Raw genomic sequence first — 66,633 nt, forward strand, 5'->3', positions numbered from 1 at the left:
TTCTCTCTTCCTCTCTCTCCCTCTCTCTCTGACTCTCCCCTGCTCACGCTGTCTCTCTCTCTCTCTCTCCTAGAAATAAAAAAAAAAAAAAAATTAAAAAAAAATTGTTTTAAACCTTCTGTCTTTTCATTTGTCCCTAAAATAATATAGAGAGCACAGGCTCTACCTTTGATCGCCTTTCTGTCCAGTGGGAGCCTGGCAGAGCTCCCAGAGAAGGCTGGGCCGTGACAGGGCGTGGGGCCGCGGCTCAGCCCCCCGCTGCGCACAGGGAAGTCACAGGCAGGGCTCCCTGGGTAGCAAGGATGTGAGAAGGGGGGAGGCGGCTGGGGTGGGGGAGGCAGCGGGTAATCGAGGGCCTTTGAGAGACGCGGGGCATCAGGAAGGACATCGCGGTCACCAGGAGACACGGAAGTGTCACCGGCAGAAAGGGAGTGGGCGGTGTCCCGCTTCCGGTGGGATTCGGGGGACCGACAGGGAGCGCTCACCCTTGAGAAGATTCATACAGGGACAGCGCTGGCCCCCAGGAAATGCGCTCTAAACTCAAAATGCTTATTTTTATGCTGTGTGTATAATCTAAATTCAGGCAATAGTTGCTTTGTATTTGGAAAAAAAATTTTAAGACCCGTAGGAACAAAGACAAAACATGGGAAATCCATTATTATTGGATAATTTTAAAAGCTTTGTGCCTCACACATGAAAGGGATCCGTGTCCTGAGTCCTATAAAACCTTCCCATCGAGCTCCCGCGCTTCGGACTGAACCATGGCAGTCCGCGTGTCCGCTTCTTCCCCCGAGAACAGTCACATCCGTGAACTGGGCACACGTCAACAAGGGCCCTTTCCTGCAATCTCCCCCCCCCGCCTCCCCTCTGCTCTCTTCCTCCCCCCCCACCCAAGGGCGAGTCCTTGGCCACAGTCCCTCGTCAAGTGCCCCGCCTGGCCGGCAATCTCAACGCGTGCCTAGTGTCCCCACTTGGGGACGGGGTGCAGGGCTCTGCCGCACCCAACTGGGCCCGACAGAGCTGCCTGGGTCCTTTAAACTTAGAGCTTCAAAAACTCAGCTCATGCTGATTTCCCTAAAACCCGAGCGTCGCCCCCATGCGCCCCTGTGATAAAGGCAGAGCCCCAAGGGTCTTCAGAGCTCGCACTCGGCCCCTGCCCCTCACTCCCATCTGCAAACCCACATTTTAGGGCCACCGGCCTCAGAAAAGTCTCTAAAAGCAACCCCACTCCCACCCTATCTGCACGTTTGCAAACAAGCGCCCACCCCACGTGTGGCCCGGAGCAGGTACCACTTCTCCAACAAATCCTGCAACGACACGGCCTCCTCCCGAGGGCCCAGGCACCCCCCCCCGCACCTCTGTCCATGCTCACAAAGGGGGCACCCCCTTTCAAAGGGGCACAGATGACACCTTCCCCAATGGGCAGTGGCCCTGCCACCCGATGCCCACTTTTTACCCCTGCGGACTCTTCGAAGGGCCCAATCCAGCGCCACAGGCCATCTCCACCCTCTGATGCTGTAATTACCGCCATTACCACGTACGTATTCCCTGGTGTGTCACCCGTGTGCAGGGGTGACACGGCAGGATGACCACTGGGCTGGCTGTGCCCCTGAGCAGCTGGCCAGCCTGCTTCCAAAGCCAGGGTGCCCCAAACCTGAGCACGACTCAACCTCTCGTTCTGCAGACGTGGCGGCCACATCCCAGTGCTGTGCCCCACTCTCCCCGCCCCCCTCCTGCTCTCCATGCTGCCTGAGCCTCTTCCAGGCCATCTCCCCCCCGGCCCCTCCCCTCCTAGGACCTCTCCCTCCACCTCCTCCGGCCTGGCCCAGCACCGCAAGAGCGCGGTGCGAGGGGTGCACAGTGGTGCTCTACCACCTGCCGGGCTGTTGGGGGGGGAGGGGGCTGTATGGCTCCCCTCTGCGTCCTCACATTCAGCACAGGGGATGGCTCTCAGTGCACGCTGCTCACCCACTCAGGCTCTGGCTCAGAGATCTCTTAGAGTACACCCTGTACCAGATATGATCATGACACTAACACCAACAAACTGCCTCTTGCTTCCTCTATTTATCTGTAGTCACTTAAAGTGAAATGGCCAAAAGTCAGCCAATGTGACACTCAGCGGTTCATTACACATCTGTTTCTCCTAGAGCCGTATTTCCTTGCTGCCTTCTCTGATTGGATAAGCAATACAGTCTCGTGGGTTTTTTTTAACCTAAGCTTTTTATTTTATTTTTTTATGTTATATTTATTTCTGAGAGAGAGAGAGAGAGAGAGAGAGAGAGACAGTGAGCAGAGGAGGGTCAGAGAGAGAGGGAAACACGGAATCTGAAACAGGCTCCAGGCTCTGAGCTGTCAGCACAGAGCCCGATGTGGGGCTTGAACCCACGAAAAGTGAGATCATGACCTGAGCCGAAGGCGGATGCTCACCCGGCTGAGCCACCCAGGCGCCTCTACAGTTTCATTTTTAAAAACTGACAGCAATATAGGAAAAATAAAAGAATGAGAATAGAAGGGACAGGCCTTCACCCTGATTCTGTGAAAGGGTGATTAATATCCTTTGCACAGCGTAGAATACATTCTTCCCACTTTTTACGTGTATTATGACTTTTTTCCCTAGATACAATCATCCTCTTTAAATGGTTCCATTAGCTGTCTCTCCTCAGCACACCGCGTGGCTGACTCCCCTGTCACAGCTGTAGAGTGCCACACGGGATGACTCAGTGACGTACGTGCCCATCCCCAGCGAGGGGCAGCTGGCTCGCTCGCAGTTCATCTCGCTGAGCAAAGGCAGCAGTGAATATTACCTCCCATACATATTTACACACGTCCGACTGTGTAAGCAGAAGGAATTCCTGAAGGCACCGTCCTGGATCCCAAAGTGTTGTGACAGCCCCTCCCCTACAGGGAAGACAGGGTCGATTCCCCAGCTTGTGACAGCCAGCTCTTGCCCTTCTCTCGCAGACACCGATTTCCTCACCCCTACCCGGTAACAACCATTTCAGTCCAAACAAGCAGAGCTCATTAAAAAGTAAAACACACAACACCCTAAGTCATCCTGTCACAGGTTTCTTTCTGTGAAATTATAGAGCAGCACTGATCTTCATACAGGACTGGCCATCGTTTGGGAAATAACAGAGAAGACAACAGGTTTTTTTTTAGTGCTCTAGAACTGTGCTGTGCAACCGCTGCCAAGAGCCACGTGGCTATTTAAATTGAAATTAATTAAAATTAAACGAAACTTAAAATCCAGTGCCTCAGGGGCACGAGCCACTCTTCAAGCACCCGGTAGCCAAGCCTGGCTAGTAGCTGCCAGGCTGGATGGCACAGATGAAGCACACTGGTGTCATCACTCAGCAAGATGCGGTGGACAGCAGGGCTCTAGAGATTAAAAGCCATGATGCTCTGCACTGAAAACTGTTACAATGTCCCCCCCCCCCCCCCGAATTAGGTAAGTGACCTACTCATTGGAAAGCGCTGCGCAGACCTGACGGGTGGCTGGTGGACCCTCTCACACCCGATGCCCAGTCTCCCCAGCAACCACGGAGTGAAGGGAAACGTAACTAAGCACAGACACTCACGCGGGACTGAGCCGGGTTCCGAAGTCCTCCTCACATCTTCACAAAACAAACACCACCCCAAGCAAGAAAGGAAATGAAAAGCTAGGACACCTTGCTACCCTGTCAGTAAGTCAGATGTTTCTCATACCTCGGGGCTCCTGTTTGCACCGGTCACCAAGCCGGAATGTCTGAACTACAAAGACATGCTGATTTTAATGGGGGTTTTTTTGTTGTTTCTTTTTTTTTTTTTTAATTTCTGAGAGAGAGACAGACAGACAGACAGCGTGAGCAGGGGAGGGGCAGAGACAGATGGAGACACAGAATCTGAAACAGGCTCCAGGCTCTGAGCTGGGTGTCAGCACAGAGCCCAATGCGGGGCTCGAACCCACGAACCGTGAGATCGTGACCTGAGCCGAAGTCGGACACTCAACCGACTGAGCCCCCCAGGAGCCCTAACGTGGTGGTTTTAAAAGTCATTTTTTAAAAGCCTAGGATGTTCGAAATAGAACTACTATATAGTAAAAGTAGCCAAGTAGAGTCCTGTGTTTGGTTAACTGTAACATCAGTGGAAGCCTTAAAGGAGGCTCACTCTAGGAAGCCGGATCCATCCGGTGATGCTGCCTTCTCCCCCCCCCCCCAATCTGTGCTCCCCACCCTTTGCTGAACCACTAACAGAAACAGGGTGGAGGATAAAAAGGACAACGGTTAAAATGCAGACTCGAACTGGGGCACCCGGCGGGCTCAGTAGGCAGAGGCACGCAACTCTTGATCTCAGGGTTGTGAGTTCAAGCCTCATGTTTGGCATAAAAATATTTGTAAAAATATGCATATGCAAACCGCCCCCTTGTCTGGGAAGCGCGGCAGCCTGTGTGGGTCAGGAAAGCACCACCAAACCCTCGCTGATTCACCCTGCTCTCAGGGCACGTCCCACACCACGGCAACTAGCAGATGTGTTGTAATCACCCAAGAAGCAACTGAAACCTGGTCATTTCCTACGAGAAGAAAAAGGAGGAAATGCCATTTAGCAAATTAGAGGTGGGGAGACACTCAATCATGAGGGTCTGCCATCAGAAGGGAATGCAGACCTCACGGGGGTCTGCGGAGCAGGAAAGGAGGAGCAGAGCAGACACCACTGAAGCCGGCTCGGTGTTAAAGTCACGGAAACTACCAAGACTTTCACAGGGTTCGTCCGGTTAATTTTAGCAACATCTAGCCTCGCCATTCAGCCCTTCGCTCTGCAGCCCTAAGTCCTCGGTGTCTTCCTGCCTCTCACTGCTGGGGGGTGGGGGTGGGGGTGGGGTTGTCCGGGTGTCTGGGCGGTATCGCCACTAGCCCGAGAAAACCGCCGAAAAGAGAGTCATACGGACATCCTGGGCCAAGAGAAAAAGGGCCACAGGGCGATGCAGAAGCCTCCAGGCTGCAGAGTAAGATGAGTGTCCGAAACCGCTGCGTTCCCGGAAAGGGGGCGGGGGTCGGCCTTCTCTGCAAGTGAGAACAGCCAGATGTCATCGCAAAACGACTAAGCGCACAGCACTTTGTTCAAAGGGGCCCTCGGGGCGCCTGGGTGGCTTAGTCGGTTAAGCGTCCGACTTTCGCTTAGGTCATGATCTCGCGGTTCGTGGGTTCGAGCCCCGCATCGGGCTCTGTGCTGACTGCCAGCTCAGAGCCTGGAGCCTGTTTCGGTCTGTGACTCCCTCTCTCTCTGACCCTCCCCTGCTCACGCTGTCTCTCTCTCCTAGAAATAAATAAAAATAAAAAATAAAAACAAAAACAAAGGGGCCCTTCCGTCTGCAGCTGGAACCTCACAAGGAGGTGCGCCAAGCGGCACCCCAGGGCACCCCAGGCCGGGGAGAGGCTAAGTCCCGCAAGAATGAATGAAGTGCCTCCCGGGGCCGGGAAACCCGGGCCCGCGGCCGCCCCGCCCCCCACCTCCCCCAGCCCGCTGCCCCCGGCCCAGCCGTGCGCCCTCGGGGCCCGCGCCGCCAGCCCGCGGCCCCGGGCGACCCCTCCACGGCCCCCGCCCGGCCGCGCCCCGCCTCAGTTTCCCCGCCAGCCCTTACCAGCTCGGGGCCGCGGAGGCTGTCCCGGGAGGGTCCCAGCAGCGCGCACAGCTCCAGGAGCCCCGAGGGCAGCGCCAGGGGCTGCGGCGCGGCCTCGGCCATGACTGCTCGCCGGCCGCCGCCCTCCGGGCGCACCCCGCTAGGGCGCCTCCGGCCGCCGGCCCCGCAACCGCGCGTCCTGCAGCCCGCCGCCGGGTCCGCGCGGAGAGCCGTCCGCGGGGCGGGGCCTCGTGGGGGCGGGGCCTCCTGCGCCGGAGCGGGGCCTCCGGGGGCGGGGCCTCGCTTAGGGCGGGACCGGCCAACTGGAACTGGCCTCCCGGGGGCGGGGCCTCCGTTGGGGGCGGAGCCCGACGGGGCGGGGCCTCACGGACTGGGGACGGGGCCTCCGTGGGGGAGGGGCCGACTGCTCTTGGGCTCGGTCTCCCGGGGGCGGTGCTTCCAGGGGGCGGGGCCCCGGGGGCGGGGCATCCCGGGTGGGGCGGGGGCGACCGCGGGGGCCAGAGCGAGGTCGTCATTTCCGAACCTGCCCGCAGGTCCCGGCGCGTGCGCAGTGTCTGTGCGCGCAGCCCCCTCCGCTGGTGCCGCCCCGCCGGTCCCGGCCGGCAGCCCCCTCCCCAGGGAACCGACGCTGCGGTGGGCGGGGTCCTCAGGTGGCAGGCGAGGGCGCCCAGCCTCTGGGGCCGAGGGCGTGGAAGTCACCAGCTGCGGCGAGTCCCGGGTCCGCCCTCCCGGGCTTGGAGAGACTAAGGCCAGACGCGACCCCAGCCACCACCGCCTCTTGGAAGCCCTCCTGTGGGCCAGGGCTGAGGAGTTGACCGGGCGTGGACAGCAGAAAAGGCCGGCGGGGAAGGGGTGGAAAGATCCATTCCTGGTTAATAATTCCGCCGGGTTAACCTTACTGGCCCTGCTCAGTAAGAGGTTGGGCAATATTCAGCAGGAAACCCGGCGACGTGAGCCTGGAATGCATGGAGCCCTGGACTGCAGAGCTGAGGAGGGTCTGAGACCTGACAGGGCCCTTACCTGCCGGCTCCAGACCCGGCCAGACCCTGGACCAGGGACCTCCCCCATCCAGGAGGCCGGCTTTGGTGCCGGGTGGTTGGACACAGAAGCTGGAGGGGACCTGGGCCCCAGTCCCAGCTCTCCCTGCCAGATCACCTTGGGCACACCCTTCCCCTCTCTGGACCCCAGCATATGCATCAATAAAACCAGGTGGGAAATGATTCCAAAGGAACTTCTCTAGTTCTAATAATCTATGATTCATTTTTTTTAAACCTCAGATTCTTAATAGTAATGTCAAACATCCGTCATCAGCCTAAGAAGAAAAGCAGCAAAGCAATGTCAAAACCAAAAGGGGCATGGGCCTGGATCTAGAGACCAAAGGCACTCCTCCATCCTTTGCAGCCTGCTGAGGCCCCCACTGCCCGCAGCCTGCCTCAGGTGATCTGTTTCACTTATAAGTCACTTATTGACAGTGAGTCACAGCTGGTTCTCACTTAGGTCTGGAGGCTGCCCGGCATCCCTGAATCTCACTGCTGAGCCATGACAAGTACTTACAGTCACTGCCTTCAAAAAAAAAAAGGACAGGTTTTGCTCATACTTGTCTGGTCTTCGTGGTGTTTTCATTATTGTGGCCTCGGCACAGGGCAGAGTGGAATTATCTGTGAATCCCCAGTGCCCAGGAGAGAGGCTCGCAGATACCGTTGGAAGCACGAGTGAGCCAGTCCAGGAAGGCAGCAAAGCCCGGGGCTTTCAAGGACCTGGGCTGGAGCTGGCTCCTGCGTGAGCTGTGGGACAGCCTCGCCTTCCTGACTTCCTGTTTGTTCAAACACTGCTGGGCGTGGTCAGGATTCAGGGAGGTAAACACTTGGCAGCTGCGGGGAAGACCCAGGCCCAGCGAGGCTCTCGCGGGAGCAGTGTCGCTTTTCCCGCCAGAGGTGAAGGACGGGTTTGAGGAAGAGAACTCCAGGCAGAAAGGAAATGGGTCCAGGCCATCTGGGCCACGCATGGGGCCATGCAGATCTGCCCCTCTCGTCACCACCCCAGGAGGGCCAGATTGTCCTCCACGGGGCTCCTAGCTCCTTCCTCACTCTGTGCTTTTCCGGGAGTCCCCAGGCTCCTGCTGCGGAGACTTGCACGCTGCCTTCGGGAGCCCCAGCCGGATCACTCTAGAAAGCGCTGACGGGATTGGAGACAGAAGTGCAGATAACTAGCAATCAAAGTCATAGGCAGAAAAGCCACATAAGGGTCACGTAGAGGCAGACGGTGGAGGTAGGGGGACACAGGCGAGAAGGCATGTGGAGCGAAAAAGACCATGAGCACAGAACGTGGCACTGCCCACCCTGGAGTCAGGGAAGGGGCAGCTCCCTGCACAGGGGCCTCGCTGCGGGAGCCCCCCTTCCTGAGCAACAGCCGTGCCGCTCCGGCTCACTCTCAGGATTACTGTGCAGAGCCAGAGAGAAAATAGATATGAAAATCGCGTGTGAGCTGTGAGGGGCTGAGGCAGAACCAGGGGGTGAGCACCCCGCTCTGACTGTGCTAGGGCTCGATTGTTCACTTCGAAAAGGTTAATTTCATCCCGTGGGATTTCACCTCAATTGATTTTCTTTTGATGGGGTTTATGAGGACTACGGTCTCCAACTGCAGTACAGGAATATTCCCCACCCATCTCAGCAGTGGTTTAGGTGTTAAAATTCTTTTAAAGATAGGGAATGGGGGGGAGGCCCCATGCCATTGGATTTGCCGAGGATTCCTTGTGTGTGACACAGAAAACAAGGCAATGAAAGAGAAAAATAGATAAACTGACTCCATCAAAATTAAAACCTTTTTGTGCATCAAAGGACCCGATCAAGAGCTTGAAAAGGCAACCCACAGAATGGAGAGATATTTGCCTGTTTCCTTATCTGTAAAATGGGTGTGGTGCCCTCCTCACAGGCAGTTGGGAAAATTGAATATGCAACTGGCCCTGGAAAAACCTCATTTGGAGAGCAGGGACATTCCAGTCTTTACAAGTCAGACCTCTGGGGCATATGGGCCCTTGGAAACCCGGCCCCAATGGCTCCAGCCCCACCCCCACCCCCAGTGCCTCTCCAGCACCACCCAGACTTGCTCAGGGTCCCCCCCCAATGAGTGGTGCATTCCCACCTCCCTGCAGGCTCCCCGGGACACACTCCCCCTGCTCTGGCTGCACTGCATTTTCCCACCTCCTCCCCCAGTGGGAAGGGGTACCTCCCTCTGAACGCTACCGCCCTCACCCCTGGGCCATCGCCTCTCCATTCTCAGTTGCCTGCTGCAAATCCCGATTCTAATATTTGCTAAGTATTTGACCTTATTTCACCTCTCTGGGCCTCAGTTTCTCACGGGGTTGTTCTGAGGGTCCAGCATCACACAGGCCATGGTGGATGGACAGGCTCCATCAGGGTTACCTTTGCTTTCATGGCTTATAGGGATTGTCTACGGGGTCTGTCCCCCGACATAATGGTAAGTAAAGGCGAGGTCATTTTCACACGCATTACCCTGGAGTACACAGCTTGAGGATGGGCTCGTAATAATTGCCAGTTTTATTCCTCTGGCTAAGAGATCCAGAGGTAATTTGAGGTTTACATTTTTTAAAATGTTTATTTACTTTCAGAGAGGCAGCATGAGCAGGGGAGGGGCAGAGAGAGAGAGGGTGAGAGAGAATCCCCAGTAGATTCCTCGCTGTCAGCACAGAGCCTGACCTGGGGCTCGAACTCATGAACCACAAGATCACGACCTGAACCAAAGTCAAGAGCCTGACGCCTAACTGACTGAGCCACCCAGGTGCCCGTACGTTGTTTTTTATAATTCTTCCATCAAGAGTTTAGGTGCCTCCACTGCCCTTGTAAGCTGCTTGCAAATTGTTTGACTTTTACTTACAAATCTTGTGTGTGTGTGACATGTGTTCATGAAAAACTATGAGATAAGCAAAAAGAAAGAAATGCACACTGCACAGAGATGAGCAGTGAGTTTTAGATCTATGTGTGTATGTCTACACATACACACGTGCACACACACACGGCATGTGATTTAAACCTATGTATGTGAGCACATACTAAATATACTGCTTTGTAACTTGTTATGTTTTACTTTACAACATAGAATGAATCTATTTTCATTCATATGTGTGAAGCCATCCAACTGAGAAACACTCAAAACTGGGTCAAAATACAAAATCCAGCAAGACTGGAAACAAGAAAACCACCTAGAACAAAATTGTACCAGATGATTAAAAATAGTAAAACGAAGATTGGGGCACCTGGGTGCCTCAGTCAGTTGAATGTCCGACTTTGGCTCAGGTCGTGATCTCACGGCCCGTGATTTCAAGCCCCATGTAGGGCTCTATGCTGACAGCTCAGAGCCTGGAGCCTGGTTGGGATTCCGTGTCTCCTTCTCTTTCTGCCCCTCCCCCGCTTGTGTTCTGTCTCTCTCTCTCTCAAAGATAAAACATTTAAAAAAATTTTAAATTTGGGGCGCCTGGGTGGCTTAGTCGGTTAAGCGTCCGACTTTCGCTTGGGTCATGATCTCGTGGTTCGTGGGTTCGAGCCCCGCGTCGGGCTCTGTGCTGACTGCCAGCTCAGAGCCTGAAGCCTGTTTCAGAGTCTGTGATTCCCTCTCTCTCTGACCCTCCCCTGCTCTCGCTGTCTCTCTCCCTCTCCTAAGAAATAAATAAAACGTTAAAAAAAATTAAAAAAAATTTTTTTTAAATTTATTTTTGAGAAAGAGACAGAGAATGAGAATTCGAAGACAGGGACACAGAATCCAAAGCAGCTCCAGGCTCCTCGCCATCAGCACAGAACCTGACGTGGGGCTCGAACTCAAGAACTGCAAGATCATGACCTGAGCTGAAGCCAGATGCTTTACTAACTGAGCCACCCAGGTGCCCCAAGTATTTTTCTGTTATTTCCTTTAAATAAATTAATCCTGCAGGGATTCAGGGGATTGTCCTCCCCCCTCCTTCAGGGTGTGTCATACCCGGAAGACCAGGAGCTCTGAAAGGGTGTGGGGCACTTTCCTTCTTCCCCGGCAGCACGGAGCTGCGCTACAGCCACTTTTCAAACAGTTACATGATTGATACTTCACAGAAATTGTGACGTAGGGGCTAGCTGGTCTCCCGTGTGAAGATATAAGCCAAGCTTTGACTTTTCTTGGTAAAGTTTACATGTCTGTAAATAAAGAAAACATGAGTCTGAATAAACAGTTTTCTCCGGGAAATGAGGGGACCAACATGTCATGAGAAAATGTTCACCGCCTAGAAATCAGACATGAGGGGCGCCTGGGGGGCTCAGTCAGTTAAGCGTCCCACTTTGGCTCAGGTCGTGATCTCACAGTTCATGCGTTTGAGCCCCGCGTCAGGCTCTGTGCTGACAGCTCAGAGCCTGGATCCTGCTTCAGATTCTGTGTCTCCCTCTCTGTCTGCCCCTCCCCTGCTCACTCACTTGCACGTCTCTCCAAAAATAAAAAAAAAGAAGAGGAAGAATTATGGGGCGCCCGGGTGGCTCATTCGGTTAAGTGTCTGACTTTGGCTCAGGTCATGATCTCATGGTTCTTGAATTCGAGTCTTGTCTCAGACTCTGTGCTGCCAGCTTGGAGCCTGGAGCCTGATTCAAATTCTGTGTCTCCCTCTCTCTCTGCTTCTCCTCTGCTCACTCTTTCTCTCTCAAAAACAAATAAACATTTTAAAAAATTAAAAAAGAAATCAGACACAAACGCTTCCAGATTCAAGCTGTCTGAAGGCCCTAGGTGGCAGTCGCTTTACCTCCTGAGCCTCAGTTTCCTCATTTCTGTGGGGATGTTTACTGAGCACCTCCTATAGGTCTGGCCCTGCGATAATAGCTGGGAACACAGAGAATGAACTGCGAGACTGTGCCGCCCTCCCCGAGGGCTCTGTGCTCCCACAGAGCAGCGACTGTGTGTTCAGCGGGGAGGAGGAGGCAGAGGCGTGATCTACGGGGGGCTCGGGCGACGGGAGAAGGCTCTGCAACCAACCAGAAAGGATGAAGAGGCCTTTTCCGGGGAGGGGGGCCTGGAGGGCACGCGGGCTGGGCAGAGGGGACAGCACGGCGTGTGCCGAGCCCGACGAACGAGCCCTTGGGTCCTGCAGCCGTGGGGCTGCTGACAGATGTCCGTGGCGCCCACTGGCCCCGGAACAGGGCCTGGAGCGTGGCAGGGGCTGCACGCACACCCGGGTGATGAAGACCACTGGAGTGGGGGCTGGCGCCAGACGGAGACGGCTCAGGGGCCACGTCAGGAGGCCGGCAGCCATCCTGCGGAGGGTGGCAAATGGCTGCAGACCCTGCCCGGGAAAGAGATGGGTCTTGCTGGGTATTGGAGAAGCCTGACTCCGGGCTGCCGGGCAGAGGCACAAAACCGGATGTGAGGGTCACCGGGCAGGGGAGCCAGGGGTCTGAATGGGCAGTGGACACAGAGTGGGGAGGGCACAGTGTGAGAAACACTCAGGAGGCAGGATTTGCCGGGACAGGGAGGGGGCTGGAGGGCGAGTGTGAGTCCAGGCTTCTCCTCCGTGGCCCCCGGATGACGGGCCCCATACGGCCTCCTGCTGTTGGCAGCCCCGTCCCCTAGGGGCCCGTTGACCTGCCCTCCTGCTGGGCTGACAGCTGCCGGAGCAGGGACTGTGGCCGAGACACGCGCGGCTCTGGAGCTGGCGGGGAGCCCGGCCCGGAGCAGGCCCTCGCTCATGGGAAGATCTCAGAAGGACCAGGCGGGGGGGGGGGGGGGGGGGGGGGGGGGGGGGGGGGGCAGAGGGCCCTGGAGGGACTGGTGACCTCGACCGGCCCGCAGACGTCTCAATGGGACACCCTGCGGGCCGCCTGCGTGTGCACACGCATGCCTTCATGCACGCGTGCGTGTGCACGCGGGGTTAGCAGCGCTTCAGTCTGGGCCTCTTTCCTCCCTCTCCTGTGGCGGGAGGGACGGGAGAATTCTACGGGGGCCGGAGCGCACTTCCAATAGATCCGCAGCAGGTGACATCGGCCGGGGAGATGGTGCCGCCGCGAAGGGCTGACCTCACAGTGACCACGGCTCAGGAGGGGTCCCGTCGCCCGGACGGCCTGCTCCTCCCCTAACCGGCTAGAACCGCACTGTCAAAGGCTGTTTTCTCTTCAGAATATTAATACCTAAGAGGAAGCCAGGGGCTGGTAAACGCCGATGGCCCGTGTTCGCTTGGGACCGTGCAACCTCCAAGCTCCGGCAGCTCCGCGGGAGTTTGAGGGGACGCACTGGCCACACACCCAGCAAGCCTCCCCGCGAGGCAGAGGACCATGTGTCCGGCTGGGCGCAGGCCAATGTCGGCCTGAAGGGATCCCAGGCGATTCTCGGGTATGTCTTCGGGACTGTGGGGTAAATGGAAGTAGTAGTACTTTCTTCCCCTAAATCACGACATTTCGTTCTGCTCATCAAATGTTCATGGAGTGTCTCCTGCGTTGGCCGCAATTGCGCCTGATGGTCCTGGGGACACAGTGGGACAGAGCACACGTGGGTCACACGGCATCTGCCCCAACCTGGACCCAGCCCAGGGCCAGGAGCCCGGGCGACCCCGGGCGGGCTCTCTGCACTCTGTGCCCCTGGTTGTCTGTGCCCAGCCCTACGCCTGGCACAAAGTAGCAGGCGCACAAGGAGAATCCGATGAACAGGCACCATTCAGCAGTGATTCACAGGCCTAACACTGAGTAAAAGAATGAAGTCACAAGGAAACACATGCAAAGTCCAGGGGCGCCAGGGTGGCTCTGTCGGTGAAATGTCCGACTTTGGCTCAGGGATTCATGGGTTCGAGCCTCACGTCGGGCTCTGTGCTGACAGCTCAGAGCCTGGAGCTGCTTTGGATTCTGTGTCTCCCTCTCTCTTTGCCCCTCCCCCACTTGTGCTCTGTTTCTCTCTCTCTCTCTAAGATAAATAAGCCTTTAAAATTTTTTTTAAATCCAAGCATGGATGGAATGCACGTCAGTAAACATAGTATAAGGTGGAGGAGAGGGTGCTGATACTGAGTTCAGGACGGGAACGGTGACTGAGTTTTCAGCAGGGGGAGGGGGAGGGGAGCAGGGGTGTCCGTGTTATGATGGTGAAACACGTTCTTCGTAAATATGAAACATTTTGTCCAAAAAAAGAGAGAAAGTCAACGGTCCCATCTATTTCTGGAGCACCATTGTATTTAAAACAACACGATTGTTTTGAAGGTACTTCCCCAACTTCAAATACCACACACCTGTCCCAGCCCCCGACCCCCAGACGGCGGCAGGCTGAGCGAGAGTGACTGAGAGGTGACTTCCACAGGAAACCGGGAGCCCAGCCCCCCACCACGGGCAGCGCTGGCCCTGACGCCCCTCGGCCCCCGAGAAAATCCCAGGAAGGGAAGGACAGTAGGAGGGAAGGGGGGCGGGAGACCCCGGGATCCGGGATCCTTCGTGCCCGGCTGCGCGGAGGAGCCGGGGCGGTGCCGGCTCGGGGCACACCCAGGTGCCCACACTCACCCTCCCAGACAGGAAGCTGCGGTCGGCGGCTGGTGCCGTGTGCTCAGGCAAGAGGAGGGGACAGATGTGAGAACTGTCTTGACCCATCCAGACTGGGAATCAAGCCGAGTAAAAATAGACAGCTAACAGTAAATGTGTGGGAAAGGGGAAGTCCGGCCCTAACCTGCCCTCCACGGCCCCAGAGAGGCCCCGGTGACTCTGCACCTCGACACACGTCTCACGCCCTCATCACGTCCCTCTGACCACGAGGCCCGTGCCCTCTGTGCCTGCCCTTGGGGTTTCCACCCTAATAGCCAGCCTGACCCTGCCCTTGATCCTGGTCCCAGAGCCTCAGCTCAGCCCCTCTCGCATGGCACCTTTCAGAATACAGGGTGCTGCCCTACATCTCGTCCAGTGCAAAGAGCACCCACGTTGGAGACAGAAAGGCGCCCTACAGGCCTCAGCTCCACCCTTCACCCGCTGCAAGGGGGCAGTGGCCATGCAGACCCCATGGGGCCGGTGTGAGGGTGAAGGCGGGGGCAGACAGAGGTGAGGGGGCTGGCCATGGCAATGACGGCAACGTCTGCTGATGGCTCATCTAGCCCGTGCTCAGTGCTTCATGTATACATGTGCCTTCTCTTACCGATAGTCTCTACAGGGCGGTGACAATGCGATGCCCCGTTTGCTAGATTGGGACCTGAGGCTCAGCCGGGTAAGCCACTTACCCAAGACCTCACAGTGGCCGGTGCGGGGATGAACCCCTGGCTGGGTCTGCCTCCAAAGCTCGGACCCTGGCCCTGCTTCTCTGTGTGCGGCCAGAGCCCTCCCTGGCTGGGACGGGCCCACCCCATGGGCCCGGTAGCCTCGCCACGCCCCCCGCCCCCTGCAGGGGCCTCTAACACTTGCCGTGCAGTTAACGACAGCTCCCTGGCTGGAACATTAGAAGGGACTTCAGACCATTTGGCCAAAGTCCACCTGTAGCTCCTGGGGCTGCTTCATCAGGGCGCTCTCACGGTGCTTTGCAAATTCCGGTTTGGGTCCTATCTCCGCACACAACTCGTGTTGGCGCAGACGCGGGTGGGCTGGTGGCCTCTCTGTCTCCCCATCACCCAGGGCAGGGGTTTCCAGCCGGTCCTGAACGCAGCTCAGAGAGCACAGAGCAGGGTCTCAGGGACTCAGAAGTGCCGCCAAGGCAAGACTGGAAATGCCACCTTCCCATGATGAAAGCACGTTCCCGAGACAGAGGGGGTTAAGGCTCTCAAGGCTCTTAAAGGAGCCAGTCCTGAGCAGGGCACGCTCTCTCCCAGCAGCTCAGTGGAGGGGCGGGGGTGGGGAGTCCTTCTCCTGCCCACAGAGAAGGGCTCAGAAGTGCCAGGGTCCCTGCTGGGCGGGGGGGCTGGGAGCCCGGCCACAACCCGGGCTCTTGGGCCACAGCTCAGGTCAGAGCGGCAGCTGGGCCCCCTGTCCCATCTCTGTCCCTCTCCACCTGCAAACCCAGAGCGGGCTGACCCCAGGGTCAAGGAGGGGTGGAGGCCCAGAGACTCCACTGCTGCCTGGCCCGCGGCCCCTCTCCCAGCTGGCCCCCCACATTTCCAGGTGAGTGTGCTCATACATGTGTTTTCCTGGGCACGTGAGTGAGCATCAGGGGAACAAGGAGACTGCAAGTTCTCCGATGGGCAGTGGACTCAGGAGGTCCCTGGCACCTGAGTCACCCCTTCATTCACCCCTGACCCCCTGAGGTGTCCTTCTCAAGTCCTGGAGCCCTTTCAGGAACTGCACACGGAAGGAAGGGGCCCCTCCCACTTCCCCGATGCCTCTAGGAACGTTCCAGGGAGGGTGGAGGCCGCAGGCGCTGAGCAGGGGGCTCTGTGGGAGACAGGTCCCACCCTGCGTGGTGGGGAGGGGACGCCTAGAAGGGCCTGGCAGGGAGCGGCAGCCCTGCAAGTGGGGGTGGCGGCTTGGTTTCAGGAGCTCTTTCCTGCTCCCAGTGGGGAGTCAGCCCTGGGCAGTGGAGGCAGCCCTGCCCTGCCTCTGACCCAGGCTGGGGGGCTCCTCCCCTGCCGGGCAGGGGGCTGCAGACAGGTTAGTGTCTATCTGTCCCCCGACTTTCAGGCCTTCCTTTGTTGCCCTGATCCGCCCAGGATGGGGGCGGGGGGTGGGAACCCAGGGGTACCCTTGCAGCTCACCCCCCAGAACATGCCCACAGCCCCCTCCCAGGGCACCCCACACCGGCCCTCACCGCCCCCCTGCCCCTCTTCCGGCCGCGTCCCCCATGGGACCAGCCACTCGTGGCACTGACCTGGGCCTAGGTGCCCGACCTGGCATCAGCACCGCCACCAGGTTCCTCGGAGGAGACCCAGCTTTCCCCTTCCAGGCAGCTCCCGGGGCGTGGCATATGCTCGGGGTCCCCTCTGCCCCATGCTGCCCCTCACCCTGGCACCAGATCAGGGACTGATGAGGTCGGGGGCAGCCCAGCTCCTGAATGAGCCTGGGGCCCCAGGACATGTCCTCCAGCGCTCTCAGCACCCAGGCTGGCTGCCTCTCCTTCGCCCAAATCTGCCCCCACAGAGCCCCCTCCCGGCCCCCGCCAGATGCCTGCCCAACCAGCACGCAGTCCCGGGCCTGTGGGTGCCCCTCCCGGACGCCACTCACGCGGCCCACCCACGACGAGCCCCAGCCTCTCGCCCTGCAGCTCCGTGTGAGGGTCAGTCCCGGGCCCCTGAGAAGCAGCCCTCGGCCGGGATCACGCAGGCAGGACCGTATCCAGGGACAGCTGTGGGATCCTGGGGGGGAGGAGCAGGGAGATCTGTCAGACTCAGGATTCAGGGGCCCTGAGCCTCGGAGTGTGACCTCACCTGGACACAGCATCTTTGTGGACGTCAAGCTAAGCTAAGCTGAGGCTTAGGACAGGAAGTGGGGGCAGGGGCAGAGATTGGGGTGATGCGGCCACCAGCCAAGGAGGGCTAAGGATGGTCAGCAGCCCGCAGGACCTTCAAGAGTCAAGGAGGGAATCTCCCTTCGGAGGGAACGGGGCCCTGCCCGTGCTTCATCTCGACTTGCGCCTTCGGTGTGCCCTGCGCTGCGGTGGGGGCTTGCACACGGTCTGTGCTCGATGGCTCTGCTTCGGTGACGGCACCGAATGGACGGGGGAAGCAGTGTGATTACTGGGGGAGCAACTGAGTCACCCAGCAATGGTGTTTCCCTTACTGTGAAATCTTTCTTCCGTCGAAAGTTCATTTATGTAGGGGCGCCTGAGGGGGGCTTGATTTCATGGTTGGTGGGTTTGAGCCCCGCGTCGGGCTCTGTGCTGACAGCGCAAAGCCAGCTTGGGATTCTCTCTCTCCCTTTCTGCCCCTCCCCCATTCATTCTCTCTCTCTCTTTCTCTCTCTCTCAAAATAAATATGTAAACAGGGGCGCCTGGGTGGCTAAGTCGGTTAAGCGTCCGACTTTCGCTCAGGTCATGATCTCGCGGTTCGTGGGTTCGAGCCCCGCGTCGGGCTCTGTGCTGACTGCCAGCTCGGAGCCTGGAGCCTGTATCAGTCTGTGACTCCCTCTCTCTCTGACCCTCCCCTGCTCACGCTGTCTCTCTCTCTCTCTCTCTCCTAGAAATAAATAAAAAACATTTTTAAAAAAATAAAATAAATAAAATAAATACGTAAACATTAAAAAATAAAATAAAATGCTACTATTTGCGGGCCCCTGAGTGGCTCAGTTGGTTGAGTGTCCAGCTCTTGGTTTCGGCTCCGGTCATGATCCCGGGTCATCGTGGGGCCTGCTTAAGATTCTCTCGGCCTCTGCCCTTCCACATTTACCCCCCAATCAAAATAAATAAATAAACATTTAAAAAAGGAAACAGTAGTAATTGAAGAGAAATGCACAGATTGACAGTAGCACCATCTGTCAAGCTTTAGAATTCTCTCGCTTTGTGGTCTAATCTTCACCGCGCTTTGGGAGAGAAGAGGAGAATCTCATTTTACAGCAGAGCATTGGGGCCTCCGGCTGGTCATCGGAGCCCAGGGTTATCCTTCGAGGGTCTCTGGCCCTGCCCCTCCACCGACCCCCACCCCACCCCACGCTCCGGGCCAGGACTCCGTTAGACCTGCTTCATAAAACTCAGGCCTGGAGGCGTCCGGAGGTGGGTGCCACGCCCGCGTGCCTGTCCATCCCGAGAGGCCCAGCGGGCCCCCGGGGCGCAGCAGCATGGCTCCTCTGCCGCCCGGGCTGGGTCCTCGTCACTGGCCAGCACGTGACTCAGGCATCTCTGTTACTCTGGCCTCTGGCACGCCCCCCACCTGCCTCCTGTCTGTGGCTGCTGGTGGCCACCCCCAGGCTGTGGGGCCCCCCTTTGTGCCCCAATGGGGCCTCGGCCTGACCTTGACTGCCCTCCTGAGCAGATGCTATGGCCACAGGGGGCCGGGCCCCTGGTGGCAGTTACCCCGCTGGACAGCTGCTGCAGGTGGTGGCCCTTGGTGCAGACGGGGCTGAGCAGATGGCGGGGGCAGCGGGCGGGGGAACTGTAGCCGGTCAGCGCCCACCCCCAGCCCCTGGGTGCGCGGGTCCCGGAGTCTGGTGAGGCTGCCCAGCTGCTGTGCAGGTGACTGGGTGGCCCCGCGGTGGCCTCACCAGGGACCTCGGCCCTGCCCCTCCTGCCCCTGCACACCCAGCTCGCACGGAGCGAGAAGAGCCCTGGGAACGTCTAACCCTCCAGGCTGCCCAGGCCGTCCTTGCTCCTTCCCCGCCTCGCCCCTGCACGGGCTCCCTGGCCTGTGCCCCCCCCACTTTGTAACTGGGATGAGTGACCCCCCCAACAGGATGGCGGCCACTCGGCACTGCGGCCCGACCAGCAGATGCAGCAGCTGTTCGTCCAGCACGGCGGGCTCAGCGCCGTCACCAGCGCGTCGCTGGGCAGAGGGGCCGCCGGGGGAGGGGGAGGCCGCGCGGGCAGCATGGGCTGTCCCTGCGCTGAGAGTCCTGCTTCCCAGGAGCCCCTCGTCCAAAAGGTCTGTGTGGAGGCCGCTCAGAGGCAGGGCCGTGGGGGCAGCGGGCCAGGGGCCTTGCAGTGACTACTTGTTACCGGCTGATTCTCTGAAAACCCTCAAGAAGCTCAGAGCTGATTCTGTACCCCCTCCCCCCCCACCCCATACACCCTCCCTGGCCCTGAACACGCAGGCGCCTTGAGGTGCAGGCGCCCCATTGAGGGGGTTTAGGTGTGACCCACCTGAGGCGGCAGGTTTGGGGCCCGGGCGGCGGTCTTGCAAGAATGAATCCAAGGCTTCTCTTTTCTCTTTAAAGCTGCTTTACAGGGGCGCCTGGGGGGCTCAGTCAGGTTGAGGGTCCGACTTTGGCTCAGGTCATGATCTCACGGTTCGCGGGTTCGAGCCCCGCGTTGGGCTCTGTGCTGACAGCTCAGAGCCTGGAGCTGCTTCAGATTCTGTGTCTCCCCCTCTCTCTCCTCCCCCCTACTCATACTCTCCCTCTCTCTCTCTCTCTCCCTCTCTCTCTCTCAAAAATAAATAAACATGAACAAAATGTTTAAAGACGCTTTATGGCACTGCCAGTGGGTCATTCCCGCCGCACGTGCCCCTCCCCGACCTAACTGGACGCTGTCCCTGGACCCCTCTGTGGGCACAGCCCCCTGGGCGGCTCCGGGAAGGCTAAGGCTAAGCCCCCTGGGGCCCAGAACCACCCTGGCGTCTGCCCACCTCCTCCCGCCGCCCTCCAGGGCTGCTGGCCCCTCAGTCCGCTGGCCCAGCCGCCCTGGCCTCGGGCGCTTCCTCAAGCCCACAGGTGCGCTCCCACCTTAGGACTTTGCACATGCCGTTCGCTCTGCCCAGAGCCTGCAGGCCTCCCTCCCTCGCCTCCTCTCTCTCCGTGTCACACCCGCTCAGCGCCGCACACACTCCACGCCTCCCTTCCCGGCCACCACCTCGTGTCTTGTTTGCGGCCTGGCTCCCTGTCCAGAGGCTCCCGGGGCAGGAATTCGGCTCCTGCACAGGGACCGCAGTCCACCCCCAGGGAGAGTTTTCAGGATGGGGGCTGCGGGAGCGTCCTTGGATGTCCCTGTGCATTTGCCCGGCAGCGCTGACCCGACGGGACGGACCAGGACCGGGATGCAGGCCTGCTGCGGCCGGAGGAAGCCCTCCGTCAGGAGCCCCAAGGGACGGGGAGGGGGGCGTGCCGTCCAGGGGACGTGGGCCGGCAAGAGAGGGTCCCGCCACGTCGTGGTTTCCACAGGGCAGACGAGCTGTGACCACTGTCACACCACGGCCACCCTTGCTTTGCCACTCTTGATCCCGGGGGGCGGGTCAGGGTCTTTTTTCTTCGTGGTGAACAGTATGTACATTCAGAATCAGCCAGTTGGACTCAGTTTCGATGACTGTAATTTTGGCAACATCGCAGGTTGGAGCCAGCCGGACCCAGGCGCCTCTGCCCCCATCAGGACCCTGGCCTTGGCCACGTCGCAGGGGCCCTCCCAGCCCGGGCACCCCGGAAGGACAGGCTATGCTCTTCCCTCTTCTTCCCGCCACCTCCGCGGCGCAGGGGGAGAGGCGAGGACGGGGCGCCCCAGCTCGCTGCCCTGGGCTCCCTCCTGAGCACATCTGGGCTCCGCAGGTGGGTGACACGCAGCTGGTGTCCGTGACGCCCTCGGCACTGCCTTCTGGCGTTCCCGGCACGAACTTTGGCGTGTGGGGGCTGCGCAGGCAGGGGCTCTTTTCTCTGCTTTTGGTCCCATCTTTGTGAAAAGAGGGTCATTAAAAAAACAAATTGTTTCTGAGAGTCACTTCCTTATATTTGATCACTGATTACAGGCAACAGAACACCTTATCAACTGTGAGGTTGGGGAGGGTATGAAGGAGTCTGCAGGTATCCCAATATCCATTAGCCCCTTCTTCCTTCTTAACAGAACCGCCATACTGCGGGGATGGCAGTGTATCCAGCCAAAAAAATGGTATTTCCCAGCCTTCCCTGGAAAAAGGAGCAAGTGAGGAGCCATTGTGTGAGTCTTCTAGAAAAGTCTGAATGCACGACCCTCTTCCTCATTCCTCCTTCCAGTTCCCCGGAGCCAGGATGTGATGGCTGGATCCCTAGCAGCCACTTTGTACCACAAGGTGATAGGAAGGCAGAGAAGAAAGATCAAAGGCAGTGGATCTCTGATGACTGTGTAGTTCCACATTCTTCTAACAGGAGAGAGAAACAAACTTTTATCTTACATAAACTGCTATCATTAGAAGTTTTCGGTCATCTGTCGCCTGGTCTTAATGGCCATAGAAGGTATACTTCTAACCTTCATTGTATAGACAGCAGCGTTGAGCACCTACTGTGGGCTGGCCCCCGAGTTGGGACTTCTATGTACATCTGCCTGGGGAGTCTGCACAGTGGCTCTGTGAGGCAGCTGTCACTGCCCCTTTCCTTGGGGAGGACACTGAGATCAGAGAGAGAAAATGACCTGCCCCAATGGATCGCCAAGGCAGCGCTGAGGCCCTCCTGACGGTGGTGTCCCTCCGGTCCCGGCCTAGAGGAAACACTGAGTGGTGGAAATGGAGGCGTCTGGACGCAGTAGCGAGAAAGCTCTTTGGGGGTGTGTAGAGTTTCCTGACCCCTCCCCCCAAACCACTGTTTTGAGGGCTTCTCTGTGCACAGCGGTGACAAATCATCTGTGACACAGTCATCCGAACCATTTGGGACAGAGTTTCCTGGCCCTCGAAGTGGGCGGGGGAGGGTGGGCTGGGCTCAGTTGTCAAAACCCCGCCCAGCCCTCCCCTCTGGGATTCCAGCACTGGCCACTCTGGGACTTGCACCGTTTTGTCTGTTTTTAACCCTCTCCGTCCCACACAGGGGGCAAGCCCAGAGGAGCTGACCCAGCCCCCGTCAGGCCAGGAGGGGACCTTTGCTGTAGTTTGAGAACCTTCTGACTCAGGCGCGGCCCCTGTGGAAGCGAAAGAGGAAGTGTCCGTCTGTTTACCTCCCTCTGGTGACATCACGCTTCCTTGCTTTGTGCAGAGCTGACAGGCGGGGACCCGCCCGTCCCCTGGGGCACCTCGCTCAGCTGCTGCCCAGGAAGGGCGCACCTGCAGACGGGAAACGCTGGTGTGGGGCGGCTGGTCCCTCCAGAGTGTTCTCTTTGCTCTTTCAAAGAGACCCGGCTGCCCCTGGGGAGGACTCCTTGACATCAGTCCAGCCCCGTTAACCCGCATACCCCACGGTGGACCCAGGGCAGGGGGAGGGGGCCGGGCTGGAGGTGAGCCCAGGAGGCGGTCTCTCGGGGCTCGGGAACCCAGAAGGGGTGGGTTCCAGCCCTGCACTGAGAAGCCGAGTGACGCTGGGCAAGTCACCTGCTTCTAGAAACTGCATTTCTCGTCGGGAAGGTGGGACCCATGTGGCCCCTAGGGCACCACTGGCCAGCAACACAGCTTTGAGCAGGTCAAGGCCTTGGTTTCCCCATGTGTCAAACGAACGGGTGGAAACAGCCTGGCCCAGAGAGAAAGCTGGGCAGCGCGGACTTGAAGGTCCCTCTGAAACCGACGCACTTGCTGAGTCCGTAATAAATAATTCCAGTTATAAGTTATAAATAAATAACTCTGTACTAAATAAGTCCACTCCGGTCTGCACGCGGCACGCACAAGCGAATGGAGGCACGCCAGGCCAGTCTGCAGGCTCCGCGGCGGGGGAGGGAGTAGGCGCCCAGTCGGACACGCACAGCCTCAGCCACCCAACTGCGTGCCAGGCCCCCGCAGGGCCGGAGGCATCGCACCGACGACAAGGGCACCATCTCCTCTCTTTTGGATCTTACATTCCAGCAGGTGGAGGCCGAAATTAAAGCCCAGACATCAATGAAATCATCTCAGTTTGCGTCAAAGGCTGGGATGGAGGGGGAAGCGACCCAGGGAGCTGAAGCCTCAGTGATGAGAGGGGCAGATGAGCGAAGATCCGGGGAGAGCACTGTGAGAGGAGAGACTGGTGGGCAGAGCCGCTGCTGGGGCCCGTTCATCGTGTGCAGAGTGGCTGGAGAGTGCACTGAGCAGGAAGACGGGGGGCAAGCGGAGGCTGTGGGCAGGGCCAGATGAGGCAAGGTCTTCCTCGTCAGGGTGGGGAGGTTGACTTTATTCCAAGGGCAATTGGCAAAAATCGGCAGTTACCAAGCAGGGGAGGGACATGGATTTGGACCTGGCCTCTGCCGTTTACTAGGTCTGCACCAGGCTCTCCTTACTGTCTCTGTGCCTTAGTTTCCTCTTCTGTAAAGTGGGCCCCTATACTAACTGCTTCACATGGTCCTGGCGAGGGTTTCCAGGGACAAGGCTGGTCATGCGTTTGCACTGTACCGAGCAGAGTGCGTTCTCAGGAAATGCCAGCATGGTGGCTTTTCTTTTCTTTCTGTTTTTTTTTTTTTTAAGTTTATTTATTTACTTTTGAGAGAGCAAGCAAGCAGGGGAGGAGCAGAAAGAGAGGGCGAGAGAATCCCAAGCAGGCTCCGTGTTGTCAGCGCAAAGCCCAACTCGGGGCTCGAACCCATGAACCCCAAGATCATGACCTGAACCAAAGTCAGAAGCTTAACTGACTGAGCCACCCAGGTGCCCCCAGCATGGTGGGTTTAATTTAATTTATTTTTTTTTTTTTACATTTTTTAAGGATTTATTTATTTTTGGGAGAGAGAGAGAGAGAGCAAACAAGGAAAGGGCAGAGAGAGAGGGGGACAGAGGATCCGAAGCAGCTCCAGGCTCTGAGCTGTCAGCACGGAGCCTGATGTGGGGCTGGAACTCGTGAACGGCGGCGAGATCATGACCTGAGCCAAAGTCAGACATTCAACCCACTGAGCCACCCAGGCGCCCCCGTCGTGGTGGTTTTAAAACATGACTCTGCAAAAGCTTTGGCACTCATCCCCCGCCGCCCCCCCCCCCCGGGAGCAGGGGTCTGTGTCCTGTCCCCATGAGTCTGTTTGGTGCATGTACAGCAGAGGCCACGCTCCATGGCCCCCCAGCCCGTGTACTTTCCATCTGGTGCCCGCGTGGGGCTGCCCTCCAGATGCTCCCCCTCGGCACCTGCCCCCTGAGACGTGGGCACCATGCGGCGAGGAAACGGGGCCCCTGTGGGCAGGCTGAGCTGAGCCCCGGCCGGCAGTGGCCCCGGCCTGTGCGCAAAGAGGCCGCAGGTGCCTTCAGCCCCCAGCTGCTGACCCGGGAGCCCCCCAGCTGAGGCCCCAGGTGAGGCCCGGGGTGCTGAGGTGCAGGGACAAGTGTCCAAGCACGGGGCCCCGGAGTCTTGGAGCAGAGCAGCGTGCTGGCGAGTCCTGGGGGCTGGTCTGCCACCACCGGGACGGGAGCCTCCTCACACCTCAGGACAGCACAGGCTTCGTCTGGCCTCTAGCATTCATTTTGGTCTTTTACCATAGACGGTACAGACTCGTGGTTGGAGAACTTGTTTTTTATTTTCCATTTTTATTATTTAAAAAAATTTATCTTTTTTTAAAAGTTTATTTATTTATTTCTGAGAGAGAGAGAGAGAGACAGCGTGAGCAAGGAACAGAGCCAGAGTGAGTGGGGGAGGGGCAGAGAGAGGGAGAGAGAAAGGATCCCAAGCAGGCTCCGAGCTGTCAGCACAGAGCCCGACTCGGGCTCAAACCCACGAACCGCAAGATCATGACCTGAGCTGAAGTTGGACGCTCAACAGACGGAGCCACCAGGCGCCCCAAGAATCTACTTTTTCATCAGGAGAATTCTCTGCTTCAGGTGAAATCTTAGGCAAATCGCAGCAGAATGAGGGTGGTGAGTCCAGAGTGACCCCCCCCCACGCCCCCCACCCCTGCCGTGGCGGCCCCTGGGGAGTCCGGGAATTTGGAGTCAAGAGAGCACAGTTCTCCCTGGTCTGGACGCATCTCTGTGTCCCCTGAACGAGTCCATGATAGCGACGGGGTCACCACCGTAGCCGCAGCCTCCGCGGCCAGCTGGCACCTCACCGCACACTTCACGTCCGGCCTCGAGTTCGCAATCTGTCCCTGGAGCCCCAGGACACAGAGCAGCCGTGTCACCCGCTCTCCAGTCCCCCGCCTCTGCAAGGAACCTGGGAATCAGTGAGGTGGTGTGGAGAGCAGTCTGGGCCCAGGGCTAAGCACGACGGGGTTGCCCAAAAATGACTGACCACAGGACATTTGTAGGATGCGGTGGGGGCAGAACGATGACTCAGGAGCTTCCTCTTCTGCAGGAATCGGGACATCTGAGTTCTGGTCTGGCTCTGTCCCCCTGGGATGCCTCAGTTTCCCCACCAGTGAAACAAGGGGCCTGCTCTCGGGGCTCTGAGGCCGTGAGGTGTGGCGGCCAGGGTCAGAGAGGCCACTCTGGTCTCTCACAGGCCCAAAATGCAAAGAAACGAGAGGGGTACCTACAGGTAGAGAAGTTCTGGGTTTTTATTCATTTCTATTTTGCTTATGGTTCTCTAAACCGGTGGTTCTCAGCTGGGGAAGTTTTGTCCCCATGGACGTTTGGTAATTTCTGGAAACATTTTTGATGTTACAACTGGGGAAGGCAGTGGGGGTGCCGCCCAGGTCGTCCTGCAATGTACAGGCCAGTCCCGACAATAAAGGTCCTCCAGCCCAAATTTCAGTAGTGTCAGCGTTGAGAAGCCCTGGTCTAAGCCAAATCCTATCCCCTCTCCAAATCTCACCTCCTCCAGGAAGCCTTCCTTGGTCTGCTGTCCTCAATTATTCCTATTGGCCTTCAATCAGGTTTTCCAGTGCTCTCGGTAGTAGCAATAGCAACAAACCTTTCCCAAAGGGGAACGGGGTCTACCATCTTAGAAATGATCTTTTATTTGTCCACCTTTGTATTGTAAGATAAAACACATCCACAGAGAAACTCACATAACGTATGTTCAGCTTAGCCAAGTGTCATAAACTGAACCCCCTTTAACTATCCTCCAGGCCAAGAAAGAAAACTTTGTCCCCCCGGAGCCACTCAGCGTGGCTCATGACAGTCACGGCCCTACCTGCCCTTAAGCAACCACTGTCCTTCATAGAAATGTCTTCACTGTGGGGTCTGTTTTATAGTTTCATCTCCCACTAGCCATCTCTAGACAAGATAGTTTTCTTTTAAAGTTTATTTATTTATTTTGAGAGAGTGAGAGAGAGCGTGAGCAGGGGAGGAGCAGAGAGAGAGAGAATCTCAAGCAGGCTCCACGCTGCCAGGGCAGAGCTCAACACAGGGCTCGAACTCACGAACCGTGAGACCATGCCCTGAGCCGAGATTAAGAGTCGGATGCTTAACCGACGGAGCCACACAGGCGCCTCTGACAAGGCAGTTTAATTGCGCCCTTTTGAAATAATTAAGCCTTTCAGTTGCAGTTTGGAAAGAGTGAATTGGCCTGAATCTCGCCCTCCACAGGTGACCAGTCGGGGGTTTGTTTAATCGTGATGAACCACGGATGTGGACGTGGTTAGAAGTTCCACTCAGGAGCAGCCGTGTCCTTGTTCAGGCCGGACTTACCCACCTTCGGCCGGTGCACACCCCTGCGAGTTGGACACAGAGACCTTTTGACACAACACTGGCCTGTGACAGCTTTCTCACTCTCCGGTGGGTCAGGGTGGTCCAGGCTTATCTGAGCGTTTCCTGCCCCGGACCTGGGATCAGCCATTTCCTCCAAAAAGCCTGGTTTATGTTTGTAGGAAATTGCATTTCAAGACCACACTGTGGATTCCAGGGATGCTCGTTTCTACTGGGTCAGTCTTTTTTTTTTTTTTTTTTTTTAGGTTTTTTTGGTGGACAGAGCTAGGAAATATACCAGTATTTGAAAAAAATTTTTAATGTTTATTTTTGAGAGAGAGAAAGCGTGAGCAGGGGAGGGGCAGAGAGAGAGGGAGACCCTGAATCCGAAGCAGGCTCCAGGGTCTGAGCTGTCAGCACAGAGCCCAGCGCAGGGCTCGAACCCACGAACTGTGAGATCATAATTTGAGCCAAAGTCCGACGCTTAATTGACTGAGCCACCCAGGCACCTCTAAATTTTTTTTAATGTTTATTTTTGAAAGAGAGACAGAGCACGAGTGGGAGAAGGGCAAAGAGAAAGGGAGACGCCGAATCCTAATCAGGCTCCAGGCTCCAAGCTCTCAGCCCAGATCGAACCCACGAACCACAAGATCATCACCTGGGCTGAAGTCAGACGCTCAATCGGCTGAGCCCCCCAGGCGCCCCCACTATACCAGTGTTTCTTAACTATGAAGCGCTCCATGAGTTCAAACTGATGCTTCTGATCTCGAACCCAAGCCTATGGTATTTTGACTTGAGAGTCTTCTGTCTTACACCTGCTACCCCTTTTCTTCCACACCCAGAATCCAGGCTGGAAGGATCCAGATGATAATAAAATCACAGTCTCTTGTAATCACTCATTTGCTCCACCCCTCACCCCACTCTCGACCGCCCTGGGGTCACAGTACCAGTGTTGTGGCGGCGCCGATGTGAACCCACGGTTCCCGGTCATCGGCTTCCCTTGCTCGGCCTGGGTTCCAGAGCTGACCTTCCTTCATGACTCTGCCTGGCTGCGCCCGCCTCTCCTGCTGACCATCCGTCACCCCTGCTTTGTGGAGTCCCCACTTTCCTTCTGCAGAGCGCGTCGCCACGGCGGAGTCTAGACAATCGAATCCTTATTCCTATGAGTCCCTTGCTCTCTTTACCTAAATCCCTGGAGGAGTTTCTCCTTTTCTTCGAAGACTGATGATTTTACTAGAATGCGTCTTGGTATTGGTTATTCTGGGTCAGTATTCTCAAGGGGCGCCAGGATGGTTCGGTCAGTTAACCATCTGACTCGATTCCAGCTCAGGGCATGACCTCTCCGTTTGCGAGTTGGAGCCCCTACGCCGGGCTCTGCACTGAAAGCACGGAGCCTGCTTGGGATTCTCTCTCTCTGCCCCTCCCCTGCTCGTGCTCTCTTTCTCTAATAAATAAACATTTAAAAATATATTTTCAAATACATGATGTGCTCTCTGGAGCCCTTTCTTGCAGGGCGCCTGTTACTCACATGTTGGGTCTTCTTTGCCAGTCGACCTTGGGCAGGCGAGGTCTAGCCTTCTCCAGTTCTCTGGAGCGCTTTTTACCTGCATCTTTGTTTCTTTCAGATTTTAAATTTTTTTTTATGTTTTATTTATTTCTAGGAGAGAGAGAGAGAGACAGCATGAGCAGGGGAGGGTCAGAGAGAGAGGGAGATACAGACTCTGAAATAGGCTCCAGGCTCTGAGCTGGCAGTCAGCACAGAGCCCGACGCGGGGCTCGAACCCACGAACCGCGAGATCATGACCTAAGCGAAAGTCGGACGCTTAACCGACTAAGCCACCCAGGCGCCCCTTNCGAAATCATGACCTAAGCGAAAGTCAGACGCTTAACCAACTAAGCCACTCAGGCGCCCCAGTAATCAGACTACTTTTTGCCTTCCATGGGCACGGCGACATCAGGGGAAGGCTGTAACTACATGTATCTATTTTGGGGTTCGCGGGGACATTGTTAGCTGAGTCTTGTCATAAAGGCCGTTCTTCGGTTCTGCCCCCCCTTGTTCTTTTTGTAACGTGGGATTCGGAGATGCTTAAAATCGTGCTACCCCGACCCTTACCAGTCTTTCTGTCTCTGACTCTTTCATTGGCTCCTCCCAGTAACCCAGAGCCACATAGCACGTGACGGGCCAGAGGGTGACGAGCCAGAGGGTGATGGGCCAGAGGGTGAGGCAGCTGCCCTCCGCCCTCACCTGGCATGTGGCTGGAGACGACATCACGGGCCATGAGGGCACCTGGCACTGCACCTGACACCTAGCAAGCCATCAGGCATCCCCCCCTTGCTGAGCACCTACTATGCGCCAGACTCCTCGTTCTCTGGGCAGCCTGGGCCTGGCCCCCCTCCTGCTGACCAGCCCCTGCCTGGGGGGCCACGCTGCCACTCCCTGGATGACAAAATATGGTGTGGTCCGTACCTTCTCCCCACACCCACCCAGCGTCCATACAGCCAGAGCCCTCGGCTCCCCAGGCCTGAAGGACCAGGGTCGGGCGAGCCCCTTGGTGGGGCATCCTAGACCCTCCTGCCCCTCTTAGTCTCCGTCTCTCTGGCCACATCAGAGCAGTTCTGTGTGGGGGCTGATACCCACGAGGCACTAACCACCGTGGGGTCCCCTAGACTTCCCGCCACCTGCAACACTGTCCGCATCTGGCCTCGGCCCGGGTGAGTGTTGGGAGCTCCGGGCCCGGGAACGGGAGATGGAGCGATTCACAGGGCCGGCCCCGCCCACCCCCACGCTCTGCAGGGACACCCGCGGGAGACGCACCTGGCTGCCACCCCCAAGCCTGCCTCTAACGGAGCGAGGGCCAGCCCACTGCTGTCCCCAGCCGAGTCCCCTGTGACGGTGCGGTGGGGATGCTGAAACCGCAGAAAATCGGGGGAACTGGAGCCCTTTCCTGCACCTTCGCTCCAGGCCTGAGGCAGCTCAGGGTGCGGCAGGGCAGGGTCTCGGGGACACAGCAGTGGGCGGACCCACAGGGGCCTTGCCGGTGAGCACAGAGCACTGGGCCGTTCTCGGGGGCACCAGCACCCAGGGTGACAGAAACGGGGCCAGTCCAGCAATGTCGGGGCAGATAGATGACGACTCCGAGGGTCAGAGAGCCCACAGCCTGGAGCCCAGGACAGAGGGGCAGCCGTCGGGACCGAGCGTAAGCCCAACAGCTGGGAACCACCGAGCCATGAAGCCACGCTGCACAGAGCCCCGGGCCACGCACAGCGCCTGGCGCTCAGCAGGAGCCGGCCGGTGTTTGTGGAGCTGGGAACCCCATGAACACAAGCAGGATGGTCTATGTGGCCGATCGAGGAGCGGCGTAACCGGCTCGGGTCGCCCAGCAGGTCTGTGGTGAGGCTGGGGTCTGAGCCGGAGCTCTCTGAGCCTGGAGCCCAGCCGGCCGCCCAGTTCTCTCGTGCCCGCTGAGTGGGCCCCCAGCGCCAGCTCTCAGCTGGTCCAGATGCAGCAATAGGGCTGCACAGGCCACAGGGGCCTGGAGCCCAAGAGAAGGTGCCGGGTGCTGCGAGAATGGCTGGGCCCTTGCTGGGGCAGGGAGTGGAATTGAGGCCCAGGTGAGTGCTGCCTGGCTCAGCAACGCAGAATATTCTGGAGGGAAAGGTGGCTCCGCCCCATCCCTCAAAGCCCCCCCCGCCCAGCCCCTGGAAGAGGAAGAGCCTCTCATACCAGTTCCCGGGTCCCCAGGGTCTGGCCGGCCCCCTCCCTGGGTCAGCTCTGACTTCCCGACGGATGGGGCTGGGCCTGGGGCTACCCGGGCCCCTCCCACTCTCAGTGCCAGTCCCAGCAGACCGCATCATTTGTTCGCCAAATCCTGACTGCGCACCTGCCGGGCCGCAGGCTCTGGTCAGGGTGGGGGTGGGGGTGCGTGTAGGGAGCTGAGACGTACCCCTGCCTCTGTAGGGCTGAGGTTCTGGGGGGAGCCGGGCACATGAGGCGTTAGCCGTGCAGTGACAGGTGCTATTCTAGGCGCTCTGTGTATTACCAGTCAGGTGACGGGCATGGCACTCTGATGTAGGCATCTTACTGTCTGCAGATGAGCGTCTGAGGCCCAGGGAAGCATGGTAGTTCCCAGGGTCTCTCAGCCGGCACGTGGCCGTCCGGGGCTGCACACTGTGTCACCCCAGACTGTGGTGCCGCCGCACCCCCGGAGGGGTCATCGGGTCACGAGGGTGGAGCCCAGAGAAGAGCCTGTGCACCAGGAGGAGGGCCCTCGGCCTGAACCCCTCCCTGCGGGCTCCGGGCCCTCCGACTCCCCGCCTCCCGACTGAGGATAAATGTCTGGTGTAAGTCCCCCCACGGCCCCCCTCCATCTACGGCAGCCGGAGCTGGCTAAGTGGGGCCTCCTGGGCCCCAAGTCCATGGCAAACACGGAAAATAAATAGTATGTTGGGGACGGTAAGTGCAGAGCAGTGTGTGTGTGTGTGTGCTGTGCATGTGCACGTCCCTACCTCTGTGTACAGGTAAGTGTATCGCCGTGTGTACGTGCGTGCACACACGTGTGTCGGCCCGAGTGTGTCTGTGTGCATGCTCGTGTGTACTTGTATCTAAGGGTGCACGTGTGTGTCACTGTGTGTGCATGTGTGCATACGTGTGTCAGCCCGAGTGTGTCTGTGTGTGCATACCTGCGCGTGCATATTTGTATCTAAGGGTGTGGGTGTGTCATTGTGTATTGCGTGTGCATACACATGCTGGCCCACGTGTGTCTGTGTGTGCATACCTGCGTGTGTGTACTTGCATCCGAGGGTGCGGGTGTGTGTCGCTATGTACTGTACACGCACGTGTCTGGGCCTGGTGGGGAGGTTGGTGCGGGTCTTGTGGCTGTCACCGGCCCTCCTGTGGAAGCCCCCACCTGACCGGGCTGTGCCTTTCCCGGCCCGGGAGGCCACTGTCTCCTGTCTTCACCCCCGGCTCGGGGCTGCCGATGCGGCCTCAGCAGCTGGCGCCAGCTGAGGCAGCAGGGCCGGGGAGTCTGGCCCTGGCGGCGAGGGAGGCGGCGAGGACGAGGCCAACGGCAGAGAGCCTGGATGGGGCACCGGCCGCCGCGCCAGGGCCTTTGGGGCATGTCCCCAGCCCTCCCGAACTGGGAAATCTCATCGTGCCCACATGACGGGCGCGGATTCCGAGACCAGCTGAAGCAGAGTTATGGGACCAGGGTCCCGGAGGACAGGCTCCCCGCACCGGTGTCCCCTGACACCAGACCTGGGGTGTCCCCTGACACCAGACCTGGGGTGGCTTGCCCCCCGCCGCATGGACCTGCAAGCCACTCTCCTTTCTGCCGCAGCCCAGGCCGATGGGCCCATTCATTCCTCATTCATACATTCATTCCCCCGGGCGACATGGCAGGCGGAGCCCCCTGAGCCCAGAGGAGTGGCTGTCCCGCAGGCAGGAGCCAAGCTCCGTGCCCCGTCTGCTCCCACGTCTCGGCGAAGGACCAGAACGCCTCCCCGGACAGGAGCCGTGGGCTTAGGGCCAGCCCCTCGCCGAGAGCACACGCTGCCTCCTTCCCAGGGGATCCCGGGCCTGCAGGGCCAGCCCTCCCCGCCCCCACCCGCAGGGCAGCCGGCCCCGTGGGAGGATGCGGCGCTTGGGCCCCCGAACAAGCTGGAGGACCCCAGGGGCCGAGCCGGGGCCCCTCACCGCACACCACGGACTCACCCCGGCGGCTGGGCTGCAGCTCCCGCCATACGGGCTCGCACCTGGGTGGGCCTGGTGGGGACTCTGCGACCGCGTGCCCTCCCCGCCATGTAAACGGCACACGTGGAAAGGTGCCGGAAGCCTGCCATTTGGAGATACCCTGGTGTAGACAGCTGCACCGTGACATGCTGTCGGGGCATGTGAGTAGATGAGAGGTGTTTTGGTACTGAGTCAGCCCCCAGTAAGCACTCTGTTCGCTTCGCCCCCGCACCCCCACCCCCACCCCGGGCACAGAGTGGCCGCTCAGAAGGATTATGCTAGGTGAGCAACACGGACCCCAGCATTTGTGCTGCTGGGGGCAGTCGGGTTCCCGGCCGTTCTGCTTTCTTTCGTGCCTATTTAAAAAAACTTTTTATGCGATAGTTACATAGAATTTTTAATGTGAGAAAAAGAACTCACAGTGGTTTCAAAACTTTGTCATTGCACATCTGGTGTGGCCACAGGGATGTGAAGGGGCTTTTGGGCAAGAGCAGCTCTGTGAGTCCCCTAGGGTCCCAAGGACCAGCGTGACATCTGCACGCGGCCCAGCTGTGGATCGGCCTGGAAAGAACCGCGCCGGGAGAGCCGGAGGGCCAGTCCTTCCCTCGCTTGTGGCCGAAGACAGGGCTGTGGGGCGCGAGGGACAGAGGGCTCCCGAGCAGCTCCCTGCACAGGGGGCCTCGGTCTTCCCACCGTGAAATGGGCTGATGGCAGAGACCTCTGTCCGTGGTGAGAAGGGACTGTTGCCATCTCCCGGGTTTGGCCCCCCTCCCCCGGTGCTCAGAGCAGCCTCATTTCCTTCCCTTTTCCTGCCCTGCTGCTCAGGCTTAAGCAGAACTTTGCTGATACTTGTTCCTTTCTGCAAGGTCAGGAGCTGCGGCTCGGGCACTGGGTTCCCGCAGTGAACCCTTCCTCCTGCCCAAGGAGAGGGGCGGGGGTGGGCGTGGGGAGGGTCCTCGCCCAGGAGGGCTGGGTCTCCGCTCTGCCCCCTAGCAGTGGGCACCGCAGCCCTCTGTAACGGGCCCTTCAGACGACTGGCTCTTCCCATGGGTGGCTGTGCCCAGGGGACCCTGGATCCCCAGCCCGTCCTCCTGGATGACCGCAGCTCTGCCCGCGCCCCGCCCCTGCGGCCCGCCCTTCTGCATCCCCTCCCGCGGGCCGAGCTGGTCCCAGCAAAGCCAAAGCTCCAGGAAGGAGCTCACGTCACGTAGTGGTTGCTGTTTGGGAGGAAGAGACACGTGCGAGGAGCAACCTTGGAGGCCTGGGCTCCTCTCCGCGTTCACCTCCCTTCTGACCGTCCGCTCCTCATGGCCTGGCCTTCGTGTCTGCGGTGTCCTGGGTGCGGCCTGAGCGCGTGGACCCACTGTGCGTGGGGGCTCGGGGGGACCCCAGGGAGCGCAAGGGAAGCATGCCCACTTCCGTGGGCGCTGGGGACGGGTGCCCGCCCGGGGGACGCACAAACCGCAGCCTGTTTGTGCAGCGCTCCCCTCTGCTGCCAGAACAAAATGCATTTGCATGTTCGACCCCTGGAAGATGAAGTGTATGGTTTGGGTGAGTCGCATCGAAGCCAAGTACTTGCATTTAAAACCGCCATTCTGCGATGTAAAGATGCAAGACAAAATCCAAAATTTTATCTTATTGGATTATTAATTTTATCAGTGCTTAGTCAACAAATCAATGGTGTAAAATTTCAATTTTTAATTTTTTGCCAATTACAACAACATTAACTAGCAAATTAAAAACACCAGGACAAGTCGGTGGGGAATTGAAAGGGACGGGACCGGGTGCCTCTGGGCGGCCCTGCCCCTGAGTCCAAGCACCCCTGGGGTGGTGGCGGGTGATCCCATTCTTGACCATCACCCGTCCAGAACATGGCGTCTGTGGTTATCCCTTCGCACGCTCATTTGTTCACTCAGCAGCACTGTCCACCTTCAGCACGTCCTGGGACAGGGCACTGAGGAGGTGGAGGTCAGGGCCGTGCAGGGGGCACTTCGGGAGGGGCAGCAGCTCAGAGGGTGTTTGGCACTACAGAGCTTCCAGGCGCTGGTGGGCGGGCACAGCTCTTCTCCTCCCCGTGCATCAGTTTCCCCATGTGAAAACTAGGTGCATCCGCCTGCTCTGACAATCCAGGCTTCAGGCGGCACCTTCCCCAAATCCGGAACCCGGAGCCCTCCCTGCCCTTCCTACAGCGTGGTGTGTGCGCCCCCTAGTGGGAGCCGGATCACAGGGGGCCAGGCCTCCTCTCCCCGGGAACAAAACCTCCTCTGTCCATTTGCCCTTTCTCTGGGGCTTTAGGCCAGGCCGGCCTCCACCGGGGGCGGGGAGCACACCGCCCACAGTCCCCAACGCACGCCCCTTCCACCCCACCCCTCGACGTCTAGGAATTTACTCTAAGCACATCCACACACGTGCATTCGACATGGCGAGTTGACATACGTACAAGGCTCTCCATGGAATACGTACATGGTGTCAGGTAAATATACGAAAATAACAAATGTTGTGCCGTCATAAGAAGTGAGCAGGGGGGTGCCTGGGGGTCTCAGCTGGTTAAGCGTCAGACTCTTGGTTTCGGCTCAGGTCATGTGAGTTCGAGTCCCGTAGCGGGCTCTGTGTTGAGAGTGTGGGGCCTGCTTGGGGTTCTCTCTGTCACCCTCTCTGCTCCTTCCCCACTCACACTGTGTCTGTCTCTCTCAAACTAATAAACCAACATAAAAAAAAACGACATGGGGTGCTTGGGTGGCTCAGTTAAGCAGTTAAGCCGGCTCAGGTGGTGATCTTACAGCTCTTGAGTTCAAGCTCTGAGCTGACAGCTCTGAGCCTGATCCTGCTTCAGATTCTGTGTCTCCCTCTCTCTCTGTCTCACCCCTGCTTGCGCTCTGTCTCTGTCTTTCAAAAATGAATAAATGTTTAAAAAATTATGTAAAAAAAAAAAGACACGAGCACGGTCAGGACCTCTGGGTGACTCAGGTGGTTAAGCCTCAGACTCCAGCTCAGGTCATGATCTCAGGGTTCAGGAGTTCAAGCCCGTGTCGGGCTCTGTGCTGACAGCGTGGAGCCTGTTCACATCCTCCCAACCCTGCACCCCGCCCCCCAATCTCAAAAATAAAACATTTACAAACAAAACAGAAGCGAGCATGTTCTTTACGAACCCACCCCTTGGAGTGAAGGTGCCGAGTTGCTGTTCTGTTTGAGCCCCCACTGGCGCTCCCTAGACGAGGGTGCCCGCGAGCAGGGGGTGGGTGCTGACCCAGCAGGGGGCTCTGGCAGGTCAGTCACGTTCCGGCCGGCCCAGGAGGGAAGGGAGGCCAGAGAGCAGCGTTCTCCCCACCTCGGTGGCTGAGGATCGCTCTAGGGAGAGGTGACTGCCCAGCCACTTCTGACTCTCCACATGTGCAGACGAAACAGACTCAGTCCTTCAAATAAGAGCTTCGGGTGTCCACCCTCGGGATGGAAAGCCCCCTAGACTGAGCTGAAAGGGGGTGCACGCACACTCTCCTAAAGCCTGAGTAGCTGCGGGCGCAGGAGGGCACAGCACGTGCATATCCCACCCCTGACACTTGGTACCAGAGTCTCCGGGGCGGCATCTCCTACCTTACTGGGCTCGGGAGTTTCCGGTGAGTGGGTGTGTGTCGGCGGCCCAGCCCGGCCGGCCCCCTCCCCACCAGGCGCCAGAGCTACTGCCAAGGTTGACGAATCCCCTTCAAAATTCAGCCAAAGAGACAAAACCCCAAAGCAGAAAGTTTAAAAATAATCTGCCCGCATGTGACACCTTGGAAGAGTAGAAGCAAAATCACGAGACGGAAACTGAAGAGACCACCATTCCCAGCCGTTGTCTCTGGAAGCCAGGCTGTGACTGTGCACGGGCGCACAAATCACACACACAATGTTGGCTTCTGCAGCAATTGGCTGGCGCAGCCATACGGGCCACATGGGCTTCGTGTGAAGACTGGTTCTAACCTCAGCTCCGCACCTGGGCACGCTGAGCCGATGGCATTGCCTTCATGACTGTTTCCCGACTGTGACCCGGAGCCGATGACAACACCCCCCCCGGGGGAGGGGCTGCCCCGAGGGTCACATGAGATGACGCAAGTGACTGCTGAGCAAGAAGCCTGTGCCTGAGCCCGAGCCCAACCCTGGGGCTGCTCTGATCCCACAAGGTCTCTCCCGCCTCCCGGCCTGTCCCCCTGCCCTGGCCCTGACCCCAGGGCGCGCACACCGCTCTGCATCACCCCACTTACATCGCCAGCATCTTCACTCACCTGCTTCCTCTCTTCAGGCTCCCCCCAAACAGAGGCCCCTCCCCACTTCCCGAATGTGAACGAGTCAACTTGACTTATTGTTGTGGCTTGAATTGTGTCCCCCAAAAAGGTATGTTCAAGCCCTAATCCCCGGCACCCATGAACGTTAGCTTATTTGGATCTAAGATCTTTGCAGATGGAAGCAAGTTCAGACGAGGTCGGACTGGAATGGGGTGCGTCCTAACCGAATGACGGCGGTGCTTACGAGGGCGGGGTCTGGGCAGAGACACACAGGAGAAGAATATGTGAAGGTGGGGGCAGAGTTTGGAGGGTCTCCATGCCAAGGGGCACCAGCGACTGCCGGAAACCACCAGAGGCTGGGAAGAGGCAGGAAGCACCCCCTCCCAGAGCCTTCCACGAGAGCGAGGGCCGCCCACACCTGATTTCGGATTTCTGGCCTCCAGAGGGGGTAGCACGACGCGTTCCTGGTGTTTTAGCCGCCGGGTTTGTGGTTCTTTGTTACACAGCCTGCGGTGACTAATACACTTACCCCGTCCCTCCTTAGCACCCCTTCCCTTCAACATGTCCCCTGGCCCAATACTCTCCCTCCTTTCCAGGTTAGCCTCAAAGGCCTCCTTTTCCTCCAGGAAGCCTTCCGTGAGGGCCATACCCCCCTTTCCTCCCCTGTGGCTTTTGCAAGTATGGGCCCCCACCCCCGAACTCTCATAGCGCTTTTACCCATCTTAACAAGTACTGTGTTCTGCCCTAAAGAAAATGTGGAAGGGGAGATGCTTCCTTCCTGGAAGAGGTGACCCTGAACAGGGTTTGATGGATGAGTAATATTTGACCAGTTGGCCTAGGATGTGACAGCTTCAGACCAGTCACTGAGTACATTTATTCAGTCGTGTATTCTTTCAACAAGTGCTTATGAAGGGACTTTTGCCCTGACTTGTGCACCAGAACGTGGCGCCAGGACAGCACCCCATTTGTCTCCGGCGGCGCCCCTCTCCTCCCAAGAGCTCCTAGCAGCCCTGGGCCAGGCTCAGTTTGAGTTTATGCCCTGGCAAGGCTGTGACTCGAGGGCGTTTCCCAAGTGTGGATGGAGCCTCGGGGGTGGGAGCGTTTGGCGGGAGGGAGTCAGAGGCCATAGAGCCTCCCCGGTGAGTGAAGAGAGGACCGCTCTGTGTTAGAAGCACCCGGGCCAGGGAGACGGTCCTGGTTCCAAACCCCGGCTCTGCTGCTTTCCAGCTGGGTGACCTGGAAGAGCTGGGGCCCTGGGTCTTTACCAGTGAAGTGGGGGTGGGGGTAACAGTGCCCGCAGGCCTCAGGTGGGCACTTGGGGGGCTGTGAGCAACTCTGCCTCCTGCAGTAACCAGCACTGGCCAGCAGGGGTCTCCAGAGTGACTGGAGACCCTGCGCTCTGGCTACCACGCTGGGTGGGTGGAGGCTGGAGGGGGGCAGTGCTGACATGTCCCCCAGCAGACATGTCCCCCAGCCAATGGGTCCCTCAGCAGACGGGTCCCCTGCCAACGGGTCTCCCTGCCGACATGTCCCCCAGCAGATGGTCCCCCAGCAGACGGGTCCCCCAGCAGACATGTTCCCCAGCAGATGGGTCCCCCAGCAGACATGTCCTCCAGCAGATGGGTCCCCCAGCAGACGGGTCCCCCAGCAGACATGTCCCCCAGCAGATGGGTCCCCCAGCAGACATGTCCCCCAGCAGATGGGTCCCCAGCAGACATGTCCCCCAGCAGACGGTCCCCCAGCAGACATGTCCCCCAGCAGATGGGTCCCCCAGCAGACATGTCCCCCAGCAGATGGGTCCCCCAGCAGACATGTCCCCCAGCAGATGGGTCCCCCAGCAGACATGTCCCCCAGCAGATGGGTCCCCCAGCAGACATGTCCCCCAGCAGATGGGTCCCCCAGCAGACATGTCCCCCAGCAGATGGGTCCCCCAGCAGACATGTCCCCCAGCAGATGGGTCCCCCAGCAGACATGTCCCCCAGCAGATGGGTCCCCCAGCAGACATGTCCCCCAGCAGATGGGTCCCCCAGCAGACATGTCCCCCAGCAGATGGGTCCCCCAGCAGACATGTCCCCCAGCAGATGGGTCCCCCAGCAGACATGTCCCCCAGCAGATGGGTCCCCCAGCAGACATGTCCCCCAGCAGATGGGTCCCCCAGCAGACATGTCCCCCAGCAGATGGGTCCCCCAGCAGACATGTCCCCCAGCAGATGGGTCCCCCAGCAGACATGTCCCCCAGCAGATGGGTCCCCCAGCAGACATGTCCCCCAGCAGATGGGTCCCCCAGCAGACATGTCCCCCAGCAGATGGGTCCCCCAGCAGACATGTCCCCCAGCAGATGGGTCCCCCAGCAGACATGTCCCCCAGCAGATGGGTCCCCCAGCAGACATGTCCCCCAGCAGATGGGTCCCCCAGCAGACATGTCCCCCAGCAGATGGGTCCCCCAGCAGACATGTCCCCCAGCAGATGGGTCCCCCAGCAGACATGTCCCCCAGCAGATGGGTCCCCCAGCAGACATGTCCCCCAGCAGATGGGTCCCCCAGCAGACATGTCCCCCAGCAGATGGGTCCCCCAGCAGACATGTCCCCCAGCAGATGGGTCCCCCAGCAGACATGTCCCCCAGCAGATGGGTCCCCCAGCAGACATGTCCCCCAGCAGATGGGTCCCCCAGCAGACATGTCCCCCAGCAGATGGGTCCCCCAGCAGACATGTCCCCCAGCAGATGGGTCCCCCAGCAGACATGTCCCCCAGCAGATGGGTCCCCCAGCAGACATGTCCCCCAGCAGATGGGTCCTCCAGCAGACATGTCCTCCAGCAGACGGGTACCCCAGCAGACATGTCCCCCAGCAGGCAGGTCCCCCAGCAGATGGTCCCCCAGCAGACGGGTCCCCCATCAGACATGTCCCCCAGCGGACATGTCCCCCAGCAGATGGGTCCTCCAGCGGACATGTCCCCCAGCAGACGGGTCCCCCAGCAGACGGGTCCCCCAGCAGACATGTCCCCCAGCAGACGGGTCCCCCAGCAGGCATGTCCCCCAGCAGATGGGCCCCCCAGCAGATGGTCCCCCGTTAGACATGTCCCCCAGCGGACATGTCCCCCAGCAGATGGGTCCTCCAGCAGACATATCCCCCAGCAGATGGGTCCTACAGCAGACAGGTCTCCCAGAAGACGGGTCCCCCAGCAGATGGGTCCCCAGCAGATGGTCCTCCAGCAAACGGGTCCCCAGCAGATGGGTCCCTCGGCAGACGGGTCCCCCAGCAGAGCTCCAGGATACAGTGGGCAAGCTGGGCTGGGATACTGGGCACTGAGCGGGCCTCAGGATCAGGTCCTGGGGACAGAGCTAGGTGAGGCCCGTTTCTACCTCCAGGGGTGTCTCGCTGAGCCACGGTGGAGGGGTGGGGGGCACAGGGCTCTGATGGTGATAAGACACCAGGCTTTGCGGAGCTGCCTGCGCCCAGACACATTGAACTCAGGCGATCATTTCCTGCAATGTGTGCTAGCCATGAGGAAGCCCAGACCCAGAGGGGTTCAGGAGCTTGCCTGAGGTCACACAGCGAAGGGCAAAGCTGGGATGAGATCCGAGGCGATGCAGTCATGCCCACATTCTGCCTTTTGCCTGGTGGAAGCTGCCTCGGTTTCCTCATTAGGTGGGGATGACAGACAAAGACAAATCAACAGAGGAGAAAAAGAGGAAAGGAGTTTCCATAGAGGGAAGTGCATGAACGGAGGCCCAGAGGCAGGAGAGAACAGGCAGAGGGGCAAACTGTTCAGAGGAGCTTCACGAGAAGCAGGGCACAGAAGGACTGCCACGGAGCTGAGTGCAGGGCATTGATGAGGTCGGGTCTATGGTGGAGGCTCCCTGGTGGTGGTGGCCGTGGGCTGGTGGAGGGCTGGGAGGCCAGGGGAAAGCCAGGGAAGAGGCCAGTGTCATCTCCAGGACACCATGGCATGTTTGGGTGCCTCCATCAGGCCCCTCTTGGTGACCAGAGACAAGAAACTGCAAAGGGTAATTTAGCAAGAGGCTCTAGGAGTCCCCCCTCCAGGGCCAGCCCGTGGTTGCTCCTGAAACTGAAGTCAGGGCACAGAGGTCCATCAGGACTGTCGGTCTGTCTTGCCTGCTTCTCTCAGCCCCCTTCTCTCTCCTGCACCTATTCTCTACGTGGCAATAAACGTGGCCCCTTCAACTCCCGATGCAGGGCTGAAGTCTCATGGAAAGAAACCAGCAGCCCAACATGGGACAGATGCCCATCCCACAGTTCTGCTGTGGCCGGCGACAGGGTCGTGCACAAGTGTGGCCGGTCCCTGGGAGCCACGTGGATGGAACTCGGAGAAGTGGAAGGGGTGGCATCACACCACACCTCCGGGGACAGCAGACCCCTGCCCCAGGCTGTGCTTGGAGATGCCTGCTTTCAGAGTCTCACTCCTTCTAGCTTGGGTGAATGTTGTGAGATGGCCCAGCCGGCTGGGCAGGTCAGTCCTGGGCACAACTCTACCAGCCTGAGCACACTTGTCTCCCCAGTGCTCTGTGCCAGAGGGCTTGAAGGCATCAGAAAGATGTAGGTTCACATCCTGGCAGTCACCACAGTAGGTGAACACTCCTTTCTTGGAGAAGCAGGTCCCACAACTGCTTGACCAATAGAATATGGTGGAAGGGATGTGGTCCTTATTGCCGGCTCTGGCTTTTGGAGAGAGCCAGGTTCTTGTCTCTTGGAGCACTTGCTCCAGGCTTCCCTACCGTAGGGAAGTCCGCACAACGGACCACGGGCAGAGCCGGCACCAGCTTGGTGGCGGGGAGTGTGCCGCCCTGGCTGGCGTCTTGGAGCACGGGACAGCCTTCCTCACTGAGTCCTACTGAAATAACACGATTAGGAAACCCCACTGAGTCTCGGGTGGTTTGTTCTGCAGCAACAGATGACTTGAAGTAACTTATCACCTGGGTGGCCCTGGCAAAATATTTATGGCCTCTGAAACCTGTTTTCCCGTCTGAGAATGGAGATAGAATGTCCGTTGCGAGGTGGGGGGTGGGGGGTGGGGGCCTGGGGGAAAACTGAGCGTCCAGAACACAGGGGCTGGGCTGCCCTGCTCACTGCCGCGGCCCAACTCCCACCATGGAGCTGAGTGAGTGACTCCCATTTCACAGGCACGAGTGCTGAGGACACTTGCCCGGGGTCACAGAACAGCGAGCTGCAGAATGGGGATTCAAACCCAGGTCGGGGGGACAGAGCAGCCCCAGAATCCTCCAGACACAGCACTGACTTTGCAAAGCACACAATCTCAATGACGGCCTTCTGGTCCTGCTGAGCTGCCTTCTTTTTCCAGAAGCTTCCTTCTTCCTTTCCGAGGAATCCCATTTTCCCAAGGATGGCTCAAGCAATGCTCCCAGCCTCAGGTTGAGAGGCAAATGGGCAGATCCGCTGGGCCCAATTTTCTTTTTTTAATGTTTATTTATTTATTTTGTGAGAGAGAGTGCACACGGGAGTGCAGAAGGGGCAGAGGGGAGAGGGAATCCCAAGCAGGCTCTGCGCTTGGCCCCACAGAGCCAGATGTGGGGCTCGAACCCGTGAACCATGAGGTCGTGACCTGAGCCGAGACCAAGAGCTGGAGGCTTAACTGACTGGGCGCCCAGGTGCCCCAGCAGGTGGACTCAGCTGGCCCCGGAGGCGCTATTACTAACCCCTCTGTACTGATGGAGAAACTGAGGCAATTTGACCAGGTAGCCAGAGGTGGAGCCAAGATCTGAACCCAGGTGATCAGGTTTCCCAGGAGGACTCTCAGCTCAGGCTGCGTGGGCCTCAGTGGGGACAGGAAAGCATGCAGGGCCCCGGCCCTCCCCTGGGCCTCACCCCAGGCCCCGCCTCCCAGCCTCGCGCCCCTGGGGACAGGCAGCTACCTTTCCTGTCTGAAGATAAGCCATTGCCTCCTCTCCTGTCCTGGCAATTTGCAGGCCAACTGCTCCCCACATAAGGTGGTCTCTCGTCGGGCCCCTGACCCCAACCTCACCCCTGTCTCAGCTCAGCCCTGCATGCCTGCAGCTACAGGTACTTCTGTGCTCTGTGGCTGCACTTGACTGTGAACTCTCTCGGGGCAGGGACAGCCCCTCCCATCTATTTCTGTGACCCCAGCACACGGAGCTCAGACAGGAGACTGGCAAAGACCCCTTTGCACTGGGCCCCTTTGGGTCCCCTCTTGTGACCCGCCCCCCATGCCCACCTCATGCTGGTGGTCCTGGGCCACCAGCTGCTCACGTCACAACCTGCCCCACCTATTCTGCCCACTCTGTCGCCGATGGTCGCACTGCTGCCGGCAGAGCCCCCCAGGGGCCGCTGTCAGCTCTGTTTCAGGGCTCAAGGCTCTCCCAGGGGTCCGAATGTCCACCAGGCACCTCCACCCCCACGTCTAATGCACCTCTTCCTTGCTTGTCCCCCCCAGACCGGCTTGAGGACCCCAGCCGCAGGCAGGACTTGGGAGGCTGGTGACAAGATGGGGTTCTGTGTTCGCCAGGGTACCTAGGGCTTCAGGGGAGCGCTGGGGTGCTGTGCACGAGCAGGAGCCCCCAGGGGACAAGAGGAGCCGTGCAGAGGTGAGTGTCAGGAGCCGGGGTCAGTCAGCACTGGCTGCAGGCCCCTTTCTCATCCAGTTAACGCAGGAAGTCAGTTGGGCGGTTGGCAGACCCTGAATCAATTTTCCTTTCAAGGTAAAAAAAAGTCTGCAGGGAAGGCAGGCAGGTAGAAGCAAAGAATAAATAATGACACTTTGTAGTCTAGGCCATAGATGGGTAGACACGGCCCCCCAGTACAGGGTGATCCCACCAAGGTCACCTTTCAGGAGGCATGGGGTGGGACAGGGGGCCCCCCAGCGGGGCCCAGGCCACGGCCTGCTGTGAGCCGATTAGGACAGGGATGCAGCATCGTAACGGAGCATTTCTGGCTGGGTCACACACGTGCTGGCGCGGGGCCGGGCAGGGGCACGCTGGCGCCGCGGCAGGACCCCCATCTGTGCCAAGAGCGAGCAGCCACAGGATGACAGGCCACTTACCCAGAGGTCACTGGGAAGGGACACACGGGCCACGGGCAAGGCAGATTCTGCCATGTGGCCTCGAGGAAGTCACTCGCCCTTCCGGTGCTGAGTGGCCTCGCCCTTCAAATGGGCCGTGGCTGGTCCTCATAGGAGTGCGAGGTGCTAGTGTGCCCTCTGGCCGCCCCACTGCCTCACCATCCTCCCAGGAGCTCCGTAGGGACTCCTCCGCTGGCCTCTGGACGGTGCCACTGCTCTCTGAGTCTCCTCGCTCAATGGCACCATCACTGCCCCAGCGCGATGTCCTCACAGTGCACGGAGTCTGGACACTCAGGCCCCTCTCTGGATGCTGCAGCGGTGGGTGAGCTCAGACTCCATGCGCTGAAGACCGTTCTGGGGGCCCAGCGCCCCTGGGGCGGCTGTTCGGGGTGACGGGGGCCCGGGCGGGTGTAGCCCAGGGAACGCTCCATAATTGGAGATACAGTGAGCAGGTCCTTCCCGGGGGGAAGGGAGACAAGAGAGAAGGCCAGAGATGGCCAAGGCCAGAGAAGCGAGGACAGTGTGTGTGTGTCCCTTCCCCGGGGCCGTTGCAACACATTAGTGCACACTTAGGGGCCTAACCGCCCGCGGCCTTCCTCTCACGGTTCCAGAGGCCAGAAGTCTGAACTCAAATCTGCTGAGCAAAATCCAGGTGTTCTCAAGGTGTGTGGACCAGTGACTCTGGGCAGAGTCTGTTCCCTGCCTTTCCAGCTTCAGGAGCTGCCCCCAGGGCCTCAGAGCCCGGCCTACAAGTTCAACGCCGCAGGTAGCCCCGCGCCTCTGTTGTGCCAGAGCTCACGTGAGGGACACTTGGGACTGCGTTCAGGTCCCATCCGGTCAATCCATGGCCCCGTTTCCAGAGCCTTAGTTTAATCACACGGGCAAGTTTCTTTTGCAAAGAAGGTGACATTCACAGCATTCAGGGATTGGGATAACCTTGGGGACCTTTATCCAGCTGACCACTGTGTATTAATGGCTGTGGGGCCACGTCCTGTCCGTGGCTGTCATTTATGATGGACGTTTTGCCCACTGAGCCCATGTGCAGCCTCAGAAGCCTTCTTAACCCAACCCTCAGGCCACCATTGCCGAGAGCTTAGAGTTGGTTCACGAGGTGTAACTTAGGGGCCTACCCCGCAGAAGGCATTTGAAATCACTTAATTAACCTGAACCATGAGAGGATTTGCTGGGCAATTTCCCCCCCAGGTTCTCTTTACCATAAAAAATACGTTAGTATATTCTTTCAGCAAAGAGTCGTGTAAAGGCAGAATGCACATCCATCCAACTCCTGTGAGGACAATGACCAGACCTGCATATCTTAAGGGCACTTGCCGAAACCTGTTCCGTAGCAGGGTGGGGGCCGGGACCCGCGGGCCACTGGATCGAACCAGTCCTGAGGCCAGTGCACATCTCTGCCTCACCCGACCCTGGCCACACGGGGGTGACCGGCTCCGTGCAGGCGCCCACTCAGAGGTGTCATCTGCTGGGCCCGGGGTTCACACACCTGCACCCTCCGCAAGGCTTCTCCCAGGGTGGGAGGCCCCTGGGTGCAGGCCCCAGCCCAGTGTGCTGGTGCAGACACTCAGGGCACGAGAGAAGCCAAAGGTTGGATACCGCCCGGGGCAGACCATCCTGGGGTCGCTTCACAGGCTCCTTGGGCCTGTGACTGTGGTCAGCTTGAGACCTGGGCCTTGGTTCCTCCTCTGGCTCTGCTCCCTGAGAGCCGCCGTCCCTGCACCAGTCCCTCTTTGTTCCTGGGCCCAGAGCCGCCATACTGACCAGCTGCCCTTGCGGCATCTGCGAGGGGTGGGCTGTTCAGGAAGGGCTTTCTCAGAACAGTGGGCCCTGAAGGGAAACACTGTGATCGGATACATGTGTGTGTTAGCCGGCTATTGCCGTGTAACAAATTCCTTGACAGCATCCACTTCTCTCCTGTGTCTGAGGGTCTGGGGTCTGGGAGGGACCCTGCTGGCTGCCCTGGTGTCAGCTCGGGCTGCGTCATCTGAAGCCTTGATGGGGCCGTAGGATCCTCTGCCAGGCTGTCCTCACCACGTGGGGCTCTCTACGGACACGCTCGATCGTCCTCAGAGCATGGTGGCTGGCGTCCCCACGGCAGTGGTCTGGGGAGAGGGACGGAAGCCGCGTGCCGACTAAGACTTCACACCAGAAGCCACACTCGCATTTCAGCCACTTCCTGTGGGGCGCGCAGGTCAGTCTGCCCCTAATGGGGGACACTCCAGGATGCGAGGTCCCTGGAGGTCACCTTGGGGCTGGCTACCACCATGTGACGGTGACACCTGTGTGACCCACGTGTCTGAATCAGAACAGGCTGACCTGTGTGCAGTGTTGCATTTTCCCGTGTGACCACCAGAGCCAAGGCACCTCCTCCCTTCAGCTCCTGGCCTGCTGCTTGTCAGTCGGCACCCCTGGGGAGCCCCCCGGGGTGAGGAGCCAGCCTGTCCAGGACTGGCCTTGTGTTTGCTGGCCCCTGGGCCTGCCGTGGAAGGGTCCCTCGCCCCGCAACGTCCCCAGGTCGCCAGGTCCCGGGCTGGGGAAGGCTCAGCAAAGAGGAATGACTTTTGGGGCCAGAAGGTGGCCCCCACCGCCCTGGATCCTGGGGAGAACGACCTGACTGGGAGCAGGAGTTGGGGGTGGGGGCCTCCTGGGCAGTAGTTCCCTGCTTGGTTCTGTAAGAACATAAGAAAGTGATGGCTCAAAATCATCGCAACATCATTTACTTATTTTGGACCCTCATTACTAGATGCTAAATATCATTATGTATTAAGTGTTTGTGATTCGCTCTATTTTTTTTAAAAATATTTTTTTAATGTTTTGTTTATTTCTAAGAGAGAGAGAGAGAGAGAGAGAGAGAGAGCACGAGCAGGGGAGGGTCAGAGAGAGAGGGAAACACGGAATCCAAAGACAAGCTCCAGGCTCTAAGCTGTCAGCACAGACCCCGACGCGGGGCTCGAACCCACGAACCGTGAGATCATGACCTGAGCCGAAGTCAGACGCTTAACCGACTGAATCACCCAGGCGCCCCTGATTTGCTCTATTTTTAAAAGTAAGCATTGGACACATGAAGCCTCACATGAAGTAATCGAGCTGGAGTTGGATGGAGAGTGAGCGACGGTGCGGTATGTTCCGGAGCCTGTACATACTTCATCAGAGAGGCACGGTGGGACGGTGATCACTGGGACGCAGGCACATGGTCTGAGAACGGACCCTTGGACTAGGTTGGCCAGAGCCCAAGCCCTTGGCTGGCCCCCAAGCCCCCTGGGCCACAGCTGCCTGGGAGGGGGACAATCTGCAGACAATATTGACCCTGGATGCCACCCCAAATGTTCCGTGTGTTTGGGCCCCAGCCTCTGGCCCCTAAGACTCCTGGGGCCCCTCCCGCCCCCAACCCCCTGGGCCTGGGGCTCACGCTCTGCTGGCCCTTGCTGCCCTGCTCGGTGCCACATGCTGTGACCTGGTCTGTCCTTCCCAGAGACTCCAGCCCAGCCCTGGCCATTTGGCCTGAGCCAGACAGTCCCCTCCACGTGATGGAGTCTGGAGACAGCCTTCGGCCCTGCTAGGGCTGGAGATCCTTGGTCTCTAACCCTCAGCACCGTTTCCGATCAGTCCTATTTATTCCCTGAGGGCCTACTGGGTGCCAGATGCTGCGCTGGGCCCTGTGACAACGGACGCCTCCTTCCTGCTCGCAGGGAGGCTGCGGGACATGCAGAAAACTGGAAAGTGGCTTCACCCACCGGGCCTCCTGGCTTCCTGACAGGTCACTGAACTCTGCGAGGCGGCTACGGGAGCGGGGGTGGGGAAGGGCTTTCCAAAGTGACGTTTCGGCCGAGATAAGGGAAGCCCGGGAGGTGGTGAGGCACATAGCAAGGCGAACAGAGCCCCGCACAGAGAGCAGCACAGCACAGGCCCTGAGGACGAAAGGCCAGGCACAGTGCGGGGGCTGGGAGGCGCCGGCCAGGCTGGCCCGGACCCTGACCCCACCTCTCAGACCCCAGCCTGCCCGGGGTGAAGTGGAGAGAACACACCTCGTGCTCAGAAGCGGAGGTGCCTTCTGCAAGAACCCAGAACCTCTGTGCGCTTAGCGACGGGCGCTAGTGTTAACGACAGTGTAGACAGGCGGTGGGGGCAGCAAGTGCAGGCGTCCCAGAAGGCGGAGGCCGAGCGTGGGTCCCGAGGCTGACCCTTCCCTGCCCCAGACTTGGGGCAAGGCAGGCCCCTCCCCGGGGGCTGGTTTCCGGGTGTGAGATGGGGCAGTGCACGGGGAGCAGCAACCCCGGGGCTAAGCATCCGCGAAGCATGTCAGACATGGTCCCCATGTCGGGAGAGCAGCCCCAGGGTGGGAGCGGGAGTGGGCCCTGGGTCTGGGCTTCCACACGCCGTCCGCACCCAGGCCACCCCCTTCCTGCACGGGAGCAAAGGCCCCAGAGGCCGCGCCGCCAGCACGCAGGACACATGGGCCCGGAGGCTGAACAGAGACAGCAGGGGGGGGGGGCGCCGGGGGCGCGTGAGCGCTGAAGGGTGCCGGTTCTCGGGAGCAGGGGAGGGGCGTCTGTGCAGGAGGAGCCGGCCGTGGGGAGGGCAGGGACACCCACTTAGAACCTGGGGTGCCCCAGCCTCCCTAAATGAGCTCGGCCCGGAAAGGCCTGGACGACAAGAGCCGGACGCCCGAGGCCCTACTGTGTGCTGGCCTGAGTCTCTGCCCAGCCCGCCCTCGGCCCCGTTGGGCTTCCCTCCTGTTTCCATGGCCTTCTCCTGGTTTCCAAAACTTCCAGGAAAGGGCGGGAGGAGGGAAGTGGTGGGCGGGTCCTCCCTTCCACTGGGACACCCAGAAACTGGGGCCAGACTGAGAGGGGGAGGGGCCGGGAGGGGAAGGGAGGGGAGGACGGGGGGAGGGGAAATTGGGGGGAGCAGGGGGGGCCAGGAGGGGGAGAAGGAGGGGAGGAGGGAGAGGCCTGATGGGAGGAGAGAGGGGGAGGGGAGGGAGGGGAAGGAGGGGGCTGAGCGAGGAGGGAGGGGGAGGGGAGACCTGGCGTCCTGGACGGCACACTTGCTGGGGGGAGGGGCTCGCACGAATGGCTGCAAGGAGGGATCAGCGTGGATGTGTGTAGCTGAGTGTGTAAGAACGAGGGTGTGCTTGTGAGAGGGAGCAAGCAGGGTCTGTGTGGATGTGCGTGCAGGTGTGAGGGCGCAGGTGGCGACAGCTGGCAGAGAGAGACCCAGAGGAGGACTTCAGCACAAACCCAGGCTTGGCCAAGGGGCGGGGACCCCCTCACCCCGAGACTGCCCATCAGGCCCAGGGGCTGGGCCCCCCTCTCCTGCCTCACCCCCATTCCTCCTGGGGCAGAGAGGGCCTGGCCCCACCTTGGGCCCCCCCCCCACGGGCCCAGTGCTGAAGTCGCCCCCGGCAGCCCCCCCAGAGCATCACCCCATTTTTCCGATGACGAGACCGAGGCCCCGCCAGGTGCATCTCAGACGGGAGTCTCACCCCGTGGCCCGTCCTGCCCGGTGGCAGCGATGGTGCCGAGAGCAGGACAAGGCCAGGAAGGCCCGGGGCCCGCGGGGCAGGACTTCCGCAGGGGCGCCGGGTCCTAGGGGGTCCTAGGGGGGCTCGAGGGGCGGCAGGACCCCGGGGCCAGGGCAGGCGAAACCTGGGGACACGGCCCAGCCCTGCGTGATGTGAGAGCGCGTGCGCGTGTGGGTGTGAGTGCGTGTGAGAATGTGTGTGCGCGAGAGCATTGTGTGTGGGTGTGCATGTGTGTGCACATGTGCACAAGAGCGTGCGTGCGCGCGCGAGAATGTGTGTGCGTGTGTGTGCAAGGGCATGTGTGTATGTGTGCGTGTGCATGTGAGCGTGTGTGAGAATGTGTGTGCGCGTGAGAGTGTGTGTGTGTGTGCGCGCATGTGCATGGCTGGGCGGGGAGGTGGGGAACAGGGACACGGATCTGGCTCAATCCCACCTTCCTTCTGCGGGTTGGCCCCCAGCACTGACCCACGGTCGCCTGAGGCCACACCGCTGGGACCCTGATCTGGAGAGTGCCCCTCCCCCGACCTGGGCTTCACACTGGCCGGCTCCCCCCACCCCAGGCTGCCCAAGCAGGTCGTAGTGGGTTGACGTGTCCCCCAAAATTCATCATGACCCGGAACCTCAGACTGTGACCCTATTTGGGAAAGGCATCTTTGCAGGTGTCATGAGTTAGGGTGAGGTCACGCCGGAGCAGGACGGTCCCTGTATCCAGTAAGTGGAGTCCTTGTGAGAAGGGGGGACTCCCAGAGACATGGGCAGAGGCCACCTGGAGACCGAGGCACAGACTGAGTGATGAGGCCACAAGCCAGGGAGGCCTGGGGCCCCCAAAGCTGGAAAGGCAGGAAGAATCCTCCTCCGGAGCCTCGGAGGGAGCCTGGCCTTGGGGACACCTTGACGTCAGAGCCTGCCTCCAGATCAAGGGCTTTCCTGTTGCTTAAGCCCGTCTGTGGTCCTTTGGTGCAGCGCCCCAAGGACACAGGTACAAGGTTGTCCCCACCTTCCCCCCCCCCGAGTACTTTGGCGGGGGGTGGGGGTATGGGCAGTGAGGCGGCCACAAGACCCCCACTCAGAACTCCAGCTCCAAGTGGCTGTCCGGGGCCCCGGCTCGCCGCTCAGGGCACAGCCCGGATCCCCTGGGTGCTCAGGTAGTGACTGAGCTTGGGGAGGGGGCACCACCTCTGATGGCCTCGCCAAGCCTCCAGCGTGCTCCCCAGCTCCTCCCTACCTCACAGACTCCCCCTGCCAATCCTGCCCTGAGAACTGCTCCCTGCGGGGCCTGGGCTGATGAGCAGGGAGGCCCTGTCCAGTCCCGCTGGTCCCCGAGGTCCCCCAGGTCCCGCTGACGCTGCATCACTCTCCCCAGGCAGCAGATGCCAAAACTGAGGCTCAGAGCAGAGAGGCCTCTCCCTGGGCGGGGGGGCCCTGAGTGGGAGACAGAGGTCTGCGCCCCAGCCCCCACTTCAGCCAGGCGGCGCTCTCTCTCTCTCTCCCTCTCTCTCTCTCTCTCTCCCTCCCAGGCAGCTCCCCCAGCTGCAGGCCTGGTTGCCATGGTGTTGGAGGAAGAGAATGAGGAGTAGACTCCTGAGCCGCATCCAAAAATACACACACACCACTCGCCCCTCCTTCCTCACTCCCTTTCTCCAACGTCAAAGCCTCCCTTTGTGCAGCCTGAGGCCAGTGCCACTTCCATCCGACAGCGGCAGCCCGGAGCAACGGAGGTCACAGGGTCTCAGGTCCGGGAAGTGAGTCAGGGGACCCCGGCCCGGCCCAGCCGGGCTGACTCTACACCAAGATGCTCCAGCTCCCGCCTTCCTGCAGTGAAGGCCCCACAGGTGCCCAGCAGGTGCTTCCTGCCTTCCTGCCCTTCCCGTCAGGCCCCCTGGAAACCTCCCCTGAGTCTCTCAAGGGCCCCCCCGCCCCCCGCATTCTGCACCTGCCTCCACCCCTGCCCGTTGTTGTGCACTCATGGGAGGCCTTGGGATGGGAACTCCCTGCGAGCTGGGGTCCCCGTGTTCCACATGGGCACTTGCTTAGCAAATGCAGGTTAAGAGAGGAAGGAAGGAAGGAAGGAAGAAAGGAGGGAGGGAGGGGGAGGGGAGGGAGGGAGGAAGGGAAGGAAGAGGAAAGGAGAGAAAGAAGGAAAGAAGGCAGGAGGGAGGGAGGGAAAGAAGGAGGGAAGGACGGGTAAGGAGGGAGGAAGAAGGGAGGGAAGGAGGGAGAGGGGAAGGAAGGGGGAAGGAGGGAGGAAGGGAGGAGGAACAGCCGCTGCAGCTGGGTTCTGGGCTCCGGACCTTCCGTCCAGGCGCACACGCATCACGCCCTCCATCCAGGACCGGAGACCCTGGGAGCCGCGTGCTCCCAGCCCGTCCCAGGCAGGAGGCAGTGGGGGTAAAGGATGCACGTTTGTCAAGGTCTCAGGCAGCCCCCCGGGAGCGCAGGCAGCTCGGCGGGGGTTACGAGTGAAGAGACGTCAGGGAGGCTGCTGGGTCTTGGGCCGAGTGGAGCCCAGGGCACAGGCCGCCAGGAGCAGGCCTCCCTCGGAAGCCCTCCAGGGTGGGTCTGGCTGGCAGCACGGGAGGGTCTGGCCGGTGTGTCCCCTTGAGGGGGTGTGTCCCCTTGGGGTGCCTCCCGCAAGCTGCACCTGGGCCAGGGTGGGGAGAAACCTCTGGGCCCCCAGACTTCCCGCTGCTGAACAGCAGTACCGGGCAGGGCCTTGCCTCTGCCGCTGGGTAGGGAGGGCGGCTGTGCAGATGGCTTACTATGTTCAGTTCCGTGATTATTTGAATTGTTACCAAGACCATGCATTATACACATATTAAAAATAGTTTTTTAATGTTTATTTTTTAGAGAGACAAAGCGTGAGCAGGGGAGGGTCAGAGAGAGAGGGAGACACACAGAATCCGAAGCAGCTCCAGGCTCTGAGCTGTCAGCACAGAGCCTGACGCGGGGCTTGAACTCATGAACCGTGAGATCATGACCTGAGCCAAAGTCGAACGCTTAACCGACTGAGCCACCCAGGTGCCCCATATACATATATTTTTTTTAATGAAAAGGAAATGAATATCCGATAACCCCTAGGTCCTTGCCTTCCCTAGAACCTTCTACACTGCTGGGCTGTTGTGACAAAGCCTGGAAACTGTCTTCCACAGCCCTCAGCCCACCCTCAAGTTGTCCCACAAGCGAGGCCTCGCACCCAAAGGTGGCCCTGCATTCGTTAATCTGCTCATTTGTTCCTTCACACTGTGTCAGGTCCATGCGCCCAGGAAGCTGCCAGTCTGATAGGGAGACAGGCACCAGGACCCCACTCCAGTACAACCGAGGAAGAATGTGGTGTAGAACTGTGGCTGTGGGAGCAGTCAGGGAAGGCTTCACAGAGGAGGTGACCTTTGAATGGGGCCTTGGAGAGCCCAGTAGGATTTGTTGGAAGGAAAATGGGTATGTGGAGGATGGGAGGATGTTCCGGGCTGCAGGAAGAAGGTGAGCTCCACTGTGGACGTGACCCCGATGCCAGGAGGAGTCGGGGGCCAATGAAACCTGGGTGGGGCTGGGGATTAGCAAGAGATCAGGCTGGCTGGGGGTGGAGACCAGTCACAAAGTGGCTAGATGCCGGGCAAGCAGCTTGCAGGTTTTCCTTTGGGCTGATGACCTTGGACTCGCTCACCAAGGGCACAGCTTTGGGCTCTGGATTCTGACCCCCAGGCCTGGGGTTGGAGAGTTCCCAGCTCGTTCTGACGGATTCCCAGGGCCGGTATCCAGCTGGAGGTCGTCGAAAGTATGAGAATGACCAGGCCCAGCCGGGTCTCCAACCCAGGTCACTCTGACTCCAAGACCAGCCCTCTGGCCACACCACCTCTCTGTTAGCATGGGCTGGGGGCTCATTCTCCCCAGAGCCCCTTTACTCACGTGCCCAGAGGCCTGGAGTCCCCAGCCCTGCTGCACTCGGGGACACAAAGACTCCAAGTCATGTATCAGGGGGTTGTCTCCAAAAGGTAGCACAAGGTGTCCTCTGAGCTCCGGGCGCCCTGTTCCTTCCTGGGGCAGCTCCTGGCCTTCCTTTCCCTCTCCGCACAGGATGGGACGTCCTCAGAGGCTGGGCGGAAAGAACAAGGACTTTCAGACAGACCAGAGTTCATGTCCTTGCGGCACCCACCGACTTGCAGGAGAGGCTCAGGAAAGCAGGTGCTCCTCCAAGCCTCAGTTTCTTCATCTGTAAGCAGGGGAGAAAACCACCTCTCGCAGGATCGGGGACGAATTTGGGCAGGAGAGGCTGGTCACAGGGCCAGGGGCGGAGCCGAGCCGGAGCAGAGCTCACTCCCTGCCACCCAGGGGTGCCCGGGCCCCACACCTTCTGTCTCATCCAATTTGGAGCAGCTCACGGGGGAGTTTCCACACCGAACGGCTGTCTGCTGCTGGTTAGGATGCAAGGGAATTACCCGGAGATGGCGGACATGTTCTCGGGCTACTTAGTAAGACCACACGTGCTTGCACAGAGCGGTCTCCGTTCTCTGAGCCTGGGGACGTGGAGCTGCAAGGGCCTGAGAGCTGAGCTCGAACAGGGGTTTTGACCCCCTTGGATGCGGAATACGTCCTGCGGGCCACCTCGCATGGGCGTCCCGTATGTGCAAGATAAAAATTGAGCTGCTCGGCTTGAAGCAGGGGTGTTGAGGGCAGTCCTGGAGAAGGGTCCAGAGTCCCATTTGTCCCGTAGCCCTGGATCCCGGGGAGAAGGAGGTCGTGGCTGGTTCTGGCGGTGGGACGCAAGGGCGAGCACTGTGGACAGGGTCCAGCAGCCGATACGGACCAGCCGCTGGGGAGGGCGTCCACACACTCAAGGCTACGTGTTCATGCTGGCGTGGTGGGGCCCGTGAACTCATGTTTCACAGCAAGAAGTCGGTCTATACAACATAAAGATAATATGTCTTTGGAAAAAATCATAATGACTTCAACCTTTTAATGTCCCCACAATTTCTTTTCTTAAGCCTGAGAGATATTTTATTTTATTTTTCAATATTTATTTATTTATTTATTTATTTATTTATTTAAATGGGTTTTTTTTTCTTAGTTTATTGTCAAGTTGGTTTCCATATAACACCCAGTGCTCATCCCAACAAGTGCCCTCCTCCATGCCCATCTCCCCCTTCCCCTCCCTCCACCCATCAGTCCTTGGTTTGTTCTCAGCATTCAAGAGTCTCTCATGGTTTGCCTCCCTCCCTCTCCCCCACTATTTTCCCCCTTCTCCCCCACGGTCCTCCGTTAAGTTCCTCTTAATCCTCCTGTACGTGCAAACATATGGTATCTGTCCTTCCCTGCCTGACAGAGAGAGAGACAGACAGACAAAGGACGAACAGGGGGAAGGGCATAGAAAGGAGACACAGAATCTGAAGCAGCTCCAGGCTCTGAGCTGTCAGCACAGAGCCCGACGTGAGGCTTGAACTCACAAACTGTGAGATCATGACCTGAGCTGAAGTTGGACATTTAACTGACTGAGCCACCCAGGGGCCCTTGGAGGGATATTTTACTGAAAATATCGCCTGTATAGAAGAAACATTTATATGAATTCAGCAATTCCATTAGCTTCCCTTTCTTTTTCTTTCGTTAAGTTCAAGTAAAATTAAATAAATATAGTGTCCAAAATAGGATTATTCTGATTTTATAAAAGCCTTTCCACCCATCTGTTCCTCACCCTTCCTTCTGTTTGTGTATTTGCATTGAAGTTGCCCAAAATGGCATTCACCTAATGCTAATGGTTATTTTTGGCTGGTGGGATTGGGGTTGCTTCTTTACTTCCATCTTGGGGATTTTCAGCATGTTTTGAAGTCTTTACAATGAGTGGGTATCAATTTTTTAATGTGATTTTTTTTCTCAAAAAGTAAAATGGAAAGAAAGCATTAAGATTGCTAACCAGAATTAATTCTGGAACCTGAGTACTGAAGCCACAGATGATCGCTATTTTTCTTTCTAATTTCTTTTCTTTGTTTTGTTTTCTTCTTTCTTTCTTTCTTTCTTTCTTTCTTTCTTTCTTTCTTTCTTTCTTTCTTTTTTCCTTCCTTCCTTCCTTCCTTCCTCCCTCTTTCTTTCTTTCTTTCTTTCTTTCTTTCTTTTTCTTTCTTTTTTGAGAGAGAGAAAGAGAGCAAGCATGAATTGGGGAGGAGCAGAAAGAGGAGATACAGAATCCAAAGCAGGCTCCAGGCTTTGAGCTGTCAGCACAGAGCCCCATGTGGGGCTCGAACTCACGCACTGTGAGATCATGACCTGAGCCAAAGTTGGACACTTAACCAACTGAGCCACAAGGTGCCTCTTTTTCTAATTTCTAAAAGCAAGGGGAAACAATTTTACTTTTTAAATGAAGGGAAGGGTGCTTCCTTCCCTTCCTAAGGAGTGGCTTACTTAAGCTTCTGACTCTTGATTTCAGCTCAGGTCATGATCTCATGGTTTGTAGGTTAGAGCCCTACATTGGGCTCTGTGCTGACAGTGCAGAACTTGCTTGGGATTCTCTCTCCTCTCTCCACCCCTCCCTTGTTTGTGTATGTTCACTCTCCCTCCCCCCCCCAAAAAAAATAAATAAATAGGGCCGCCTGGGTGGCTCAGTTGGTTATGCGTCCAACTTCAGCTCAGGTCATGATCCCATTGTCCATGGATTTGAGTCTCAAGTCAGGCTCCATTCTGACAGCTCAGAGCCTGGAGCCTGCTTCAGATTCTGTGTCTGCATCTCTTTCTGCCCCTCCCTTGCTCATGCCCCCCCTCCCCCCTCTCAAAAATAAGCAAGTTTTAACAAAAAATCTTAAATAAATAAATAAACATTAAAAAAATAAAATGAAGGGAAAAAGAAGTCACCGAGATTGTGAATCAAAAGGAGCTGACAGAACAGCTCAACAAATATTTCTTTAACAACCTGATGCCAAGGTCCAATGTACAGTGTCATAACCTTGGGTTTTCAGCCACTACTTTCTCTTACACTGTCCCTGTAATTATTATATGCTACCACTAGGTGGCAGTAGACACACCAGTATTCTGGGTTTTGCACTCTGTCCAAGTCTTGAGATCAGACCAGTTCAAGCCACCCATTACAGTTTTATAAGTTCTCATTAATGACATTTTTTTGGTTATATATATCTATATGCATATATCTTTATATATCTCTATATATTCATCTGCATCTATATCTAGATAGATAGATAGTATGTGTGTGTATGTACACACACACACACACACACACACACGTATGCATTTTATGCATTTTAGGATTGGGAATATTACAATCAAGGGTCTCAACTGTTTGTCTTCCTCAAATAAAACTTCAGACACAAGTCAAAGAAGGGCCTAAAGCAAACCCCATGATGCCTCTGCACATGAGACAGGGTGGCCTGGAGGCAAAGCACCCAGCTTTGGAACCAAACAGATATGAGTCCAAATCCTGGATTCATCACTCATTTGCTTCATCATCTTAGCCAAATTACTGGAGCTTTTTTTGGCCTCAGTATCCTTACCTGTATGGTGGAGATCTAACGGAACTTGAATCAGGATTGTTGTAAGAGTTGAGTGAAATGTGTAGTTAAAGAAATGAGAATAGAAAAGTTGTTCTTCCTGCTGCCATTTCTACCTAGCCATCCCTGAAGACCCAGTTCAAAGGTCCCCTCCTCAGCGAGGCCCCCATTAACTGTCTAGCAGCAATTAGTTGCTGGCTCCTCTGTCCTATATTCTAATCCTTAACCCATTAGGTCACCAAGTTTTGCTTTATAGCTTTTGAGGCTGTTTTCAGGTGAATGCAAATTTAGGAATTCATATCTCACTTTTGGAATGACTTTTTAATTATTCTGAAATGTCCCTTTTTAACTCCTAAAGCCAATACTGATAACATAATGAAGCCTGCTCATCTTTTAATATTAGCCTAACTGCATCACCTTCGTTCCTTTCTTTTTTCTGTGTTGTGTATGTTTTTTTTTTGACTTTATTTTATTTTATTTTATTTATTTATTTTTTTTACAAATAGTTTATTGTCAAATTAGTTTCTACATAACACTCAGTGCTCTGTGTTGTGTATGTTTTAATGCCATGTTTTTTCTTTCCTTTACTTTCCATTTTCCTGTGTCTTTAAATTTACAGTGTGTCTCTTAAAAGTAGCATATAGTTGTTGTTGTGGTTTTTCCAATCCAATCTGGCAATCGTCTTTTCATTGGAATATTTAATCCATTTACATTCATTGCAATTATTGATCTATTTGAGTTTAAATTTACCATATTCCTGTTTATTTCATATTTGTCCCATCTGTTCTTTGTTCTCTTTTTCTCCTTTCTTGCCTTTTGACTTGATTATCTGAATACCTTAACTATTTCCTTTTCCTTCTTATAGGTTGTTAATTATGCATTCTATCATTCATCTTTTAGTAGTTGCAGGAATTACAACATGCATCCTTGACTTTTTAGGCTTTACTGTAATTTTTTAACTTGTCCCTTCCTGGATAATAAAAGGATCTTTTTTTAATGTTTCTTTTTTTTTTTAATTTTTAAATGTTTAATTATTTTTGAGAGAGAGAGAGATACAGAAAACAAGCAGAGGCAGAGCAGAGAAGGAGACACAGAATCCCAAGCAGGCTCCAGGCTCAGGGCTGTCTGCACAGAGCCGGACACGGGGCTTGAACTCACAGACCATGAGATCATGACCTGAGCCAAAGTTGCATGCTTAACTGACTGAGCCACCCAGGTGGCCCTAAATGTTTCTTTTATTTTTTAATGTTTATTTATTTGTGAGAAAGAGAGAGCAAGGGAGGAGGGGCAGAGAGATGGGGACAGAAGTTTCAAACTAGGCTCTATGCTGACAGCAAAGAGCCCAATGTGGGGCTTGAACTCACAAACTATCACCTCATGATGTGAGGTGAAGTCGGACGCTTAACTGACTGAGCCACCCAGGTGCCCTGGATCTTATATTTTAGCTCCATAAACCGCTTCTCTGGCTTTTGCACTACTTTTATTTTTATTCTACATGAGTTTTAAATCCATAAAAAATGATTATTATTTCAAACTGTCAATATTTATGTAGTTTATTAACTTATTTGCTTATCCATTCTAGCACTTTTTATTCCTTCATCAGGAATACTTTTCTTCGATCTGATTACCTACCTCCAGTATTTCTTTAATGTGGGTCTGCTGGTGACTAATTCTGACAGCTTTTATTGACCTGAAAACATCTCTATTTCCTGTTCATTTTTGAAATATATTTAGCCTACTCTGATAAGATTTTCTCTTTGAGTCTGTTTTTTGCTAGTTTGACAATGATGGGCCCAGATGTGATCTTTTCTTTTATTCTTCTTGATTGGGATTCTTAGAATTTCTTGAATGTGTGGCTTGATGTCTTTTGTCGATTTGGAAATGCTCAGATGTTATATCTCAAGTGTTACTTTTGGCTTCCCCTGCATGCACACTGTCTCCCTTCATCTGGCTCCCCGCTCCACCTCCCAACCACTCACCTCCCGCTGGCTGGGTGGACACAGACGGCTGCATGCCCTCTCCAAACCTCCCTCCCCTCTGCCCGAGTGTTGTCCTGGACGCTGCCAGGCTCCCCTGGGAAGTGTGAACTCTGTATACCTGGTTTCTGATCTTTATCTTCCTCTTCTTCCTTCCTGGTTTGCAAGCCCAAAGCCTGGAGATGGAGCCACCCTCCAAAGATGCTAAAGCAGGAAGCTAGCAGATGCCTCTTCCAGGACCACCTTCCCTGGTGGCTGCTGCAGCCCTGGGCCACCTCCTCCAGGCTTCTTCTTTTGTGAGAAGGATAAACCCCCACTGGTTAAGCCACTGTGGTTGGCTGCTGATACACACAGTGACAGAAATCCTGGTTGGCACAAAGAGCAGTCCATGGGACACCTCCTCCAGCAAGCTTGCCTGGATTCCCCTGTCAGATGCATTCCGGGGTTTTGTGTGCTCACCCTGGGCAGGCCGTGTCCTCACCGCAGCCGAAGGCCACCCACCTGTCCATCACCCGCAGAGGGACACACACCTCCTGGGCAGCGTCCCGCTCGCTCACACGGGGCACCCCCCTTCTCTCTGAGCCCAGTGCGGCCCGGACGCTTCCGCACCACGTGCGAGAAAGAGCAGAGCTTTGAACCGGAGCTCAAGTCCAGGTCCCAGGTACCGCGTCCCAGTGCCAGGCCCTCGGCCGCCTTTTCCAGCTGCTTGTTCTCCAGCTGCTGGTGGTGACACGCAGGCCAGGTGACGATCTGGGAAAGATGTGGGCCCAGAACAGCCCTGCCTGACAAACAGGGTCGTCCACTCCCGCGCCGCCTACGTCTGGTGAGGGCTGTGCAGCCGGGGCCATGCTCCTGCCGACCCGCAGCAGGGCACACGCCACACACACCTCACATATCTACACACATACACCTCACACATATACACACGTGCACAAGCCATACACCATACATATACACACAGTGCACAACCATACACGCCACACACACAGGGCATGAAAATACGTCTTAAGCCAAAGCAACTTGAACTTCCTTTGGAAGCCGCCCAAACCGACCTTAACCACAAGACGGTTCATGCTCGATGACACGGTGCTGAGTTGAGAACTCGTAGGGCTCCTCTGGGCTGTTTTCTTTGGGCCAAACATAGTGTCATCACGTCGTATATTAGCCTTTGGAACCCGCTTCCTCCCCTGAGGCTCGGGGAGGCCTCTCTATAGTCCATCGAGCGAGGGACTCGGGACCAAAGGACTCCCGGGCCAGACTGAACGGCTTGGGCTCGGGAGGGGGACTCTGTCTCTCTGTCTCTCTGTCTCTCTGTCTCTCTCTCTGTGCCCAGGGCCCAGCAGGAGCTTGAAAACCAGGCCTGGCTTAGGCAGGCTCCAGGAGGGCTCATCCTGGCAGCAAGGGTCAGTGCCCAGGCCACCGGCCCTGGAGACACAGTCCCTGACCCACTCGGTGTGTTGGGCCCGGAGCGCAGGGCGCTGGAACCACAGGGAAGGAAAGGACAAGGTGCAAACAGGGGCCTTTGGTGCCTTCAGCTGGTGATCGGGTTCCCGCCCCAGCTGGTACCCGCTGCTGAGTAGCTTCGGCCACAACCTCACCAGCTGGAGGCCCCTCGAGACCTTTCTTTAATATGTGAATTATGCTCCCACCAGGGGCAGCCAGATCCGCAGGAGGGCCTGTGTCCGTGTGTCTGTCTCCCTTCTGTCTGCTTCATCTCTGCTTCTCTTCCTGTGTGTATCTGTCTGTCTCCCTGTCTCTCTCTGTGACTCATGGTGCAGGCTCCCGTCTCTCTATTTCTCTCCATCTCTGTGTCTGCGTCTGCTTCTCCCTCCCAGCCAGCAGCTGCCCTTCTGGGCACTTACCCTGAAGAACTGAAAGCAGAGCCTGGAAGGGGCGTGTTCACAGCCGTGTTCACCGCAGGTGGAAGGAGCAGCGCCTGGGCGTCTGCAGGCGGACCGAGGTTCAAGTGCGGCACGTCCACTGGGTAGACGATCCCTCAGCCCCAACAAGGAAGGAAAGTCTGACCCCTGTTAACACACGGACAAGCCTCGGGGCACCTGGGTGGCTCAGTGGGTTGAGCGTCCGACTCTTGATTTTGGCTCAGGTCATGGTCTCACGCTTCGTGGGATGGAGCCCCGAGCCGGGCTCTGCTGACACCGTGAAGCCTGCTTGGGATTCTCTCTCTTCTCTATCTCTCTCACTCTCCCTCCCTCCCTCTCTGCCCCACCCCCACTTCTGCGCACATTCTTAAATAAATAAAAAGAAAACATGGCTGGGCCTCGGGGCTGCTGTGCTGGTGGGGTCAGCCCGGCACAGGGGACTCCCCTGCAGGACTCCCCTCCCGCGAGGGGCCCGCATCTTCGCGCTCAGGGACAGAGAGGGCAGTGGGGCCGGCGGCTGGGAGTGGGGTGTCCATGTGTCACGGGGCAGAGTGTCAGTTTGGGGAGAGGAAAGTTCTGGAGGCGGACGGAGGTGGTGGTGGCACACCAGGGAATGTGCTCGGCGCCGTGGAGTTAGGAGGGGACATTGTGCGCCGTTCGTATTCAATCACAGTGGAAGCAAGAATGACCATTTTATTATCTCCCCGTCTCTGTGGGTGTGGAGTCCAGGACGGGCTGGCTGGGTGGCTCTGGGTCGTTCTCAGTGGTCTGGCTGGGGGTCTCTCGCCACACCCTTATCTCCTTGAGGGCAGGAGCCCAGACAGTTATCTCAGGGCCCCCAGCAAATGTTTGTTGACTGACTAACTGCTGGCTGCTTCCGCAACGCATTCCTGGCCCAGGGCGTCAGGGAGACATGGGACCCTGGGCCGCCGGGCATGCCGGGCATGCCGAAGGAAAGCCAGGGCCTTGGGAGCAGCTCGGAGCCTTGGCCCGATGCCAAGAAGGAAGTGCCAAACAATAGCCCGTGAGAAGCTGTCCCTCTCGCAGTCAGATTTGCACTTCCGTGGACAAAGGAGGTTTCCTCTGTAGGAAGTGATACCCAAGGGAGGGCTTCCTGCAGAGGAAGCTGGAGGGGGGCTGGGGAGGACAAGGGGAGGGGGAGGGGGCCCCGGACCACCCCTGCCCCCGGGGACCAAAGGCCATGCTGGTGGCCACCTCCCCGGCCACTGAGGACTCACTTTCCTGCGTGAAGCACTGACTTCCACTCAAGCCAGCTCCCCGTTTACTGCGCTGTGACCCTGGGCGCATGCCACTGGCTTCCCTCTCTGCAAAAGGGGGACATATGTGATTCAGTGGCCGCTGTGCATGGCATTGCCAGTGGCCCTGGCCCGGGCCTGCCCTCACGCCTCCTTGCTGTCCAGGGGAGCACAAACAGAAGTGAGCAAATAAGAGTTACAGAATCCCAACGTGGGGAATTGAAAACGTGGGTTAATCTTGCTCCTCTCCCCTCTCCCCTGTCTTCTGAATCATGTAAGAAATAGAGAGGAGGCAGCTAAGGACCAAAGAGTTGGCTCCATCGCTGGAAAGTGGAAATGAGAGGCTGATGAAGAAGCTGTGAGTCAGAAGCAGATGGGCCCAGGGCTTCCTTCCACATTCGTGTGATCGCCCCGGGAGGGAGAGCTGGCCCGGGGAGCCACGGGCAGGCTGGGCCAGAGGGAGCTGGCCTCGGACGGGGTCCTGCTGCCCGGGGTGCGGGGTGCGGGGTGGGATGCTGGGACCCAACAGTGGGGTCACTTATTTCCACGGAACCGTGGGGGTCAGGGGCTGGGGCAGGCAAGCAGTCTGGTCACTGGGCGGGTGGCCGTATAGCAAGACACAGGGGTGGGCGTGGGGGCTTCTGCAGGGAGAGTGCCTGGAGTGGGGAGGATCCTCGCTGAAGGCTCGGCTGCCCGGCTAGGATGGCAGAAAGGAGGAGGCCCTGAGCTCGCCCGGCCACACTGAGGGCGGCGCGCAGGGAGCTAGTGACTTTGTGAGCTAGTGCCTCGTGGTCGAAGCTGCCACTGGGGAGTCCCCCAGAGGTGCCAGCAGAGGGCCAGCCGCCTCTGCCTGCAGCAAGGACAAGGGACGGCTGCAAGGGAACAGGGAGGGGAGGAGGGAAGGTGGGGGGAGCCTAGGATTGCAGGGAGGGAGGCAGAGAGGAGAGCAGGAAGCAGAGCGGAGGCGTGGCCCGGGTTCCTGCACATCTGCTGTGTGGGGGTGCTGAGCTGGGCTCACGATGCACCCCTGAGCTTGTGCTGCATAGACAGAAGAAAGGGGAGCAGGGAGCTCTCGGGGCAGGCAGCCGTGCCGTCGGCGGGCCCCCCGATGGGTGCTCCTTGGGTGGGGGCTGCTGCTGTGAGGACCCCGGAGCCCCCTGCCCCCAGCCCCTCTGCTTCACGGCCTCACTTCTTCTCACCACCCCCACCCCTGTCCATGACGCTGGGTCCCCACGTGCAGTGGGCAGCACACTGTCCCGAAGGAGGCATGTTCAAGTCCTAACCCCAGGTCTGTGATTGTGACCTTACTGGCAGAGGTGAGTGAAGAAGGGAAGGGTCCTGAGATGAGGTCATCATACGCAGGTTCAGACTTACATCCAATGGCAGGTGTCCTCATGAGAAGACGGGACACGGGAAGGGCCACTGGGCAATGGAGGCAGAGGCTGGAGGGGAGCAGCCACACGCCAAGGGCGCCAGGAGCCCCCAGACGCTGGGAGATGCAGGAAAGATCCTCCCCCGGCGCCTCGAGAGGACATCGTGTCCACACCGTGACGTTGGACGTCTTGCCCGCAGGACCGTGGGGGGTCCATTCCTGCTGTGTCAGGCCGCCCAGCTGGCGGGACAGCAAGGGCCACTCCAGAGTCTGGACAAGCCACGGAGGGACCACGTCGCGGGTCCCACTGACCCCATGAGCCACTTCCTTCCCTCCACATGTTGCCGCCTCTGGAGAAGTCGAAGGAGCCTGGGAGGCCGGGGTGCAGGCTTTGGAAGGTAGAGAAGTGGCCAGCAGGAGCGGAGCCGCGCGCCAGGCCTTTTCTGGGCCACTGCCTTCCAACCTGCTGTCTCGAGGGGAAGCAATCTCTGCGAAAGTGCGAGAGTGCGGTCTGTGGTCCGCGGTCAGCGCAGAGAGGAAGTGGGGAAGTATGAGCCGCCAACCGCCTGTGAGCCGGGGAGTCGGCGCCCTCTGGGGCGCGCCCCTGTGCACCTATGCCGCCAGCTTGGCTTTTTCTAGCAAAGCTAACAGCCATGGTGTCAGTGAGGCCTCAGGGCCCCCTTGCTCCACAGCACTGGCCGCTTCTAAAGCCCTGCACCTGTCTTTGTACCCTCTTCCTTACAGGGGCCCCTCCCCAAATTATAAAGGCATGGGGGGGGTCCCACGAGGCCAGGATCCCTCCCTGCTGATGCCAGGGCAGAGCGCACAGCACACGGCCCGCGCACAGCCGGTTGTGTTGAGGCTGCCTGGGTTTTCTGTCAGCTGACCGGCTGGCCGGCCAGCTCCCCATGCATTCAGGCAGCCGACATCACTGTGTCCGGGCCGTGGCTGCAATCCTTGCTCTCAGTGCTCAGGCTTAGTGGTGGGGGAACAGGGTACAAGGAAAAACAGGAAGCAGTGATGCCAGCTGCAGCACGTGGGGCGCGAAGAAGGAGGGGCTGGAAGACGCTGTGCAGAGAAAGGCTGACCCCAGAGACAGCCCTGACCCACAATGGCTCAACTTACGACGTTTGCCTTTATGATGGTGCGAAAGCTGTATACATTTGGTAGAAACAGTACTTGGAATTTTTGATTTTAATCTTTTCCAGGGCTGGGGCATGGGGTACGAGCCTCTCCCCGGTCCTACCTGGTGACGCAGAGTGGTGGTCACGGCCACGGTTCCTATCGGCCAGCGATCTCGAGGGCCGCAACCATTCTGTACCCACACAGCCTTTCTGGCACTTCCAACACAGTAAGCAATGAATTCCATGAGAAGGCCAACACTTGATTATAAAACAGGCTTTGTGTTAGACGGTTTTGCCCACCAGTATGCTCATATGAGTGCTGTGAGCACGTTTAAGGTGGGCTTGGCTTATGGTGGTCGCTAGGTTGGCTGTGTTACATGCGTTTCTGACTTATGATGTTTTCAACCTAGATGAGTTTATTGGGACATAACCTCGTAGTGAGTTGAGGAAGATCTATACCCTAGAAACCATCACAGCCCCACCAAGGAGATGACTTCTGGGCTGGGTTTTTTTTTTTTTTTTTTTTTTTTTAAAAATGTTTGTTTATTTTTGAGAGAGAAAGAGAGACAGAGCACGAGTGGGGGAGGGACAGGGCAGAGAGTGAGGGAGACACAGAACCCGAAGCAGCTCCAGGCTCTGAGCTGTCAGCACTCAGTGCTCCGCACTGCGCCGCCCCCCAGGCGCTCCCTCTGGTCTGGGGTTTTTAAGGATGAGCAGGAGTTTGCCAGCAGACAAGGGGAGGGGAGCTGAGGCAGAGGGAGGTGTAGGTATAGATGTGGGACAGCCCAGGTGGCCCGGCCACCCACGGGTGACAGCCCGCCTGGCCTGCAGGGCTGCTAAAGAGAGAGGGGAGGGCCTGGCCCGGGCGATGGGGAGGCTTGGGTAGGGGAGGAAACAGGCGTGAGGGTCCTCCAGGCATGTGTCCGCTTCCCGGCGCTGTCGTAACTAAGTCCTGTGAACTTGACGGCTTCAAACAGCAGAAGCCTATTGTCTCCCAGCTTGGGAGGCCAGACGTCTGAAATGCAGGTGTGGGCAGGGTCGGGCTCCCTGAAAGGCTCTGGACGGAGTACTTCCTCTCCTCTGCCAGCTTCCGGCTGTGGCGCTGATACCTGGGGCCCGTTGGTGTGTGGCCACGTCCCTCCAGTCTCTGTCCCCGAGCCTCACGGAGCTCTCCCTGTGGGTCTGTGTCCCTTCTCCCCTCGTTATAAGCACACCAGACGTACTTGGTGAGGTTCCACCCAAATGAAATAACCTGATAATATCTACAGACACTATTTCCAAATAAGGTCGTATCCACAGGTACCTGGGGGCAGGGTTTCAACAAATCTTTCTGGGGGCACAATTCAAACAACAGGACTTTCCACTGGTTAGGTGCCATAGACTGAATTGTGCCCCCTCCAAATTCATGTATTGAAACCCTAACCCCCTCCTCCCATGTGACTGTATTGGAGACAGAGACCTTAAGGAGGTCATAAGGGTCAAGCCCTGACTCCATAGAAACAGATGTCCTTATGGGGCGCCTGGGGGGCTCAGTCGGTTGAGCATCCGACTTCGGCTCAGGTCATGATCTCATGGTTCTTGGGTTCAAGCCCCATTCTCTCTGCTGAGAATGCAGAGCCTGGAGCCTGCTTTGGATTCTCTTTCTCTCTCTCTCTCTTTGCCCCTCCCCTGTTCATGCTCTGTCAATCTCTGTCTCTCAAAACTAGATAAACATTAAATTAAAAAAAAATTTTTTTTAAAAAGAGCAGATGTCCTTACCAGGAGAGGAAGAGACCCCGGAGCTCTCTCTCCCCACCAGATGAGGACACAGTGGAAGGTAGCTGTCTGCAAGCCAGGAAGAGGCACCCATCGGTCCCTGAACGCCGTCAACCTTGAGCTTGGATTTTCCAGCCTCCAGAACTGTGAGAAATGAAACTCTGCTGTTGAAGACAATGGGGCTGGAGGAAACCCTACCCCACACGTGCCGCAGCTCGGTGGCCTGGCCAGAAACCCAGTGCCAGAGATGTACTGGGCACAGCTCAGGGCTTCTAGGAGCTTGGGGCCAGGCCAGGAGGCGGGAGGGAGCCCCAGGCCAGCCAGGCCGCCGTGAACATGTCTCGGGTACATGGAGTTAGGACTAGGAAGCTGCCCTAGAGGAGCCAGGCAGAGACCCAAGCAACAGAGCAGGATCACCTGCTATCACCTGACCAGCAGCCCCCAGCGCCCCACCCCCCCAAGCCAGACCTCTCTCCCCAGGTCCTGGCCCGCAGTCAGGCTGCCTTGACCCCTTAGTGGAGGTCGAGAGTTCATGCTCTGACTCTTTATTTTTTTTTATTTAATATTTTTATTTATTTCTAGGAGAGAGAGAGAGAGAGAGACAGCGTGAGCAGGGGAGGGTCAGAGAGAGAGGGAG

The 66,633-nt window shown here is 57.9% G+C and overlaps 2 protein-coding genes and 1 long non-coding RNA gene across 6 annotated transcripts in view; 2 read left to right on the forward strand and 1 right to left on the reverse strand.

Moving 5' to 3' along the window:
• Nucleotides 1–5,794, reverse strand: part of DENND3 (DENN domain containing 3) — a 46,799-nt gene extending 41,005 nt beyond the window's left edge. For all 4 annotated transcript variants that reach the window (XM_039233002.1, XM_039233001.1, XM_039233000.1 and 1 more), the window contains exon 1: nt 5,618–5,794. In XM_039233002.1, coding sequence (XP_039088933.1) covers nt 5,618–5,719 — 102 coding nt within the window. In that variant the 5' untranslated portion in view covers nt 5,720–5,794. The remainder of the gene's footprint in view (nt 1–5,617) is intronic.
• Nucleotides 5,795–28,916: 23,122 nt separating this feature from the next.
• LOC120232336 (collagen alpha-1(II) chain-like) lies at nt 28,917–59,395 on the forward strand. The gene is made up of 11 exons (XM_039232991.1): nt 28,917–29,120; nt 29,363–29,466; nt 29,531–29,765; nt 32,135–32,326; nt 37,155–37,236; nt 38,096–39,901; nt 42,987–43,011; nt 43,059–43,137; nt 44,322–44,376; nt 59,197–59,270; nt 59,327–59,395. Exons 1-11 carry the CDS (start codon nt 28,917–28,919, stop codon nt 59,393–59,395), a joined length of 2,925 nt encoding a protein of 974 aa, XP_039088922.1.
• A 3,304-nt stretch (nt 59,396–62,699) lies between these two features.
• Nucleotides 62,700–66,560, forward strand: LOC120232334. Its single transcript, XR_005528543.1, has 3 exons — nt 62,700–63,061; nt 63,318–63,515; nt 65,990–66,560. It is a non-coding gene; the product is annotated as an uncharacterized LOC120232334 (long non-coding RNA).
• Nucleotides 66,561–66,633: the final 73 nt, after the last annotated feature.

This window comes from Hyaena hyaena, unplaced genomic scaffold (genome assembly GCF_003009895.1).
Source record: "Hyaena hyaena isolate Hyena2069 unplaced genomic scaffold, ASM300989v1 scaffold_69, whole genome shotgun sequence".
Lineage (NCBI taxonomy): Eukaryota > Metazoa > Chordata > Mammalia > Carnivora > Hyaenidae > Hyaena > Hyaena hyaena.

Bases quoted from the DNA above. Each gene is read 5' to 3' on its own strand.
- LOC120232336 (XM_039232991.1), top strand. From the start codon at position 28,917: ATGCGCCAGACTCCTCGTTCTCTGGGCAGCCTGGGCCTGGCCCCCCTC. The intron at 37,237-38,095 runs GTATGGGCCCCC...CATGTCCCCCAG, and splicing joins CTCCCCTGTGGCTTTTGCAA to CAGATGGTCCCCCAGCAGAC. The intron at 59,271-59,326 runs GTACCGCGTCCC...CTTGTTCTCCAG, and splicing joins AGCTCAAGTCCAGGTCCCAG to CTGCTGGTGGTGACACGCAG.